Source organism: Adiantum capillus-veneris, chromosome 15 (assembly GCF_014529385.1).
Source record: "Adiantum capillus-veneris isolate H3 chromosome 15, ASM1452938v2, whole genome shotgun sequence".
Lineage (NCBI taxonomy): Eukaryota > Viridiplantae > Streptophyta > Polypodiopsida > Polypodiales > Pteridaceae > Adiantum > Adiantum capillus-veneris.
Window position 1 is genome coordinate 66,755,934 of NC_140945.1, and position 72,089 is coordinate 66,828,022.

Consider the following 72,089-nt stretch of genomic DNA (forward strand, 5'->3'; position numbering starts at 1 on the left):
TTTCCCACACTCAAAATAAAAGTCCAGGCAAGTGCACCTGCTACCTTTGATGTAGTTAAAACTAGGGCTGTTGAGAAGTATAGAAAACTCAAGTGCCTAAGGGGAGAGGTTCCAATAGAGAGTCCTAGACCCAAGGAAAAATTACAAGCATCAACATCTAGAGATATTCTTGAGGTAACAGCTCAGGTGATTGAAAAGTTAGATGAATCCTTGAGTAGCTTGTCAATTCACCTTGCACAAGTTGTAGGTCCCAAGGGACAAACAAAGAAAGCAGAAGAGCGAGAGCCACGACCTAAGCGCCTTTTGCAATGTTGTAATTTCGAAGAGTCTGGAACTGGGATGTATACCCCATGGGGAGCCACAGAGACCTAACTTAAATTACCCAGTGATGAATGCAGGTGAAGAAAATAGTCAACAACCACGGCTTCTACAAAGGCCAAATCGAGGAGTGGAAGGAGTTTCACCTTTGCCAGATCCAAATGTGCATGTGGTAGGGATGACAAGTTCAAGTGAGATTGACATGGAAGTAAATGGCATTAAGCATGGCCGTGGAAAAGGTAAGGAGAAAGAAGGAGTCACATCACAAAGTGACCATTGGTCGAGAGAAGAAGGCAAAGGAGACCAAGGAAGCCAAGCGGACTCGATGTCATATCAACCTCCAAGACTTCCCCCTTGGACATGGTATGGCTCCATACAACTTGTTGGAAGACATGAGAGGTAAGGGCCTTGATATCTCATGGCCTCAGTTTCTTGCATTATTTCCAGAAGTTAGGAGGGATTTAACAAAGGCAGTTAGTAGTAGGAGAAAGGTAAAAGAGAGTGTGCTTGTTGTAAAAATTACACAACATGAAATGAATGAGGACACCCATGCTAGACTGTTACATCAAAGGAAGGTTAGTTAGGAAGGGTCTATTGGATGGGGTGGCACAAATTTGCATCATGACAGAGGGACTCATGCAGAGACTAGGCATGCACATCCATGAGACACCTGAAATCAAAGTAAAAATGGCAAAAAATATCAAGGCTAGGTGCATAGGATTTGTATAAATGTTTTTGTGGAAGCCTTTGGCATTGAGAAGATAGTGGATTTCTATGTTATATCTACCAAAGGAAATGGTTACCCATTTATCCTAAGAAGACCATGGTTAGGAGAGTGGAAAGTTAATTTGTAGGAATGACAATCATAAGAAGTTTGTCTTTGACATGAAGGAGCAACGCCAGGAGGAGCTCCATTAAGAACCATCTCAAAGTGAGACAAAGGAAGACTAGACCATTAGCACTTCAAAAGAAGAAAGTCGTGGCAGCATTACTGAAGAGGAGTCTTCCATCAAAGTCATGGGGGTAGACTTAAGCCAAACAACCAAGCGATCTCTTTTCTAGGTTTGGAGGAGGTAGGTTCCCAAGATAACCAAGGTGTGCAAGACGAAGGGATGCTAGAGAGTATGCTATCAAAAACCACACTTACAAAGGAAGAAAGAGGGCACTTCAAATGTGTGCTAAGGAAGTTTCCTAAGTTTTTTGCTAAAGACTACACCAACGTGCATAGAGTAGATGATGTTCAATACAAGATGGATCTAAACCCAGAGGCCACACTTAAGGCTCAAAAGCTATGAAGGCTAGGAGTCATCAAGAAGCAGGCTTTACTCAAGGAGGTAAGAAAGCTTCTAGCAACAGGTTTCATTTATGCAATGGAGAATTCAGAGTAAGTCTCTCCCATTGTTGTCACTCCCAAGAAGAACGGAAAGTGGAGGGTGTGTGTGGATTACCGTCCACTAAATGAGGCAACAAAAACAGATCACTTTCCCCTCCCATTTCAGATGAGATACTAAATGAAGTAGTTGGTCACGAGAAGTATACAATGAGTGATGTCTACTCAGGTTACTTTCAAATAGGGATTGCATTGGAGGATCAATTGAAAACAACCTTCGTCACTCCTTGGGGTTGTTAAGATTTTAGAGTCATGCCTTTTGGCCTCACAAATGCTGTTGCAACTTTTCAACATTTCATGAACGTGGTGTTTCAAGTATTCTCTGGCAAGTCAATTAGGGTGTTCATTGATCATTTAAATTTCATTTATATCTCAAAAGCATTGCATCTACAAAGGGTATAAGAAGGGTATAAGAAGGATTGAAGAAGCTTTATGACATTGGCGGTTAACTCAACCTCGACAAGTGCCTCATAGGTGAGGATGAAGTGATCTTGCTTGGTCACAAGGTTTCCTACAAAGGCATTGAGGTGGATCCTTCAAAGGCAAAGGCTCTTACTGAGCTCCCATCAGCCAACAATCTCAAAGAGGTCATCTCATTCATTCAAAAGGTGAAGTATATGTCACGCTTCATTCACTTAGCCTCGGAGTTACGTCACCTCTTGCAGAAATTGACACAATAAGTCGAGTTTGTTTGGTCTGATGAGCTTGAAAAATATTTTTGTAACATCAAATTCATTCTGTCAGAACTACTCTCACTTATGCCTCCCTGTTGGGAATACAATTCTTTGTTAGCTCTAGTATTGGTAAGGAAACAATTGGTGAAGTTTTATTACAACAAGATCTCCACAGTACGAGGATGTGTCCCATCTACTTTGCTAGTAGGGTCATGAATACTTTGGAGAGAGGCTACACAAAGGCAGAACTCATGATTCTTTCTCTCATGTTTGCAATGAGAAAGTTTAGATCCTACTTGCTACCAAAACCTTTTGTAATTCTCACTGCAAAAAAAAAATTCCCTTGGGTGTCATCTCAAATGAATCTTAGTACTAGGATCTCAAAGAGGATTATAGAGTTGTAAGAGTTCCAATACTCTTTCAAGGTAGAAGATAGTGTGCGTGCACAATTGGCAGGTATTATCACTTATAGGGTACATGAGAAGGAGATTAATGTGGCTGAAGTAAACACCGTACCATTTCCACCACCAAAAAGTATTGCTAATTCTTTTACCTTGTACTTTGATGGAATTTTTCGACGAGCCACAGGAAAAGCAAGGGGAGGGGTAGTGTTTCTCAACCCAAGTGGAGAGGTTGTCACAGGAAAAGAAGGGGAGAGGGCTAGTATTGCTCAATCCATGTGGACAGGTGGTCATGAAAGAGAAGGTCAATCTATCGGGTTCAACTAGCAACAATGAAGCAGAATATGACACACTACTTCATGGTTTAAAGATGTGCATTTGCCAAGGTATACAACATCTCATGGTAAATGGGGATGCACTTCTCATTGTGAAGCAAAGTTTAGGCATTTGGGTATGCAAGAATGAAAGCTTAAGGAAAAAAGTTCATGCCATTCATAGGTTGTTTAATCAGTTTGAAGAAGTGCAACTATATCATATTCCTAGGAAACAAAATGAAGATGCCGATTTACTTGCACAACAAGCAGTTACATGCGTTGAGAAAGAAGTGCACGTCATCATGGTGGCAGTAGCTAGCAATCAACCAATATACCAGGAATTGGAGTCATTGGCTCCCATTATTGGATACATTTTGGAGGGCGAGTTTCCACAAAACTTCCCAAAAGCTCAAAAGAGGAGGCTCATAAAGAAGGCAAGTATCTATCTCTTCCTAGAAGGCTTCCTCTATCAAAGAGGAAAAGATTAGGTGTGTAGAAGACTACCAACAATGGAGGAAATTCCAACCATTCTAAAAGGTTTGCATGAAGAAGCATGTGGTGGCCATTTGCCCAAGAGTTAACTATGAAGAAGATTTTGCTTGTGGGGTATGTTTGGCCAAGCCTGCATGTGGATGCCCAACATTGGTGTAAAAGCTGTCACAATTGTCAAGTAAATGAAAATAGAAGATTGGTACATGGTACAAGGCAAATCGTGCTTGCAAATGGACCCTTTGAAAAGAGGGGCATTGATGTTATGGATCCTCTGCCTAGAACAAACAATGGTAAACTCTACATTCTAGTGGTTGTAGATTACAGGACTAGGTGGGTAGAGGCTCAAAGTGTGACAAGGGTAAATGGGAAAATAGTGAGCAGGTTTTTCTACACTAATATTTGTTGCAGATTTGGCACACCTTTGGAGATTGTTTCTGATAATGGCCCACAGTTCAGGAAGGGTTTACTCATGGAATTTTGTAAAGAGCTTCACATTCTACATTGTCATAGCATACCCTATTACCCACAGTTAAATTTTTGAGTGGAGAAGGCTAATGGTTTCATTGCAGGCATCATTAGAAAGATGATGCAAAACAAGATAAAGTTGTGGGATGACTTCTTAGATGGTTCCTTGTGGGCGTATCGAACCACATATAGGAAAGCCACAGAGTTCACGCCATTTCACTTGGTTTATGGACAAGAGGCTTTGTAGCCTATCGAGCTCAACATCCCAATGATACGGCTTCATAGCAGAGGTGCACAAGATGATCAAAAGGTATGGATGGATTGACTTCTTACATTAGTGGATCTTGAGTGGAAAAGAGAAGCAGCTTACAAGTGCTACAAGAGGAAAGCTATACAAGCAAAAGAAAAGCTCGACAAGAGATTGAAGGACAAAGGCATCAAGGAAGGAGATCTTGTGCTAAGGTATGACAATCGACTTGATAATTGTTTTGATGCCAAGTTTGAAACTACATGGCAGGGGACATACATAGTCAAGAAGGCTTTCAATTCAAGTTACTATCATCTTATGGACTTAAATGGTAAAGAGCACTCCAAGAAGGTAAATGGGAATCGCTTCAAGCCCTATTTGAGTCTCCTTCTACCAAAGATCTATCAAAAGGCAACTTTCTCATGTAGGTTTTGTTGCATCAAGCATGAGTGCAACTCGAGCCAAAATGCCAAGGGGCCAAACAATGAAAATCTCGTCAAGGACTCAGAAGCACTCTCTTTGGAAAAGATTCTTTATGATGGTACATTAATATATCATCATCTTGGGGGAGAGCTAATGATAGCCATTTTTTGGCTATCCAAAATTGCCATAGTGAGCTACCCTACCAAAATCACCTAAACACTGTGGCTATCCCTACCTTTTCATTGTACATAGGCGTGTGTGAGTTAGGGGACTTTTCCCATATCTGCTTAAAAACCCTCACTTAGCTAATCACTGGGCTAGTTGAGCCAAAAAAATAAATAAAAATAAAAGCCAAAGTATATTATGACTCTTTTGTGTATAAGTATTTCATTGTATATAGGGCTTAAATATATGGATTTTTATTATAACTATTTTGGTATTTATTTAAATATTTCTATTTAGGTGTGTGTTATTTACCAGAGTATGGTATGTACATTTACTCACCATTACCACGATCTTTCTTACCTATGTAATCTATAAAAAATCATTTCATCCAAGCTTCTCTTATTTTTTTGTGAATCCACTCCAGAGAAAAACTTCAAAAATACCTCTCACCACCAGTCATTTCCTTTCACTAAATCCCTATTCCTTACATGTATTCTTTCTCAGCTGTTTTAAATAAATATACATCAATAAAAACAAATGAGGATTCTCCTTATTTGATTCCCTATATTTCATATATATTATATATATATATAGCTAGCACTATTCTAGATTCCATGAATTGTTTAGATATACTAACCTGTTTTTTTTTCCATCATATCCATATATTCTATTTACACATAATCCACAACCATGCATATTTTCAAACCCCTAAGAATCTATTAGGTCATGCTCTCATGCAAAGAGGGTCACTGAAGACTTTTCTAGGAGAAAACACAGGCATTTTGGTGGGATTTTTAGCGTCCACCTCCACTCCAAATTTGAGGATGTGACCAAAATGAAAATTTAGCTCACAAGCTGAATAATCACCTCAAAGTTTTTCATAGTTATTGGAGCTTCCACTGTTGAGATATGATATTTTTTTGTGGGCCTCAGTCTGCCCACGTTTTTTCTCACAAGTCACCCTTGTCTTTTCTCACCTCCATTCACTTCCACACACACCCTCATTCCTCTCCATCCCTCACTCAAACCTACACCTTCCATGTCTTTTCTCACCCTCTTCACCACTAACCTCCTCTCTTACTTCCATAGCTCTCATATGAGCTCTATATGCACTTACACCATCTCTATGCCTCTCTCTATCAGCTCTAATCACAAATCCTTTTACCTCTTCTCTATATACATAAAATCTAGCATTTAAAACCATGATTAACCTCTACTAATTGAAAATTCTCATCAACTATTTCATCATGGTGACTCAACCTTGGCGACGACAACACAAGAAGGGAAGAAGAAAAAGAGTATCGACAGTCATTTTGAGAACCTACAAAAGTAAGTCCAAAACCTCTTCAAGCTTCACCATCACAAGGATTTCCTCTCTTAATACAACCATTTTACTTCAACCATCCACTTCATTGTACCCATTTTAATATATCATTAACTTTTTAGTGATTACTAACACTAAACACTAACATACTAACACAAAATAGCCATTGACCTAACCATAAAAGACACCTCACCTCAAGACATATGCATAGTAGCTCTCTCTCTCTCTCTCTCTCTCTCTCTCTCTCTCTCAAAACTCTACTTTTACCTTATCTACCATCAATAATGTTTTTTTCTAAAATCCACGTCCATGACTCAAGCAGACAAAGAAGGCCCGCAATGTTTTGATATTAACAAAAAATTCATAATCTTGATTTGTTAGCTTGTAAATTAGAATTTCCAATAATCTTAATGAGAGGTCTCTAACCTATAAATGGGCCCCTCTCATTCTTATAAATCATCTCCAACATCTCACATAGCAGCCCAACACTCTATGCGTGAGAAGAGACGTAGGCATAGCAACCACTTTGTGAGCTTCACCTTTGGTGTGAGAGAAGCTTTCAAGCTACACATTGCAAGTGAGAGAGCATGAGTTAAAAATCCTCAAAAAAACTATTGTATTTGTTCCTCCATCATCAATAATTGAGGTTTGGTGCATCAAAGGCGTGATTCGAGGTTCAAAGCTTTGTCCTTCCATTTGTGCAATACGGTTTGGTGAATTCGAGGTGACTTGTGTATTTTAGGTTTTTATCCTTTGCTCTTGTTTGAGAAAGTGTTTTTGTATGTTTTTCATTGCCAATTTTGTGTCTATTATTGTAACAGAGTATTGTGGTGAGAGGTCTCCCACACCCTAAGACAGTGTGTGTGTGTTGGCAATGTTTATCATTGAGGTAGCTTTGTACAAGCTCTATGATAACATCATAACGAACTATCTCCATTTCCAAGTTGCAAACAAGGTATTATGCAAGTTCCATTCCTCTCTTTCTTCTCTTTGCTCTGGCTCTCTCTTGCGCCATTTGGTGTGTGTCTTTGTGTGAAATTTCTTGTGTGCATTTTGTTGCACCTCCTCTTGTTTGTGACAAAATCTCTCTTTCGTCCTAGTTCACATCCCATAACTATGTGGTGCCCCTATCTTGTTTGGGTTTGGCTGTGGGTTTGTTTTTGTGTTGTGCATGTGGCTTCCCTAGCCCCAATTGAGCAGCACGGGGGCCTTGAGGGGTGCTTAGAGGTCGCCTCTCTTGTTACCCGTCTCGAACCGCCTCAGTATAAGATTGTTATAGGCCCACATTATTTTAATTGTGCATACAATTAAGTACAAAAAGGTTTCATTTTTTATACTCTATATACCTATCATCGGAGATTGTATGACTACACCAAAATTTACTCATATATATGCTTTATGTCAATATACCTTGGTAATTAACCTTCATAATAAGACCCACTAAGAATCAACAACATCCAAACATGTTTTAATATGATAATTCTAAACATAATTACGAAGCCCAAAAAATGCACAAATGAAAAAGCTAGCTTCCACATTCCGAGTTGTACTTATAGCCAAATTGGTATTGTATGCTTAGGTTTGGACTTGAGTTACAAATTCACCATGTTCATTGAAGGAATTGAGAAATATTGAGCATAGTATATTTCTTACTCAAAATGAGTTTGATTTTTATAATTTGGAGTTGTTTCCTCGACTTTGTGTTGTTAGTTATTGAGGATCTTAGGTGTCCCAAAACTCAAGAAAGATACAATAAATGGTGAGGATTCTATATGCACAATCAAACTTGCCTTTCTATTGCATATACATTGTTAAAAATTTGATCAAAATGTAAAATTTGTCTATAAATCTGCATGGCATGATTTTTGTAAATAGGTCATAACCTCAAATACATAGAGTATCCACATATTAGAATCATTTGAAAGAATTTATAATAATGAAATCTACTTATAAAGCACCCTAAAACTCAGTAAGATGCATTTTAGCATGTCTATGGACAATTTTATGAAAAAATGTGCAAAAATAGCACACATTTGTTGGCACAATTCAGGTTGAAAAGTGCTTATGAAAGACAATTCTAAACTTTTCAGCTCATAAGCTATCTTTGTGGATATTAAACACTCTAGGATCTCTTTGCCATCCATTGTAATAATTCTAGGAAATTGCTTGGTTAAGGAGACGTAAAAGTGTACGAGGACATAAAAGTGTTTTATTACCAATCTAGTAGTAAGGTCCTATGCAGGAAAAAAATTCTTCTAAAATGCATTAAATCATTTTTAAAGTATTCTTTGGTGCAATTTTACCACAATTTTTGATCACTCTCTCTTCTCTTATAACTAGAATATCTTCTCATTGGCTAATGCTTGGGGGGAACTATTCATATAACATTGGCTAATGCTTGGGGGGAACTATTCATAAAAAAACCCCTTTACTTATATGTTTAAGGTAATAAAATGACCCCTTTTTTCAAAAAAAAACTTACGGTTTTTTCTCTAAAATTGATTTAAAAACACCTTCTTTTAATGTAATCCTGTTAAGATGCTAAAATTTTGGCAATTAAAAAACCCATTCATTTGAACTCACGTGGTAACTTACATGTCTAAGAGGTGAAACCCCCGAGGGCTAATGTACCATACACCAAAGCATTTCATACAAAGGCTAAACACCTTGATGATTGAACATGCATAGGTTAGTCATTTGAATAATTATGTGTAATCAGATAAAAATGAGGAGAAGGATTTTCTAGTTAGGATACACTGAAACATATCTATCAAAGGCCCTGTCCAAATTTTATCCACTCAAAATACATGTATAAAACAATAAGAAGAATAAAAAGGAAAAAAAAGATATAAATTCAAGAAATATAAAGTCATTGAGTATCATGAGTTAAATGTTGGAGAGTGCAAAAGAATGGTCTTGAGAGAGTGTGGCAAGAATTAATTGCATTGCAAAACAAGCTTTCTTTTGCATATAAAGAACACAAAAACTATTGGAGTTGATAATTGTAATGAATGAAGTGGATTATAATTGTCTTTTCAATATGTTCTTCAATTGCTCATGTTTGTAGCCTATTCTCTCTTTGAACGACATGCCTACACAATCATCAATCATCTATGACATGCCATCATGACTAGTCTACTAAAAGCATCAAGAAACAAACAACAACAAGTGAATAATTAACCATAAAAAGAATAATCAAACAACAAGAAAGGGAATCAGCAACAACATGGCAAAAAACAAGAGAAGCAACAACAAATTGTAAAATTGTGGAGGGCAGACAAAAATTTCTTAAATCAACAACAAAGTAGTCATGTGCATGTGTATAAATCACAGTGAGTCTTTAGAGATTCTTGGAATGGCAGCAGAGGAGCTTGTCATGAACTTAGATATGGATGCTGCATAAGTGGAGTCAGAACCTTCTGCAAGTCAAGAGGACCCTGCAACCCCCTTGGTTCATGTTCTCAACTCACTAAAGAGCGAGGTGGATTCGGAGGGGTCACTTAATAATTATGTGACTATCACGTGAGTGCAGTAGAAGGGGTTATTAATTTTTATTTTTTCTCACATTTTCACATACAAAAGGATACCATAAATCAAATTGGGAAAATAAATTAACGATTAAATAGGAAAAGGGTATATTTTATTTGTAAAAAATTCACAGATAAGGAGTTTAAAAGATAGTCCTTGAACGCATGTGATATACACAAATTATTATGGATAGTGACCCCCTGAGAAGGTGGATCTCTGTGGGCCACCTACAAAATATAGCACAAAAGAGAAGATGAAAAAAGAGTTAGTTATTATGGAAGAAACTTCAGTCATCGATGAAGGGATTTTTGACTTTGTAATGTCTGCAGAAGGTGATGATAAATTTCATAAGGCATGTGGAATCTTCAATGACACCTTTATTCTTGAGTATCTTCTAGCTCAAGTATAAGAAGACACTCCTTGATGAGGCTACTTTTCAAGCAATCAAGAATAATCTGAAGCCCTTAATGAGCAATGAAGAAGTAGAGGAATGGTATAAGTGCCCAGCACAGGGGTTGAGCCTCTTGGTGGACCTATGGAAGGACGAACTATGGGTGCAACATGAGAGTTTCATGGTAGCCCCCCACCCACGCCCCAACTTGTCGCCCCCCAATGTCTCTCTTTGAATTTGACACTTAATTTTGGGTGCATCTTGGATTGCTAAAAAGGATGACTTTCTCTGTCGTCGGACCTCATAGTATTATGAAAGAGATACATCTCTTTCACAATATCTTGACAAAATCTCTGAGGCACTCATACTGGTCTTTTACAATGGAATGTCGCAAGACGGGACTCTCGTAACGTTTTCCCTGAAGACACTATTTTGCTTTCTAGGTGGACCGATGCTGCCAAAGAACGTGGAAAAAGTCATTCTTGTCAAAAAACTTTGCAAGAGAGTGTTTTGGATGCAGTCCTGGGTATATAAGCGGTCGTGCCACATATTACTACCCTTACATATCAATCACATTATCCTTATGAAAACAAGACCCAAATGAACTCTTAGAGTATGAAAAACACGTGATGATAAGATACAAGTGTTACCATATACATGTGGTAGTGATGTGTGTGAACACACTTAGGACTGCTGGGGCATTATTTCCCTCACTAGGAGGTTTTTTTCCCTGTGCATTGTATATACGCCCATCACTCTCGAGCTATCTGATCTTTCCATTGTACACTAAGTTATACACTCTTTGTTGTCTGCCTTGATCTTCCTTCGTCTTCTCCAAGCTGTGTGTGTTTTCCTTCAACCCTAATTTCAACAACAAGGGCAATGTGCGAGAACATATATCTAAAATCTCCACAAGTTGAAACACAACTTGTGACGTGTATATGGTGTCTTAAGCATTACAGATTGTAGACTTGTTTATGTTTTGTGGTAAACACATTATCATTAGTCTAATTCTCATAAATTTTTGAATTACATATTGTGTCAAACACTCAGTCTCTTACTCCACCTACGGTTCACATATTCCATTCTCTCTCCATTTTTTTTAGCCTTTTTGAGCACTCAAGTTGTTGAAAGCCTTAGACTATTTAATTTTTCTTTTTTGTAATTGTCTAATTGCATGTGTTGTTGTTGAAGAAACTAATACTTTCTTTTGCTGCATGCGGTGAAGGATTCTATGATAAAACCATCGGAAAAGCTCTTTCAAAATATTTGCCTTGTCTCAGGAGCCATCATGCTGAGTGTGTTTGAAGTAGTCATTTCTTGCCATGTACTGAGACTTTTCTAAGCCTTGGATATTTCATATACCTGGGTTTTTGTACTTTTGAATGAAGTATGGTAAATGATTGAAAATGATGCTGCAAATAAAGAAAATTTGGTAAGCAGAGACACTCACATAATTAATTATAATCACAAGAGTGGTTTTGATAGTACCATGTAATGAGTAATGTGAGTTTCCATCCATGCTGCATTGAATGATTTCTTGAGAAGTTGTAGGTTCTCCTTAAACATATTGAGATCCTCTTGTGATGGCCAATCATCTTATTCACACATCAAAAATAGCACATCTATGGAACGCGAAACATCAACCTTGGTGTTGCGAGTAGCTGGCTCCTGGTCCTTCATTGACATTTGCAATTTTTTCCATTGAAGATACTCAACTTTGTTAACATAGGTGGAGTGATATATCCTTCCACGTTTTATCAGCTTCACCTTTTTTATGCCTAGTGGTTAAAAATCTGCAAGCCTCGACACCGCCAATGGATGGTTTGGAAGGCATATCCTTCTCATTGCTTGATCTTTTCTTGTCTCGCTGGATTTTGATATTGCCCCCAGGGAGACCCATATCTGACAATACTATTTGAAGGGACTCTAGAGCCATTTGGTGCTCACTTGTAAAACCTTAAGCTTCTTGTCATGAATTATATCTTTTGCAAGATTGTTGCTGCTTCAATTGCTTCCCTACATTGGCTATGGGATTAATATTTTCCTTGTCTAGATATATAGCATTTCTACAAAGAAAGAAATACATAGTCAAAGCAATACATATATAGCATGTCTACAAAGAAAGCAATACATAGATAGCATGTCTACAAAGAAAGCATAAATAAGTCAATCCAATACATTGATTAGCATGTCTACAAAGAAAGCATAAATAAGTCAAACCAATACATAGAAAGATTGAACTCCTGACCTCACTGCTTGGATTCTTTGTTTAAGACCACCAAATTCAATCTTCAAGGTTTCAAGTTTCCCGTTCCTTCTTTCGCACACGAGCATTCAATCTTGTATCTTTCTTTTGTAACCTCTGCACCTTTTCTCGTAGGACTTGTAATTCCTCTATGTGTTGTAATATGGTGCAATAGCTAGGCAACCCATTATCTCCATCACCACCAAAGGTCAATAGACCAGTAGGATTTGAAAATGCAAGAGAGGCATTAGTCTTGCGATTGAGAGGATAGAGGGATCCATGTGTCCAAATGTCTACATGTTGTGCTCCCTCTACTCTGAGTTTCTCTTTCCTACTTCTGCTACTTGTATGTTGGTTTTGATTCACTTACATAAAGGTGCATATAGAGGATCTAAGTCAATGTCTAGATGATATTTAGGACGTTTGGTGAGGAGGTTTGAAGGTGTGGAGGATTGGGCCATTAGTTCTTAGTGTAAGGATGACAAGAAAGCAATTAATTATTAATTCAAGAGGGCCATTAGTGTTTAATGCAAGGAAAATGAGAAAACTATTATTGCTCAATGCAAGAAATGTTGAATTTCCCTCCAAGATGACGAGGTGCATTAAATGTAACTGAAAAGAGACATTCCCTCAATCATCACGGTTGTTATGACTCTGTCGCAAGAATCTACTTGGAAGTACACTTTTTGAACAGTTGTATGAGGACAACTTTTCTTTTACCACACCTATTTTCTAGAGACAGAACGCCAAAAATTCTATTTTCTTAGAAGTCCCTCCAAATGACCTCCAAAATTTCATAATGTTGTGTTCACTGATTGTGCTAGTTTGTCAACCAAAAAGTATCTTTTAGCTATCCATTAGCTATCTGATAGGTGTAATACAGTTATTGGGGACAAGAACTGGGGGATGGGGGGAAGGGATGTGACAAATAGTTATTAATACTATATAGGAGCCTCATAGCTATCTGATAGCTATTACCAAATATTCAATAGTTATTAGCTATACTAATAGCTACTACCTTCTTAACATATGAATATTACAAGATATTACCAGATATTCAATAGTTATTAGCTATTGATAGTTACTAGCTTCTCACCATATGAATATTTGATGAGCTTTTTGCTAGCTATCAAACAACTATTGAACAATGATAGCTCTATAATAGCTACACATACTAGCTTTTACTATCTTCTAGCACTTGAATATGTGAATTATGTCATAACTACTTGTCAATTATCAAATAGCTTTTAGCTAAAAATAGCTGAAAATTCTAATTATTTATAGAAATTTGCTTCTAGGAAATAACTACGATAGTTATTAGAGAGCTAATAGCTTGTAATACCTTTGAAAAGCTACCATATAGCTGTGTACAAACAATTTAATTCACTCGTAACATTTTCAATAGATATTAGTCATCAAATAACTTCCAAGACTAGTTGTTCATAACAACTTGGTTCTATGACCTAAATATGGTAGCTATGTGATAGTGACTTGGCAGCTTTTAGATAGCTATTAGCAATTAATAGCTTTTTGATAGCTATCATAAAGCTATGTCCAAACAAATTAGTTCACTAATAGCATTTTCAATAGCTATTACAAAACTATTAGACATCAAATAGCTACTTAGAGTATCTATTTACAACAACTTGCTTCTAGGACATAAATATGATAGTTATGCGATAGCTACTTGATAGCTATTAGAAAACTATTAGCAGGTCATAGCTTTTCAATAGCTGCCATGTAGTTATGTCCAAACTATTGCTTCATTAATTGCACTTTCAACAGCTATTAGACATCAACAAGAGTGGCTATTTATAACAACTTGCTTCTAGGGAAAAAGATATGATAGCTACTTGACAGTTATTAGCCGGTAATAGCTTTTCAATAGCTACCATATAGCTATGTCCAAACAACTTGGGTTCATTATTAGCATTTTTACCAGGTGCTAGATAGTTATCATCTATTCAAATCTTTTAGAGAACAATCATATAACTATTTGATAGCTTTTGGAGAGATATCAAAAGATAATAGCTAGAAGTAGATTCACAATAGGTATCATATACCTATCTGTAGACAACCCGCTTCATCAGTAGGTATCAAGTAAGCTATTAGATAGCTTCTAGACAACTATCTTTTTGGTATTTATCATCAAAATCAATAATTTAGTTATGGCTATGAAGACTAATGTCTGCTAGCAAATCTTGTTGCTAGCACACAAATGTGCTATCTACTTGACAACTATCACAGACATATACTAGGTAGTCATAGTTTTTTCAATAGCTACTAGTTAGCTTTTTTGTTTCAAAAGCTACTTGATAGCAACCAAATAACTATTGATAGCTATTTGACTGCTATCATCTAATAATAGTTGTTTAGTAGTTGCTCAAATGCTATCCGCAAACCCATCCACTTGTTATTATACAAAGTTTATCTAGACAATTTGGCTCATTCAAAGCTATCATGCTAGGTATTGAATTGCATTTAGACAACTTTGGGATGGTATTGCTATTATATAGCTATCAAAACACTATTTCCATGCTACCTGGTTGATATTGATAGCTATTAGCCATGAAAGTTTATATAAAAAAGAAAGCTACATGTAGTCATCTACTCACTACTATCTCATATGCTTGGATTTGAAAGATGCATTTATGATATGCATGTTAAGCATCTGGGCTCCATAAGCCATCATTTGCAAAATGCTCAATTTTTTTCTATTGTAGCCTTATGTCTACCAATATCATCTAATAATGGGCCAAGCATGTCTATTTATAGCCCATTGAAGAGATCAAGTGCAGTAGCCGTACCATCAACATTGCTCTTGCATCGTATCATTGGCTTTGAATGTTGAGGGGATCCCCAACTAGGTTTTCTTGTAGCCCATTGGAGAAATTGCAAGTACCAATAGTGGAAATATAAAATCCTTCCAACATTGTTGTGGATTGCTCTACCGATCAAAATGTGGGTCTTGATAGCATAGGTAAGATGTTAGTATGTTGTTGGGTTATTAATACGGTGTTGGGTTCTTAATATAAAATTGCAAGTCCATTGGAGAAATTGCAAGTACCAATAGTGGAAATATAAAATCCTTCCAACATTGTTGTGGATTGCTCTACCGATCAAAATGTGGGTCTTGATAGCATAGGTAAGATGTTAGTATGTTGTTGGGTTCTTAATATGTTGAGAGTTAATAGCATGTGATTCTTGCATGGTATTGGACTTTTAATTGTGCTATTTTCTAGGTTTGCTGACAGTTGTGAAATTCTCTGTACTGTATTAGGTAGCATCTTTAGCCAAGAGGGTAGTGTCTTCAGTGAAGTGGTCACTTGATGATGGGTTACCTCCTAGAATCTTATTGAGTGATCTGGACAAAGTATGTGGAGAAGCCATTGAAGACGTCTCAAAATGAGCAAAGCATGCAGAAAATAGCAACCTAAATCAAAGTATGCCCCAAAGGTTCACATGAGGCTCTCAAAGTGCACATGATCCTGAAAATATTGGACATGTTGAGAATGTCCCTTCATCACTTCAAGGTATGCTTGTGAAATAGAGAATGAAACATGGACAATATAGTTCAGTTTTCTTAATATACAATATTTTTTATATCTAGTGTATGTCTTGAAATGGCATGTTGTCTACGTGTAGGAACGATTGTCGATAAGGATGGTGGGGACACTCTGTAGGACTTGTTTCTATTTGCACGATGAAATAAATCCATTCAAGTGAAATCATCTGAGGCCCAAGAAACCTACATTGTGTGCACCAATTGGCGGAAGAAATATCTGTGTGTGGAAAGTATGGGTGGTGAGGATGGAAATTCCATTGCAAAAGAAACAACTGTGTGTGTAGAAATTACAGGTTCTCATGATGGAAATGTCATTGGTATCAATGGCCTCCTATACAATTCATGTTGATGGTGTTGAAGTTGGTTCTGAGCACATTGCTCCTACAAGCCCTATCAACAGTGGTGATGTTTTGCCCCAAAATTTTCTTTTGTAGTTCTAGTGATTCAAGGAGACAGAGAAATGACTTATAGTAATGAGCTTGTAATGTTTGAGTAATCTAATGATCTCTTGAAAATGTTAGGCTCTTTTTGTGAAAACCTTTCATAATTGTTTCTTTCAAATTTTTAGCTATGTATCATTATCAAAACTTTGTTGTTTGATATAGGATGCCTTGTCTGTGTAGTCATTCATAAAGAAATGACGATGGATTTAATATTTTTTCAACCACCCAAACCAAATTCAAGTGTCAAAATATTATCCACGTTTCACCCATTCCGCAGTCAGGAGGGTTTTGGAGCAAGGGATTGCGCATATGTACATACACATGCATGGTGCATCAAATAAAGAATTTCCCATTTTCCAGAGCCAGGTGGTTACGTGGGGCCCACATGTGTACAGGTAGGACAGCATGTACATAGTGCATCGATTTTCACTATCACCAGTACTAGTGTGTTTTTTCTACAATAAGGAGGAGTTGGTAGCGCGTAAAAATTCTCGAGGAAGCTATCCGCGGGCCGACGACATGAGGTAAGCAGGTGCGTCAGATGGCATCTAGTGGCGTCAGGAGGTCGAACGGGGTCAATATTTGCACGTGGATGAGTACGGACACAACGTGGGTGTTTTCTTATGATAATTATGCAGAAAGGTCATCATGAGGACCATCTTTTTGGGGCCACTCCACGTGGTGGAGGGATGCATTATTGAAACGAAATGAGTGCCAAGTGTGCGGATGATGCAAAAAGCTGACAACTATGCACTGCGAGGTCAGTTTTTGGCATGTTCGGGGTCCGTTTGAGGTCATCTAAAAGTCCAAGGGTGCCCAAGTAACAAAGCTAAGTGTGGGAACTGAAAAATTTGAGAGAAGACCAGAAAAAACGTAGAGAAGAGAGGAGGAACAGCCAAAACTGTGTTTTTGGGGTTTTTGGAGCCTGTTTTGGCCGTAAACTGCTCATCCGAGGTCGGATTTGAGCACTTTGACATTGTACGCTGGGGTTTTGGGCCATTCCGGACGCTATCGCACTGTCCATTTTGCCAAATATCTCACTATTTTTCTGTTGTTTTGGCTGTGTAAGTTTCTCCTATGAGCGAATCTTCTGCTCCAGTTTGTGATTGTATCTAGCTTATTTTACCCATACTGTGTGAGGTATTTGACCCCTTGGTGTTGGCCCAAGATCATTTGTATCTAAATATCAGAAGTTCTCCTCTTTTGAGCTGAATTTTTTGGGTATGTGTGTGTGTGTCTCTCTCTGTGTGGAGTGGGCAAACGAATAGTCTCTCTCCTCTCACTCCATAGGTGTGTTCCCTGTCTCGGCCAGGTGTGTTGTGTAAGCCGAGTGGTGCCCCATAGTGTGTGTGTGTGTGTGTGTATCTTTCCAAGAGTGTGTGTCGGGTCGTTATAGAGGCGTTCTATGTGTTTCCATCCCGCTCACATTCTTTTGGCGCCCCCACAGAGGATCTTCTTCGAGTACCTTCTACTTCGAGCTTCAAGCATCGAGATTCGGGATTACATGTTGCAGACTACAAGTTACAGGTTACAGGGATAGGTACAGGTACAAGTGATTCACACAGGTACAGGTAGCTGGAGTAAAGTGATATACTAGCAGTGGTGTCACTTGCAGTTGTTGTGGGTATGCATCATTTGGCGCCTGTTTGAGCGCATTTTCTGTTGGATTGTATGTTACTTGTGGAAACTGCCATTGTACGCCTTTGTGGAGCCATATTTGGTTTTATTTGACAGTCCCAGCCATTTCTGAGACTTGGTCTGGAAGATAGTCATTTCTGAGACTTGACTATACGCGATTTGCATTAGCCTTCGTGTGAGGGTCGATAGCATGAGGTTTTATTGAGCTGGGGGATTCTCAAATGTGGAGATCCTTTCGGTGATGATACTTTCGGTGATACAGGTATCTAGAGCACCCTTTTCGTGACCTCGCCATAGGCTATGTACTAGTGATTTCTACTTGATGCTCGGGTTCTATTGTTGGCACTTTATGCATACATATACGGTCTATATTTTATGTTCTCACTGCTCTACTTCTGGAGAAACTCTGTGAAAAATTTTCCAAGTTATGATGGCTGGTTTTTTGGTCTTTGATCCATTTATGCTGTTATGCTGCTGAAATTCTGGCAAAATCAAAGGATAAGTCAAGTGTGCTTTCTTGGGAGCTTCATGGTTGGCTTTAATGGATGATCAAAATGGAGCTTAATTCACTCCTTTTCATTTAACTCAGAGAATCTAGATAAATGTTCATGTGTCCAGGAAGATTTTTTTCCAGCAGCGCGTAGTCTTTATGTTCGAGCCAAGAAGATTAAGAGAGATCCTGGAATGTCATTTGCCTTTTGTAATTCCGATGATCAACTATGAAAACTCATTTGATGTGCATGTGTTTGTCCTTATCTAAAGTTGAGCTCCATTGAAGTTTCTGGGAATTGAGTCAGTCAAAAGTTTTGGGTTCTTACACGTGTGTTCAAAGGGATTCTCAAAGCATCGTAACTTAGGTAGCCATGGCTTTCTCTTATCCGGAGTTTCATGGAAGAAGTGATGGAGATGTAGAAGACAATTTGGAAAATATGGAGGTTGCATGCATTAGCAACCAGATTCATGACACTGCGCAGAAGTTACGTCTTCTCCAGATTTGTTTGAAGAGTGATGCACGAGTCTGGTCCAAAGCATTTGAAGAGGAGTTGCGTGCAGGGATCCACCTGTAAGATTGAGTTGGGACAATCTAAGGCATGGATTGGAAGTGGAGTTTGTGAAGATAGAAGATCCCGACAAAGTGTGGCAAGAAGTACAAGGTTTGGTGCAAAAGGAAGGTGAGCCAGTAGATGCGTACATATGTAAGTTCTGATTGGCTTGGGAGCGGATGTGCAAGGCCTTAGCACCGCAAGTACCCCCGCCTGACATGATGAAGAAGGACAGATTCTTGGTTGGTCTTTGGGAGAATATACGTTGGAGAGTGGAGCTAAAGAAGCCTAGGACATATGAAGATGCACTAGAGGTGGCAAGGAACAAAGAGTGGAAGCTGAGAAAAATGCGTCAGTTAGGGGTAGAGTCTTTGCCCATGAGGCCTGAATTTCAGCCTATGGATTCTTCGCAAGGTCGCATGCCAGGGGTTCATCATGAACTAGTGGTTTCTGTTACTCCTCAGGTTATGCCAACAGTGGTAACTATAGCAGTGCAAGATGATGGGCTAAGGCAAGACATGCGGCAAGTGGTAGATTTAATAAAGAATCTCAGCCTAAACATGCTAGGTCAAGTGGAAAATAATCGAAGTCGAGGGAGGTTTGCAAATCAGCCAGGAGGTGAAGAAAGACCCAGGAATGGTGTTGGACAAAGTAATGGTAGGTTCTGGAGGCAGACGCCCACATGTTATAATTGTGGAGAGTTGGGCCACATCAGCCCGCAATGTGATAAGACACCACGGATGGGTGGAGACATGTATCCATTTCCAAGAGAGGTGCTAACTAGGTCAAATGATTATGGCATTGAAATTAAGGGAGATGAAGGAACCAGTGGATTAACCCAGGAGGAAAAGGGAAAGACAAAAGTGATAAGTGTAGTCACGTTGGAGAAGGCATCAAAGCTAGAGGATACATTAGTGATGCCTATTGGGAAGAGGACCATAGAGGACAAGGAAGGAAGAAGTGTCCCAGGTCCTAGTAAGAAGAAGGGAAAGATCCATGAAGGCGAGGATGTCAAGGCCAAGAGGAAAAGGAGGGCTCGTCGCAAGTTTCATGTTTCAGATTTTCCACTTGGGGATGGGCAGTTAAGCTATGACTTGAAGGAGGATCTGACGAGCAGGAAGGCAGATGTTACTTTTGGGCAGCTTATAGAGATGGTGCCTAAGCTAAAGCGACAGTGGAAGAGGATGGTTAACCCAATGGAGAAAGAGCCAGAGAGAGGTTCAGTGAAGGTGTTGGCAATGGATGAGCTACCAGACATTTGTCCAATCATAGATGTGTGGCATAAAAGAAAAAATCTGGGACAAGGTTATGTGGATGGCGGAGCCCAAATATGTGTGATAACACACTCATGCGTTGAGAAGATGGGTCTTACGGTGTCTGGGGTGTCAGGGTTTCCGATTAGATTGGCCAACCATCATAAAGTAAAATGTTTGGGTGTTGTAAAGATCTTAGAAGTGGAAGCATATGATGCAAAGGCAGTGGTTGATTTTCATGTGATGCCAGCGGGGTTGGGAGCATATCCGATTATATTGGGCAGACCATGGTTACGTGCAGTGGGAGCTCTTCAAGATTGGAGACATGGTACGATTAGCCTCTATGGAAAGACAGGTTCCAAGAAGCTTTATAATATGGACAAAAGGAAACGATTGGAGTATCTTTATGAAGATGAGGATGAGTCTAGTGATGAAGACTATTCCACGGTGACAGATGAGGACAGTGATAGCACTACCAGCAGTGATGAGGATGCTGATGTTGCATTTCTTTTGATGGACAAAGGAGTCCAAGAGTCTGGTTTAGTTGCATTTGCAAATGAGGTTGAGGATGAAAACGAAGGGCCTTATGAAGTGATTGAAGGGTTGATGCAGACCAAGGTTGAGTTGTCAAAGAAGCAGGAATTGATGACACAAATGATCAGTGGAGACCTCTCAGCTATGGAGAAGGAAATATATTTGCACATGCTGGCTAGTTTTCCTGATTTGTTCATTACTTCATATGAAGATATCATAGGGTTCGAAGGAGAAGAGATGCATATAGAGTTAAAAGAGGGTGCTAAGCCAGTGCGGCAAAGGCTAAGAAGGATGGGTCAAGAGCAAATGGAAGCCTTGCGAGAAGAGGTGGAGAAGTTATTGAAGGCAAGGTTCATACTCCTTGTGGAGACCACAGAATGGGTGAGTCCAGTAGTAGTCAGTCCAAAAAAGGATGGGAAGTGGAGGATTTGTGTAGATTTTAAACCCTTAAATGCAGCCACTAACAAGAACCCATATCCTCTTCCATTCATTGATCAGATCTTGGATTCTGTGGCAGGTTATGAGAGGTACAGTGTATGTGATAGTTTTTCAGGCTATTTTCAATTGAATATTGCTCTTAAAGACCGAACAAAGACAACTTTTATTATGCCATGGGGATACTATTGCTACACGGTATTGCCATTTGGGTTGTCAAATGCACCATCTTTCTATCAAGAGAGAGCAAATTGGGTATTGGAACCATTCATTGGCAATTGTGTTAAAGCTTTTATGGATGACTTCTATGTATACAGCAGTAGGGTTGAACACCATGAAAAGTTGCAAATGGTACTGGCTCGATATGATGAATGTGGAGGACAACTAAATCCAAAGAAATGTCATCTAGCACAGCCAAGGGTGAAGTTATTGGGCTATATGGTGTCAGAAAATGGCATTGAGGCTGATCCAGACAAGGTTAAGTCTATTATTCTTCTTCCATCTCCTACGAGTACGAAGCAATTGGCAACTTTTATACACAAAGTGAAGTACATGGCACGGTTTATTCCATTGTCTTCGCAGCTCCTTTATCCATTACAGCAAGTGGCAAAGCATGATCCATTGCAATGGAATGACAAGTGTGAAGAAGTGTTTCAAGAGGTGAAAGAGGTGTTACGGGGGTTGTCAGCCATACAGGCTCCTGATTGGGAGAAAGTTTTTTATGTAAATCCATCAATAGGGGATGATTCCATTGGAGCCATGCTATTGCAAAAGGGGAAGGGCAGCCATTATATGAGGCCAGTGTATTGTGCAAGCTGGGTGAAGTTGGTAGCGCAGAGAAAATTCTCGGAAGTAGAGCTAGTGATGGCCAGTGTAATATTTGCTTGTAGTTGACAATTTCGTCATTATTTGCTACCACGACCTTTTGTTTTCTTGACGAGTTATGCCTTTTTTCCACAAATAATTAATGGCACTAACATGTCAAATGTGGTGAAGAAATGGGTAATTGAGCTGCAACAGTTTGAGTTCTCTTTTCTAGTGGAAGACAGTACAAGGGCTACCCTAGCTAATTTATTGACCTACAAGGAGAATCCCCTTATTGTTAAGGAAGAGGTGGTGAGAAAGGTAGTTGAAGAAGTGCCACAAATCAGCAATTCACATGTGTTGTTCTTTGATGGTTCATACAGAAAGAGCCATGATGCAGTTTCAGGGGGGTATAGCACTTTATGATCCAGAGGGAAAGCTAGTATGCAAGAGAGGGTTCAAATTGGATGCTCATAGTAACAATGAGGTTGAATATGCTACTCTGGAATCCGGATTACACATTTTTTTGAAGCATGGGGTTCGAAGGTTGAGCATAAAAGGTGATGCCTTGTTAGTAGTGAAGCAAGTGCTGGGTGTGTGGAAGAGCAAGAACAGCTCATTGAAGGAAATGTGTTTCAGAATTAAAGGGCTGTTAAAAAACTTTGAAGCATGGAGCATCAGACACATTGAACGTTCTCTAAATGGAGAAGCACATGAAGCAGCTCAAAGAATGATTGGGGAGTTATTTGTGTTGGGGACCACTTTACCTCTTTTTCATGGCCGGGAAAGTTTGGCTCAAGAAGAGGAGTTTTTGCTAACATGAATCATTCCAAAGGAGATTCAGAAGTCTAAGAAGTATGGTTTTGTGCATAGAGCATACAGGTACAAATTGATTGGTGATGTCTTATACATGAAAGGGGTTGATCTCGTGTTGAGACGTATACCTTGGAGGGAGGAGCTTTACAGAGTGTTGGAAGAGAATCATGAAGGCGCATGTGGCAGCCATTTTGCTCTAAAGATCACCTTGCATAAGATCTTGCAAGAGGGGTATGTATGGCCTAGTTTGCACAAGGATGTTCACCATTGGTGTAGGTCTTGCAATAGGTGTCAAGCATTTGGGAAGAGAGTGTTGAAGCTAGAGCTACGAAAAACCATTATCGCGTTTGATGTGTTTGAAAAGTGGGGGATTGATGCAATAGGCCCATTACCTATCACAAGCAGGGGCAAAAACTATATTTTGACTGCAATGGACTATCTCTCTAGATGGGAAGAGGCTATAGCAGTAAAACAGATCACTACAAAGGATGTGGAAAAATTTGTGTACGATGAAATATGTTGCAAGTTTGGGGTGCCATTGGAGCTACTTTCGGATAAGGGGCCAGGATTTAGAGCTAAACTGCTATACTTTTTATGCGCGAAGATGAAGATTAGGCACCAGCATACCACTCCTTATTACCCGCAGTGTAATGGCTTAAATGAAAGATTCAATGGTGAGTTGGTGCAAATTCTTTCGAAAGTGACAGAGCACCAAGGAAAGAATTGGGATTTGGAATTGCCTAGTGCATTATGGGCTTACCGTACTTCGGGGAAGACAGATACAGGGTTTACTCCATTTCATCTGGTATATGGAAAGAAAGCACTATTGCATGTGGAGGTAGAGTTGCCTGCGGTCAAGATGTTAGAGAAGTTTCTTGGGCCGCCTAGTGATGCATTCAAAGAGAGGCTCTTACAGTTACAAGAGGTTCAACTAGATAGGATGAGTGCATTGGAACATTATGGGCAAATGCAGGATAGGGCTTTGGAAAAGATAAATGAAAAGGTCAAAAGTAAGGGTATCAAGAAGCATGACTTGGTTTTGCACTAAAACAGTAAGTTGGACAACACCTTCCAAAAGAAGTTTCAAATTAAGTGGGAAGGCCCTTTCAAGGTAGTGGAGTGTTTCCCGAATGGTACATATCAGTTGGCTAACCTGGATGGGGTTCTACATAAGTCAAGGGTAAATGGATTGCGTCTTAAATTGTATCATGCCAGGTTAATGATGGTCGAGGAAGATGAGTTGTCTGTGGATCAAGCAGTGTTGGTGAAGGATGAGGAGACTTGTGACGTTGCGAGTCTCGTATCGCTTTTTGCTGCTGCTGATCATGAATGATCTAGCAGGCTAGGGGATGGGAAAATTATGTTATGAGCTTTTTGGATCAAGGGATTGCGCATATGTACATACACATACATGGTGCATCAAATAAAGAATTGCCCATTTTCTAGAGCCAGGTGGTTACGTGGGGCCCACATGTGTACAGGTAGGACAGCATGTACATAGTGCATCGATTTTCACTATCACCACTACTAGTGTGTTTTTTCTACAACAAGGAGGAGTTGGTAGCGCGTAAAACTTCTCGAGGAATCTATCCACAGGCCGACGACATGAGGTAAGCAGGTGCGCCAGATGGCATCTAGTGGCGTCAGGAGGTCGAACGGGGTCAATATTTGCACATGGATGAGTACGGACACAACGTGGGTATTTTCTTATGATAATTATACAAAAAGGTCATCATGAGGACCATCTTTTTGGGGCCACTCCACGTGGTGGCGGGATGCATTATTGAAAAGAAATGAGTGCCAGGTGTGCGGATGATGCAAAAAGGTGACAACTATGCACTGCGAGGTCAGTTTTTGGCATGTTCGGGGTCCGTTTGAGGTCATCTAAAAGGCCAAGTGTGCCCAAGTAATAAAGCTAAGTGTCGGAACTGAAAAAGATGAGAGAAGACCAGAAAAAACGTGGAGAAGAGAGGAGGAACATCCGCAACTGTGTTTTGTGATTTTTGGAGCCTGTTTTGGCCGTAAACTGCTCATCCGAGGTCGGATTTGAGCACTTTGACATTGTAGACTGGGGTTTTGGGCCGTTCCGAACGTGATGGCGCTGTCCATTTTGCCAAATTCCTCATTGTTTTTCTATTGTTTTGGCTATGTAAGTTTCTCCTATGAACGAATCTTCTGCTCCAGTTTGTGATTGTATCTAGCTTATTTTACCCATACTGTGTGAGCTATTTGCCCCCTTGGTGTTGGCCCAAGCTCATTTGTATCTAAATATCATAAGTTCTCCTCTTTTGAGCTGAAATTTTTGGGTGTGTGTGTGTGTGTGTCTCTCTCTGTGTGGAGTGCGCAAACGGATAGTCTCTCTCCTCTCACTCCATAGGTGTGTTCCCTATCTCGGCCAGGTGTGTTGTGTAAGCCGAGTGGTGCCCCATAGTGTGTGTGTGTGTGTGTGTGTGTGTGTGTGTGTGTGTGTGTGTGTGTGTGTGTGTGTGTGTGTGTGTATCTTCCCAAGAGTGTGTGTCGGGTCGTTATAGAGGCGTTCTGTGTGTTTCCATCCCGCTCACACCGCAGGTGGACAATGCAAAGGGAGCTCAAGAAAATGTATTACAGAAAGTTGGTGTATGTATTCCGGTTGTGAGCGGGATGGAGACACACACAATTCTTCTATAAACACCTGACACACACACTTGGGATAATACACACACACACTATGGGGCACCACTCGGCTTACACAACCCACCTGACCGAGACATGGAACACACGGATGGAGTGAGAGGAGAGAGACTTTCCATTTTCCCACTCAACAAAGACCCACACAAATAAATCATCTCAAAGGAGGAATATTTATGATGCTTAGATACAATTGAGCTTGGGCCGACACCAATGGGACAAACAGATCACACCATATGGATGAAATATGCCAGATACAATCACAAATTTGAGCAGAGGCTTTGCTCACATGAGAAACTTACACAGCCAAGATAGCTCAAGAAAACTATGAGAAATTTGGCAAAATGGACAGCACCATTGCGTCGAGAATGGCCAAAAACTCCACTCTACAATATCAAAGTGCTCAAATCCAAGCTTGGATGAGCAGTTTATGGCCAAAACAGGCTCCAAAAACAACAAAAACTGAGTAGCGGCTCTTCATCCTCCTCTCTCCAGGTTTTCCTGGTTTTTTTCTCAGGTTTTTTAGTTTGCACACTTCACTTTACCCTTTGGTCACCTTTGACCTTTTGATTGACCTCAAACAGACCCCGAATATGCCAAAAAATGGCCACGCAGTGCGTTTTTGTTACCTTTCTACATCCATCCGCACACCTGGCACTCAACTTTTCCCAATAATTCATCTCGCAATCACATGAAATGGCTCCCAAATATAGTTTTCATGATGAACTTTTTGCACAATTCATCACAAGAAAACACTCCCGTTGTGTCCTCACTTTACCCACGTGCAAGTCCTGATCCCATTCGACCTCCTGACGCCACTGCATGTCATCTGACGCACCTGCTTACCTCATGGCGTGGGCTCGCCAATAGCTTCCTTGAGAATTTTTACGCTTCACCAACTGCTCATTATAATAGAAAAACACACTGATACTGGTAACAATGAAAATCAATGTACTATGTACACGTTGTCCTACTTGTACACATGTGGGCCCCACGTAATCACCTGGCTCTGGAAAATGGGCAATCCTTTATTCAATGCACCATGCATGTGTATGTACATATGTGCAATCACTTCTTCCAAAAAACTCCTAACGTAATTTTCCCATCCCCTAGCCTACTAGATCATACATGATCAATAGTAGCAAAAAGAGATATGAGACTCACTGCGTCACAGGTCTCCTCATCCCTTACAGACATTACTCGTTCTGCAAAAATCTCATCTTGCTCCACTGTCATTAATCTAGCATGATATAATTTAATCCGTAATCAAATTACCCTTGACTTATGTAGAATCCCATCAAGGTTAGCTAGCTGATATCTACTATTCGTAAAACACTCAACTACCTTGAAAGAGCCTTCCTACTTAACTTGAAACTTCTTCTGGAATTTCTTGTCCAGCTTACTGTTGTAGCCCAAAACCAAGTCATGTTTCTTGATACCCTTACTTTTGACCTTTCCATTTATCTTTGCTAAAGCCTTATCTTGCATCTGTCCATCATGTTCCAATGCGCTCATTCTATCCAGCTGAACCTCTTGTAATTGTAAGAGCCTCTCTTTGAATGCATCAGTGGACTGCCCAAGCAACTTCTCTAACATCTTGACCGCCGGCAACTCTACTTCCACAAGCAATAGTGCTTCCTTTCCATATACCAAATGAAATGGAGTAAGCCATGCACTTGTCTTCACCAAAGTACGGTAAGCCTATAATGCACTGGACAATTCCAAATCCCAATTCTTTCCTTGGTGCTCTGTCACTTTCGAAAGAATTTGTACCAATTCATCATTGAATCTTTTATTTAATCCATTACATTGTGGATGATAAGGAGTGGTATACTAGTGCCTAATCTTCATCTTCGCGCATAAAAAGTCTAATAGTTTAGCTCTAAATCCTAGCCCCTTATCCAAAAGTAGCTCCAGTGGCACCCCAAACTCGCAACATATTTCATCCTACACAAATTTTGCCACATCCTTTGCAGTTATTTTTTTTACTGTTGTAGCCTTTGCCCATCTAGAGAGATAGTCCACTGTAGTCAAAATATAGCTTTTGCCCCTTCTTGTGATAGGTAATGGGCCTATTGCATCAATCCCCCACTTTTCAAACACATCAAGCGAGATAATGGTTTTTCGTAGCTCTAGCTTCAACACTCTCTTCCCAAATACTTGACACCTATTGCAAGACCTACATCAATGGTGAACATCCTTGTGCAAACTAAGCCATACATACCCCTCTTGCAAGATCTTTTGCAAGGTGATCTTTAGAGAAAAATGTCCGCCACATAAGTCTTCATGATTCTCTTCTAACACTCTATAAAGCTCCTCCCGCCAAGGTACATGTCTCAACACGAGATCAACCTTTCATGTAAAAGACATCACCAATCAATTTGTAATTGGATTCTTTGCACAAAACCATACTTCTTAGACTTTTGAATGTCCTTCGGAATGATTCCTGTTAGAAAAAACTCCTCTTCTTGAGCCAAACTTTCTCGGCCATGATAAAGGGGTAAATTAGTCCTTAGCACAAATAGCTCTCTAATCATGCTTTGAGCTGCTTCATGTGCCTTTTCATTTAGAGCACGTCCAATGTGTCTCATACTCTATGCTTCGAAACTTTTTAACAGGCCTTTAATTTTGAAACACATTTCCTTCAATGAGTGTTCTTGCTCTTCCACACACCCAACACTTGCTTCACAACTAACAAGAAATCACCTTTTATGCTCAACCTTCTAATCTCATGCTTCAAACAAATGTGTAATCCGCCTTGCAAAGTAGCATATTCAGCCTCATTGTTACTATGAGCATCCAATTTGAACCCTCTCTTGCATACTAGCTTTCCCTCTGGATTGTAAAGTGCTATACCCCCCCTGAAGCCGCATCATGGCTCTTTCTGTATGAGCCATCAAAGAAAAACACATGTGCATTGCTGATCTGTGGCACTTCTTTAACTACCCTTCTACCACCTCTTCCTTAACAATAAGGGGACTCTCCTTGTAAGTCAACAAATTAGCTAGGGTAGCTCTTGTACTGTCTTCCACTAAAAAAGAGAACTCAAACTCTTGCAGCTCAATTACCCATTTCTTGTCCACATTTGACATGTTAGTGCCATTAATTAATTGTGGAAAAAAGGTGTAACTCGTTAAGAAAACAAAGGTCGTGGTAGCAAGTAATGATGAAATCCTTGACAAACAAATATTACACTGGCCATCACTAGCTCTACTTCCCAATTTTCTTTCTGCTACCAACTTCACTCGGCTTGGACAATACACTGGCCTCATATAATGTCTGCCCTTCCCCTTTTGCAATAGCATGGCTCCAATGGAATCATCACCTACTAATGGATTTACATAAAGTGCTTGCTCCCAATCAGAAGCTTGCATGGCTGACAACCCCCCTAACACCTCTTGAAAAACTTCTTCACACTTGTCATTCCATTTCAATGGATCATGCTTTGCCACTTGTTGTAATGGATAAAGGAGTTGTGAAGACAATGGAATAAATCGTGCCATGTACTTCACTTTGTGTATAAAGGTTGCCAATTGCTTTGTACCCTTAGGTGATGGAAGAAGAATAATAGACTTAACCTTGTCTGGATCAGCCTCAATGCCATTTTTTGACACCATATGGCCCAATAACTTCACCCTTGGCTATGCTAGATGACATTTCTTTGGATTTAGTTGTCCTCCACATTCATCATATCGAGCCAATACCACATGCAGCTTCTCATGGTGTTCAGCCCTACTGTTGTAGACACAAAAGTTGTCCATAAAATCTTTAACACAACTACCAATGAATGGTGACAATACCCAATTTTCTCTCTCTTGATAGAAAGATGGTCCATTTGACAACCCAAATGGAAATACCATGTAGCAATAACAACCCCATGGCATACTAAAAGTTGTCTTTGTTTGGTCTTTAAGAGAAATCTTCAATTGAAAATAGCCTGAAAAACTATCACACACATTGTACCTCTCATAACCTGCCACTGAATCCAAGATGTGATATGGAAGAGGATATGGGTTCTTCTTAGTGGCTATATCTAAGGTTTTCAAATCTACACAAGTCCTCCACTTTGTATCCTTCTTTGGGCTGACCAATACTGGACTCACCCATTCTGTGGTCTCCATTGGGACTATGAACCCTGCCTTCAATAACTTGTCCACCTCTTCCCGCAAGGCTTCCATCTGCTCTTGACCCATCCTTCTTAGCCTTTGCCGCACTGGCTTAGCACCTTCCTTCAATTGTATATGCATCTCTTCTTCGTTGAACCGTCTAGTCTCTTCATACGAAGTAATGAACAATCCAGTAAAACTAGCCAGCATGTGCAAATATATCTCCTTCTCCATAGCTGAAAGCTCTCCATTGATCATTTGTGTCATCAATTCCTGCTTCTTTGACAATCCAACCTTGGTTTTCATCAGTCCTTCAATCACTTCATAAGTCCCTTCACTTTCATCTTCAATCTCATTTTCAAATACAACTAAATGAGACTGGTGGATTTCTTTGTCCATTAGAAGAAATGCAACATCAATATCCTCATTACTGTTGGTAGTACTATCATTGTCCTCATCAGACACGATGGAATAGTCTTCATCACTAGACTCATCCTCATCTTCATAAAGTTCCTCCAATAGTTTTCTTGTGTCCATATTATATAGATTCTTGGCACCTGTCTTTCCATAGAGGCTAATTGTACCACGTCTTCAATCTTGAACAGCTCCCACTGTACGTAACCATGGTCTGTCCAGTATAATAGGATATGCTCCCAACCTCCGCTGGCATCACATGAAAATCAACCACCACCTTTTCATCATACGCCTCCACTTCTAAGCTCTTTACAACACCCAAACATTTTATTTTTGGATGGTTTGCCAATCTGATCTGAAAGCGTGACACCCTTGTCAATGTAAGACCCATCTTCTCAATGCATGAGTGTGTTATGACACATATTTGGGATCCACCATCAACATAACCTTGTCCCATATTTTTTCTTTTGTGCCACACATCTACTATTGGCCAAATGTCTGGTAGCTCATCCATTGCCAACAGCTTCATTGAACCTCTCTCTGGTTCTTTCTCCATTGGGTTAACCATCCTCTTCCACTGTTGCTTTAGCTTAGGCACCATCTCTATAAGCTGCTCAAAAGTAACATCTTCTTTCCTGCTTGTCAGATCCTCCTTCAAGTCATAGCTTAATTGCCCATCTCCTAGTGGAAAATATGAAACATGAAACTTGCAATGAGCCATTCTTTTCCTCTTGGCCTTGACATCCTCGTCTGCATGTCTCTTTCCCTTATTCTTACTAGGACCTGCACCATTTCTTCCTTCCTTATCCTGTTTGGTCCTCTTCCTAATACGCATCACTAATGTATCCTCCAGCTTTGTTTCCTTCTCCAAGGTGACCACACTTAACACTTTTGTCTTTCCTTTTCCTCTTGGGTTAATCCACTGGTTCCTTCTTCTCCCTTAATTTCAATGCCATAATCATTTGACCTAGTTAGCAACTGTCTTGGAAATAGATACATGTCTCCCCCCATCCTTGGTGTCTTATCACATTGTGAGCTGATGTGGCCCAACTCTCCACAATTATAACATGTGGACGTCTGCCTCTAGACCCTACCATTGATTTGTCCAACACCATTCCTGGGTTTTTATTCACCTCACGGCTGATTTGCAAACCTTACACGATCTCGATTATTTCCCACATTACCTAGCATGTTTAGGCTGAGATTCTTCATTAAATCTACCACTTGCCTCATGTCTTGCCTTAGCCCATCATCTTGCACTGTTGTAGTTACCACTGCTAGCATAACCTGAGGAGTAGCAAAAACCACTAGTTCGTGATGAAACTTGCAAAGAATCCATAGACTGAAATTCAGGCCTCCTGGGCAAAGACTCTACTCCTAGCTGACTCATTCTTCTCAGCTTCCACTCTTTGTTCCTTGCTACATCTAGTGCATCTTCATATATCCTAGGCTTCTTTAGCTCCACTCGCCAACGTATATTTGTTACCATACACATGTGGTAGTGATGTGTGTGAACACACTAGGACCGTCGGGGCATTTTTTCCCTCTTTAGGAGGTTTTTTCCCCCGAGCATTGTATATACGCCCATCACTCTAGGGCTATCTATCTTTCCATTGCACACTAAGTAACACACTCTCTATGTGTGCCTTGAGCTTCCTTCATCTTCTCCAAGCTGTGTGCGTTTCTTTGCAACCCTAATTCCAACAATTGGTATCAGAGCAGGTTGCGTCCTCCGGGGCTTAGTCGTCAGCTGCTCCAGTACATACCTGCTCACTTTCTCCGATTTCAATGAGCTTTGGCTCATATTTTTTATTTGGGCTCATTTCAGCCTCCGTTTCCACTACAGGCAGTGCTGCACAGGCTATTTCGTCATTTTGTGCAGAGTTTCTGTCAATGTTGTTTTTTGCATAACAGGTGCCTTATAGTCTTTTACGGTTTGTGCTATATAGCACGTGTTGTTACCGCTCCATTTCTCCTATTTTCGGGTAGTTTTCATATCAGGTGCAGCATTTACCATGGCTGACAACAACAACATAGATGTGTTCAAGATGTTTGCTGCTGAGGACAGGTTGGATGGGGACAATTACCCTATGTGGGCTTATATGATGCAGCATGTGCTTGTGTCAAAGGGCGTCTGGAATATTGTGCAGGTCATTGATGTACGTCCTGGTTCTGAGGATGTAGGCGATGTTGAGGATGTTGAAGGTCTTGTTGCAAGGTTTGCTGCTATTAGAGTTGTTTTGCCTACGGCAGAACAAGCTCGTTAGGATGTTAAGGATGCGCATGCTCATGCATTGATTGCGTTGTCTGTGAAGCGCACCATTGTTCCTCACATCCGTTCAGCAAAATCTGCAAAACAGTCTTGGGATATTCTAGCAGGTCTTTATGCAAGTCGCAATGAGGCTAAAATTGCTTTGCTGCGTAAAGAGCTGGAGTCAAAGATTATGCATGAGGAAGATGATATGGACACTTTCCTTGCTAGTGTCAAGGATATCAATGAGCAGCTTATTTCTGCAGGTGAAGTCATTTCAGACAGTTCCCTTGTGCAGACTGTTCTTGATGCCTTACCAGATTCCTACCAGACTTTTGCAAGTACTTGGAGACTGATGACCCAAGGAAATCCTGAAGTTGACAAGTTTGATGCATTATGCACATTGCTGTTGCAAGAGTCACTTTCTAGAAAAAACAAGACTAGGCAATGTGCAGTTGAACAGGCTTTTATTGCTTCTCAAAGAAAGTGTGGTAACAGTAATGCAGCCACTTCTTATGGTTCTGCTGCGAGTGGCAAAAATTATGTTCGTAATGCTTCTACTGGCAGCACTTCGTCTGGCAATTTTGGTGATAAGGGCAAAAAGAAGACGCGTTGCCATTATTGTAAAGCTAATGATCACTTGATCAAGTCGTGTCCTAAGTTGAAGGCCAAAGAGGCTAAGAAGAAAGAGGGTGGTTCCACTGCAAATGCTAGTTCCACTACAAATGCAGCCATTGTTGAGTCTTCTGTGATGCTAATGTTGATGCAGAATGGGCTTTTAGCGCAGAGTGCACTTACAATCCTACTGTCCATGATGCATGCTTGTCAATTGCTACAGATTCACATGTGTGGTATTTTGACAGTGGTGCTACAAAGAACATTACCTTACATCGTGAATTGTTTACCTCTCTCGAGTCTGTCCCTCATGGGAATTCAGTCACTTGTGCCAACAATGCCTCTTATCCAGTTCAGGGAGTTGGAAAGATTGTGCTTACTGCTGCTAATGGCAGTTCTTTCACACTTGTTGATGCACTTTATGTACCTGGGATCAAGAAGAATCTCTTGTCTGTATCGGCACTTGCTAGACTTGGACTTGTAGTCAAATTTGTGGATGACAGATGTACAGTTCATGATCTCAGTTTTGGAGATGAAATTGTTGCATATGGCTTTTTGTGCCGTGGGCTGTATAAGCTCACTTTGTATGACAAGTTTGGACAAAATTTTGCAAATGCTGTTGCAGATTCAAGGGCTATTTCAGATGCAAAACTTTCACATGCACGTTTTGGTCTTCTGAATTTTGCCAGTTTGCTGCATTTACAGAAATCTGATATGGTTGCTTCTTTGCTGCCTCTTGAAGCACCTGTCAAACATGTTTGTGAAGGCTGTATTTTGGGTAAGATGCAGCGTTCTAAGTTTCCAAACGATGGTTCAATTCGGGCCACATGCAGGTTGCAGCTTGTGCATAGTGATGTTTGTGGGCCCATGCAAACTCCGTCCTTAGGCAATTACCTGTACTTCGTGACTTTCATTGATGATTACTCCACGCATGCATGGGTATTTACGCTTAAAGCGAAGTTCGAAGTTTTTATGTGCTTCAAACAATTTCTGGCTATGGCTGAAAATGTCTCAAAATGTACTATGGGCACCCTCCGTTCCGATCGAGGGGGGGAGTATATGTCTCATGAATTTAATGCATTTCTGGCTAGTCGTGGGATAAAACACCAATGTACAGTGCCTTATACACCTCAGAAAAATGGTGTTGCTAAGAGAAAAAACAGGTCACTGACGGAAATGGCACGATGTATGGTCAAAAGTCAAGCTTTGCCGCATTCTTTTTGGCTTGAGTCCATCATGTGTGCCAGTTATGTACTTAACAGGTGTCCTACGAAAGCTTTGCAGTCTATTACTCCATATGAAGCATGGCATGATAGAAAGCCTTTTATTGAGCACATGCGTGTTTTTGGCTGTTTGGTATATGCTTTGGTGCCACAAGTGCAGCGCAGAAAATTGGATGATAAGGCTGTCAAATGTATTTTTGTTGGTTATAGTGCTGAAAAGAAAAGGTTACAGGTTGTATCATCCGCAAACAAAACGTTCCGGTTTCAGGGGATGTAGTGTTTGTGGAAGATTCTCTTCAGCCCTTGCTGTCATGTACTAGAGACAGTAATGTAAGCTCACAGGACATTTATGACACTTTGTTGCCTCTTTTCAGTGGTGGAAATACGAATGTAATTTTCAATGAGGCAAATGTACAGCCTATGGGGGTTTCTGAAAATCTTACAGATCAGCCTATTACTGATGCAGATGTACATGACGTACTTGATGAGGAAAGGGCTGAAAATGAGCAGGCTAGAGGTATGCCAAAATGGCTGGTGCACACTTTGCGTGACAGTAAATTGGATGCACCTTTGTCTAGTCGTACTTGTTCAGGCTCTTGCCATGCATCTTATGCATCAGATTGTTATGCTTTGGTTGTGTCTAGCTTACATGATGTTGAGGAGCCTCTATCTTTTGATGAAGCACAGAATTCAGAAAATTGGATGGTTGCCATCCAATCAGAATATGATGCACTTATAGAAAATGACACATGGACTTTATGTGATTTGCCTCCTGGCAAAAAGGCCATTGGTACGAAGTGGGTTTACAAGTTGAAACGCAAGCCGGATGGTGAGATTGATCGCCATAAGGCTCGACTTGTTGCAAAGGGTTATGCACAACAAAAAGGCATTGATTATGAAGAGACTTTTTCTCCCAGTTGTCGTATGACTACTGTGCGTTTTCTATGTGCATTGGCAGCTCATTTTGGTTGGGATGTACATCAATTAGACATTGTTACTGCTTTCTTGAATGGTGACATATTTGAGTAAGTTTATGTAACACAGCCTCGCGGTTTTGTCATAAAAGGACAAGAGGACAAAGTGTGCAGATGTAAGAGGGCTTTGTATGGGTTGAAGAAATCTCCTCGTGCTTGGTATGAGAAAGCTGACACTCATTTGGTTAAACGAGGCTTTCGTAACAGTCCAACAATGTAAAGCGTGATGGTGATGTACTTCTCATTGTGGTTCTTTATGTCGATGATTTGCTAATCACTGGACCAAATGAGAGGCATATTGCTGAATTTAAGGCTGATTTGAATGCTACTTTCAAGATGAAAGATTTGGGGATGTTGCTGCTACAAACGGAAGACGTTTCATCCTTGCAAAATACCTCAAATAGCATGATAGAAACAACAAAGCACCGCAAAATATGCATACCTGGCAAATCCTATGATCATATAATCAAATCGTACACGAACAGAGAGAAAAAGAGAGAAAGATAGAGCGAGAGAGCACGTGCAGGCGCACCTCCTAGAGTGGAGTGCTACGCCAGCACGTCGCAAGAGGAGAGAGGAGAGGAGAAAAGAGCAACGCAGACACTGGGTGCAATCTCCCCCCGTGCAAGAGTGACCATTTCCCTCTTGCACGTATTTAATTTATAGATTCTTGAATGGTCAAAGTGAGTACAAACTGGCCGGCCGGTCATAAATGGCCAAAGCTCATAAAGAGCACTTGAATAATCAAATATACATAAAATATAGTATCCTTCTGCATAATTCATTATCTGCTAATGCTTTTGCCACCTGTCAGCTGCAATAAATGGATAAATATCAATTCCATAACATACCTCTCTATTGGAAAGCAATTGTCCTCAGTTGCGAAGATAAAAATCTGTAAACAATACTTGTCAAAAACAGTGATTAGTATGTTGTGTCAAAAAACATCACATAATAAAAGAAAAATTTATGAAACTAAACAGCAGATTCCAAGGCACATGAGGTATTGTGAAAATTACCATAGGAGCTACAATAGAAGGATCAACACATCCTATCTCATGTGGCTCAAATGCAAAAGCCTTACCATGCTTTGAAAGCATTTCTTTGAAGCACTTTGTCTCCTCCTGTGTTAGAAACTCCTTGTGACCAATCTGCAAGTCTTGGAAAGACTCCTTTGTGAAGGTATGCCCAATATTTTTAGGATTCCTCAAACTTGGTTGTAAAGAAGCCTCCTCAATCTTTTCCCTGTTGTTGGGTGGTAAGGGTGAAGCTACTGGTTTCACCTTCTTTGCTACACTCTTGTATTTAGTTTCAACATGGACTTCTGGGCCAACTGTTTGGCTTTCTTTAAAGGCTTCTATTACTTAATACATTTCCATAGAGAAAACTTCCACAACTTCATTTTCAAGATGCACATTAGACCCCATTATAGCATCAAGCTCACCCATAGTATCTACAAAAGAAACTTGTTCACACAAACCCAAAACATTTTCAGTAGGCTCTAGCAACCCACTCTTTTTCATGCCTATTTGTACATTATGCACATATTGCCTCTCACATCTCTTCAAATCTTCAAGTTTTGTAAAACATACTGATACATTCTTTGTTACCAAGGAGCTCGTTGAAAACGCTTCACCTATTTTTGGATCAGGCGAGACCCTTTTTCTTTTTGTACCACTGCAATCCCGCTTTACAATGGTACTTGGCCAAAACCCATCATTTCTCTATGATCATGAAACTCTTTGCTCACCTTTTGTAGAGGATATTCTCTGAGGTTGTCACGATTTCTTTCATGGTTTACACAAACTGTGAGAAATTGGACCGCTCTTTTACCATCTTTGCTACGTATCCTAGCATATGCTGAACCATCATCCATTACCTTTGTTTCCGTTTGAACTCCCACAATGTAGGGTTGTCCAAGGATGAGATGATATGAAGATGTATCCTGTACAAAGAAGTTTTAGTTAATCTTTACATCACCTATTGTTACCTTCACACATGGACATGCTGCATACAATTCATCGGATGAATTGTTTGCCACTTTTACCATCCAACCATGATCTGTGTCCATCGGCCATTTGCACTTGTTGTAGAGACTTGATGGCGGAAAAAGAGCAGTGCAATCGAGTGGCCTGTGTACTCGTGCACACTCCACAAACCACGCCTCATGAAAACAAGCAAAGAACAAAACAAAGGGGCACCACCCTAAATTAAGAGGTTTAGGGACCTCGCACATAGTGCACATAGGCAAGTGAGACTTCTGGCATTATGATGGCATCAAAACATATAGCAAAACACATAAAAACGAAGCTTAGGGACCTTATGTAGCATATATATACACAAGACATCAGCTTAACAATACAACAGCATCTGATCATACATAACAATGATAGGGAGAAGCAAGCCAAGGATGGCATAATCCCTTGTCAAAAACAATCAACCCAACAAGTAGGTATGATCCTACTAGCAACACATCAATACCTTAGAGAATGATGGCGAGGATGGTGGCCATGGAGCATGAGAGAAGACTTCTTATTTAGGTTTTAGGACTAGTAATGTAGCATACTAGAGGGAGAGAGCGAGAGGGAGAGAGAGTAGAGCTCCCTCCATAGCTCCTCGTTGTGAGCAATGTCGTCATAGCTTCATTGCTTGGTGAAGGAGGTGAAGTGTTGTTGTTTTGAGTGAGAGAAGGCCTCCTTATATAGGTTTCTGAGAGGGTTTAGGATTAGGGATAAACATGCTTAAATCCGCTGATTGGGGTTACTTTTTGCTTAGGGTGGTCAACAAATTGAGGTCACCTGATATGTCACCATCAAGATATTCTCTAGAGTGATGTGAGAGGGGAGGGTAAATGCTGATTTTTCTGATTGCGACACATGGGGATAAGGCCTTGACCAGCATTTAAGAGCAGGTAGGTGGCTGTTGAAACTGGAGGTTCTGCACATGTCAGGGGGGGGCCTGCTGGGTCCTCCTGAATATCAAATTCTCAAAAAATCCTCAACCATGGCTTCTTTTGACATGTGTTCTTTGAAAAAATCAGCATGTCTCTTTTCAACTCAAAAGTCTTTATCCCTGTTGACTCACCTTTACCATAAGATTTTCCCCTTTTCTCCTCCTGTAACTGCATTGTTGATGCCCAATCACTGCTTCTAGTAACAGTGAACTGTTACCTACCAAATACTTATGGTGCAGTAAAAAATATTTACCATGGGTAAAAAAAAGTTACTGTAGGTAAAAAGTAATTTGTATTTACCATGTAGGTGAAAAATATTTACTATAGGTAAAAAAATATTTACTGTGGTAAAAAATATTTACTGTCGGTAAAAAAGTGAAAACGGAGTATGCTGTGCTGTGAGTCCACACGAACATCCTCATGTAAATTTCACTAGAAATTCACACCTAGAATGGGCTATTCTGTAAGATATAGGTTGTAGGCATGCATAAGAGCTCGCTCCCACGTATCTTCTGTCCATGGCACTTTTTACTCTTTGGTGCTTGTGAAGTAGATTTTTCTTCTCTTTCGAGATCCCTTGGACTAGAGTATCCTCATCTCCCCAACAACTGACTGTGCCTTTATTGCATCTTCACAAGGGGTCCTAAAAACCATGCATCATATAGCCCTCCCCCTTAATCTAGAGGTATTTGATGCTTCTAGCTGTAGGTTGTGCTACAATAGGGTTCTCTTGAATACTTACCCACCTGGTACCAATTGAATTTGCCATGTTACTGCTTTCTTGGTTGATGCACCCTGTTTAGTCCTTTCTGATGAATAATTGTATCCATCCATGACTAACAATTGGTCTCCTAGACCCTTGAAAGCCATACCCCATCCATTGTCAATATCCGCTTTCACTGGTAGCATTCTCTTTTCTTCTTTTTTGTCGTTTTTTTTTTTTTCTTTGCCCAACCCCTCATTGAGTATTCATGCCCAACCATAGTATTATTTAGGTAAAAGATGACTGTATAGAGAGAATTATATAGCATAGAGCTATAGACTGTATAAGAAAAATGATAGTATAGTGGCTATATAGATAGGATAGAGATAGAGAAAAAAGAATCTGCTACTGCATCACCCTCCAGGGTCAAATGGAAAGCTCAAAGCTCCCCCATGCATGGTGTAGAATCCACCTGGATCAAAAGTAAAGCATTGCTCATTGCCATCAACCTGTAAAACATGTATATCCAAGCCTTCCTTTGCACTTGTAGGCCAATAGACAGGCCACCCTTCCAGCTCTTTATAGCACGGAGCTTCGTCACCCTGCATCCATAATCCTTCGTGTCCACTATAAGCATACTTGCCATCACTTGAGAAACCTGAATCATAAGCAGCTATCCTACCATCTGCTACAGAACCCTCCATGGTATAGTCCACTTCAAAAAAACCTCGCCATTGACACAAAAATATGTGTAAAGCAACCTCCAATAACACATGTATCCATAGCAAGACCCTGCCATTTGCCTCCACTTGCTGCATAGACAAGCAAACCTGATCACTTTTCAAACCTGTATCCAAACCCTCTGTAAATGTCTCCACAACCATCTCTTTATACTCAGAAACATGACCTACTAGAGCTTCAACCTGTGCAAATACCTCATCACCAACAAGGTTGACGGCACCTTCCTTTAATTGGATATGGTGTTGGGTTACCGTCACTCCTTTAATGTGCTCGTAATCAGTTATAAAGAGGCCAGCATGCTTCTTTAGTACCTGCAAATAGGGTTCTCTCTCTTCTTCTAGTAGGTCCTTAGCTAGCATCTCCTCTAAGCCTGTGGCTTCTTCCTTGTTTAGAGAGTCTTGACCACCTTCTCCTTCTGGGTTTCGCAGTATTATACCCATGACTTCCAAAGAGCTAGCATCCTCCTCAGATGACTCATCCTCAGATGAAGAGCAGCTTCTTGTGCTCCATTCATCCATAGAAGTCTCCATCTCTAGGTCTTGTTGTCTACCCTGCTTCATGTCATACACAATTTTTTGTTGCTTGCCACCTACCTTATGATTTGGTCGCAACTCAAGGGAACCTATCTCCCAATCTTGCCTAGCTTTCATAGCCATAAGCCAAGGTCTTCCAAGGATTAGCGGATAGCCCTCCCCCTTAGTTGGGATCACATAAGCATCAATTGAGACTGCAACACCAAAAGCTGAAACCTTCACTCCATTAACCTTTCCCACACAAGCCACCCTTATATTATTTGCCATCTTAGCTTGTAAGGAAGTTTTCTCCTTTACTTCCAAACCCAACCTGTGCATTAATTTCTCTGTCATAACACAAATCTCGGCTCCACCATCTACGTACACATTGGAGACTCGCTGACTCTTAATCTCTGCATCAATGACTGGCACGATATCCTTCATGCCTCTTGCACTAATAGACCCAACTTACTTTGCCTTAGCCCTCCTGGTGCTGACCATCTTAGACCAGGTTCTACGCATATTTGGGGAAAGGTGGAGGAGTTGCTTCCATGAAATCTTTGGTCCTTGCTTACTCACATCTGCTACCAGGTCGTAAGATATGGATCCTACCCCAAGTGGAAAGTCTTCTACTCCTATGTGCCTCCTTGACCTACTCTTCCTTTTCTTGTCTCCTATCACTTGGGAGGAACCCTCATTCCCTTTATCTGGCTCTGAAGCTTCCATTTCATCAGTTCTTTGTCTCCTAACTCTCTTTATTGGCATGGCAACAGCTTCCTCCATTTTTTCTTTCCCTTTATCCTTACCATTGTCAAGACTTATGACAGAGACAGCCCTGTCCTCCCCTCCCGATGGTAGTGGAGGGATCTCTGCTGGTGCTTGTGGTGGTGGAGGAGGGGGTCTCAATATTTGGATTGGTGGAGCCACGTGTGCATTTTGTCCATTTAGTGGCCTAGCTCGAGGAGGAGTGACTTGCTGGCGAGGAGACCGTCTTTGATTACCATTTCCTTGATAGCGTCGTGGATGGGGGCAATAGTACATGCCGTGACCTACCTCTCCACAGTTGTAGCAAATGTACTCACGTGCTTGCCTTTGTCCTTCTTGTCTATTTCGTTCATTTCCTGGCTGGGGAGCCCTTACACCTTGAACCAGATTGATGGACAGACTCTCTAGTTGATTAGTGATTTGTTGAAGTAATTCTTGTTGAGAGGACTCTTGGTCTGTTGCTCCTGTCCCTGCTACTACCCTTGCCGTAGGTTGAGCTAGCGGTGGAGGCTCCATTCCCCCTTGTAGTTGAGCTTGGAATTTTAACTTCCTATCCTTCTCCCTTGCATAAGTCATAGCTTTATCAAGGTATCTAGGAATTTACCTTTTACCTTTTCTCGAAGGATGGGGTAAAGCCCTGCCAGGAAACAGTCCTTCTTTAGGCATTCTGGCGCCCTTTCTCCTTCACCTAGTGATGCACACCATTTCTCCTACAGGTTGGAAAACTTTCCTTCATAGCTTCTATAGTCATTGGGTGATGTTTGGCGTAGCTCTAAGAGCTGTCTCCATATCTCCTCTGGAGGCTCATGGCGGCGAAATTCTTCAATGAAGGCCATCTTTAAGGAATCTCAGTCTCTCTTTCTTCACGTGCCAAAGTTTGATACCATAATTTTGCACCTTCCCTCAAGACCAAAGGAAAGGCCCTTAACTTAGTAGCTTCGTCATCCCTTCTAGATACCAGAAAGGCCATTTCCAAGATATCCAAAAAGTCTGGAGCAACCTCCCCAGGCTTACCATAAAAATTAGGGAAGGCCATAAGTGAGAGAGTAAACAATTACACAAACAGCTCCAATTTATTTTAAAATAGAGTATGGTAATTACAATTTGGAGCTTTAGCACAACTTAGCTCAAAATAGGATGAAGATCGACACATCAAAGGAATGGTAATAGTCTAGTAAGGGTAGAATGACAGGATGAGGAGAGCGCAAGATTTCCCCAAGTCTCTCGGCTCCAAACAACAGGGCTATTCTTTGCTGATAAAAGATTTTTCTATCAATACAAATATTCACACGGATATGACGCACAAAATGGAAAGGAAACATGCGGGGATCATCATTCTCATTATTGGCATCCATACTTACACACAAGAGCCTAGCTTAGTTGCACCACCTTGGGACCAATGAGCCTGATCAGCCACAGAAGGTCAGCACCTCGGATCACTTCGACTCTTCCTGATGCATCTGTGAAGACGTAAGGCGTGATGGCAACACTTTGTACAATGCTGAGCCTTTTAGCAAGAAACAATTGGATGCTATTACCATAATCAGCATGACGAATGAAAGTGACACCATTAATGTGAAGCACATCATCAACTAAGATAGTTTCCTTAGATTGAGATAACTTCTTGAAAATTAGCAGCAAAGGTAGGGCAGGGAGGCTTTTCACCCGGTCTCCAAAGCACTTTGGACAATATCCAAAGTGATCTTCACGCGGACAAGAGGTTGGCTTGGGATTGATTGTGTCTGGATTCACAAAGTGCACTGGGAGCACTCGCAGACGGGCGGCAATCTTGTAGGCAAGCCTTCGTCTCTTTGCTTCAGGAGGATTTAGGGGTGAGAGTCGTGGTTGCAAGTTGGAGGTTGAAGTTGGTTGCTCACTAGCCTTTTTCTTGACTGTAGTGGTCATGTAATCCTTATTAATGAGATTAAGCCAAATGTTACCTTACGCTTGAGCACACGCTGCGGCCTTGGGCTACTTAGGTGTAGAGGTGATCTTCCTCCTCTTAGTCGGCTCCTCAGGAAAGAGAGGTCTAGTGATGCTTCCTCTTCCCTTAATGTGTGTCACAGTACCTTCGTGTATGTTGATGTAGAATATTTCAAGCTCGTGTGCGTTGGAGGTTTCTGGAGCACTCATAGGTTGAAAAGGAGAGGTATATCAAGCTCTTCTTCTCACTCTCCTTCGTTGGCGACGATCACAAACAAGGCATGTCGAAGAACTTACTTCTTGAATTTCAATGACACTGCAACCTGGTAACAAGACCTCAATGAAAGCTTTTAAGGCCTCTAAAGCCTCCTCCTCTTCTGTTCTCCAATTTGCAAACTCCTCACGCCATTCGTCCATGTTGTAGATTGCACATCTTCATTGCTTGTGGACTGAAGGTCTGTGTAGCCCTCCTCAGTGGGGGCACCAAAATGATGGCGGGAAAAAGAGCAGTGCAATCGGGTGGCCTCTATACTCGTGCACACTCCACAAACCACGCCTCATGCAAACAAGAAAAGAAAAAAACAAAGGGGCACCACCCTAAATTAAGAGGTTTAGGGACCTCGCACATAGTGCACATAGGCAAGTGAGACTTTTGGCATTATGATGGCATCAAAACATATGGCAAAACACATAAAAACGAAGCTTAGGGACCTTATGTAGCATATATATACACAAGACATCAGCTTAACAATACAACAGCATCTGATCATACATAACAATGATAGGGAGAAGCAAGCCAAGGATGGCATAATCCCTTGTCAAAAACAATCAACCCAGCAAGTAGGTATGATCCTACTAGCAACACATCAATACCTTAGAGAATGATGGCGAGGATGGTGGCCATGGAGCATGAGAGAAGACTTCTTATTTAGGTTTTAGGGCTAGTAATGTAGCATACTAGAGGGAGAGAGCGAGAGGGAGAGAGAGTAGAGCTCCCTCCATAGCTCCTCGTTGTGAGAAATGTCGTCATAGCTTCATTGCTTGGTGAAGGGGGTGAAGTGTTGTTGTTTTGAGTGAGAGAAGGCCTCCTTATATAGGTTTCTGAGAGGGTTTAGGATTAGGGATAAACATGCTTAAATCCGCTGATTGGGGTTACTTTTTGCTTAGGGTGGTCAACAGATTGAGGTCACCTGATATGTCACCATCAAGATATTCTCTAGAGTGATGTGAGAGGGGAGGGTAAATGCTGATTTTTCTGATTGCGACACATGGGGATAAGGCCTTGACCAGAATTTAAGAGTAGGTAGGTGGCTGTTGAAACTGGAGGTTCTGCACATGTTAGGGGGGGGCCTGCTGGGTCCTCCTGAATATCAAATTCTCAAAAAATCCTCAACCATGGCTTCTTTTGACATGTGTTCTTTGAAAAAATCAGCATGTCTCTTTTCAACTCAAAAGTCTTTATCCCTGTTGACTCACCTTTACCATAAGATTTTCCCCTTTTCTCCTCCTGTAACTGCATTGTTGATGTCCGATCACTGCTTCTAGTAACAGTGAACTGTTACCTACCAAATACTTATGGTGCAGTAAAAAATATTTACCATGGGTAAAAAAAAGTTAATGTAGGTAAAAAGTAATTTGTATTTACCATGTAGGTGAAAAATATTTACTGTAGGTAAAAAAATATTTACTGTGGTAAAAAATATTTACTGTCGGTAAAAAAGTGAAAACGGAGTATGCTGTGCTGTGAGTCCACACGAACATCCTCGTGTAAATTTCACTAGAAATTCACACCTAGAATGGTCTATTCTGTAAGATATAGGTTGTAGGCATGCATAAGAGCTCGTTCCCACGTATCTTCTGTCCATGGCACTTTTTACTCTTTGGTGCTTGTGAAGTAGATTTTTCTTCTCTTTCGAGATCCCTTGGACTAGAGTATCCTCATCTCCCCAAGAACTGATTGTGCCTTTATTGCATCTTCAGAAGGGGTCCTAAAAACCATGCATCAAGACTCTTTGAGATTATGTTTATTTTTTAACCATGGTTAATCAAGGCAACAAATGGCTCTTCAAGATCACCTACCTTGACCAAATTTTATGTAGTAGCCCTTGCCCAATGACTTTGTGAATAGTAACTCCTAGGAATATCTTCAACTTCTTCATCATCATTTGAGAAATGCACTTGCTTCACTCTCCCACTAGATTGGTAGCATCCTACCACAGCTCCATCATTCTCCTTATTTTGCAGTTGCATCCCTTGTGTCTTTGAGGTTTCCCCTTCAACCTGTGGATGAGAAACTTCAGCAAGGGTTTGCCTCTTCCTCTTGATGATGTCAATGATCTCCTCATGGAATTCACGCTTTGCAATGCCAAGAACTTCTCCCAGAGTAAACTCAATCTTGCTATTCAAGATCCTTTCCTCCAAGACATTCTTTAAATCTGTAGCAACCTCAATATCAGATTGTAGTTTATAAGTTGGGCCTTTTGTCTTACCTTTCGTTGGCTCTTTCTTCTTTCCTGTTGTAGACTCCTCCATGAGTACTTCAGGTGGAGATGCTCCTTGTGTTGAGGGTGTTTGAGAAGGCATTGAGTCGCTTCTTCCTCCACTTCTAGAATCTCTTTTTGATGGTCCTTCATCAGCATTCTCACGTCTGTGCTTCTCTTCTACAATTGCCTCGTTTTGTTGGCATTTGGTAATGTACGCATGCACTGACAATGAGTCCACTGGATCATTCCATCCTGTTTCTAGACGTATGCAATCGCCTACTTCATGTAGAATCTCTTTTGTAAGCTTTCCCTTTTTAGCTAATTGCATGACATTTGGCCAAATTTGACCATGATGGTCACTCACCTCTTCATCACAAAAATGTTCAATTTTTACTCCATAAGTAGCTGCCTCAACTGAAGAGGTGGCATGCTTAGTTGCCATATCTTCAACTAAGGTTTGCATTCCCCCCTTCCCAAAGTTAGTTCTCAAGGGTAGACCTGTCTCTCTTAAATGGATTTTACCATCCTTAAAAAAGACAACATCTTTTGACAAAGCATCACTAAAATCATCACAATCCCTTCTTACATGGTCTGTACTATCACACCAAATACATCTATTAACAAACCCTTCTTTGGGCTGTTGTCTTTGCCTAGGAAGTGGCCCTGATGCTTGGCCTTTTTCTTCAAGCTTTGCAAACTTCACCTTCAAGTCACGCATTCCCTTCACAAGCTCATCTAGCATGGACTCATCAAACTTAGGAGAGATAAAAGTAGGCTTTACCATTTTGTCAGAAGTTGAGGTGGAAGGACTTGTAGTGTTTACTACCATCTTGTCCCTTCTTCTTTGTCATTTGGCAAGCACTGAAACAGCACCTTCAACCTCATTCCAGTCGGTCTTTAGTCCTTGCTCAGCATCTTTATCTTCAAGAAGAAGCTCCAAATTTTCTTGAAACTCTTTACCTGCAGCTTGTAAGAAAAGATATGTCTTCTCTGCATCTAGTGTGGCCCTTTTTGTCCTGGTTAGTTGTGCATAGCGCCGCTCAAATTCCCTAAGTAGCTCTGTTATTGATAGTCCTTGCTTTGGCTTGACTACCCATTCTAAGAATGTCCTTTTGGTCACTCTCTCAGAGTCCTCCATGAAATATTCCTCCTTTAAGTTCTTCCCAATTTCTCCCATGCCCATCTTTAATTATCCTAACATACTCTCTAATTTCTGGAGCAACAACTAGCTCAAAGCTTTGAATCATCTCACCTTCTGACACGCGATGCAGCTCCATCTCCTTCACATACTCGCGTAAGTACTTGGTTACATCTTTGCCATTGAACTGATCCATTCTATTGACGATTGCTTGTATGGCGTTCGTTGCTGAAATCTCCCTTCTTTCAATGGCATGTTGTTGTTGCATGAACATTGCAAATGCTTGAAACATTTGCATTGTTGCTGGATCAAAATGCATACCCTGTTGCTCAACATGATCACCTATGGTTATCCGCAAAATCTCACCCTGGCAGTTTCGCGTCGAGTTCACCAAAAATATGTCGAGAAATTTTCAGTCTTGCCAGGAAAGCACCGGGCTTATGGCTGTGAGAGTTTGTAAGAGAACTCAACAAAAACTATATGAAGGAGTTAAACCATAGATGCCATGAAGACTAGGGTTTGGAAAGAAGTGCAATCAAAGAAGACTCACTCTTTGTCTCTTGCACTCACACACACAAAGAAAGAACACAAAAGAGAATATCAAAACAATACGAAAATGAAAACATCAAGGCTATGGTCATATCGTATCATGGGTAATATGAAAGGGTTAATAGATGAGTTAATGGAATTCAATCTTGACTGACCAAATAGGCTACGAATTGTTCTTTGGAATTGTAGTTTTGTGCTTACCATAATATATATATTTTGTCTAGTGATTGGGATTAATTGTGTGTACAAATCCTCTTGGTTCATAGCAAGATAACTACGCTTACGTCAAAAGAAAAGTTATAGTCTATGAGAGGTAGTATGATGGGATCCGGTGATAGAAGTATTTCATTAAGCCTTTCTGGGCCAAAGAGAAACACTATACGTTGTTGAAAGTGTATTTTTCGGCTAATCCATACGTTAATTCTAATAGATCGTACAGAGTGAAAGCAATAGAAATGATAATCATGTGGGTCATTCATCTAGGATAGTATGTGAGAAATGTAGATATGAGAGAAGTGAAGAGATGAGAAGTTTCCCTCCCAAGCCCTATTCTTGCCCGTAGGCAATAAGGATACTGCGGGGAGAGATGTACCTGTAGAAAAGAGAACCTAGAATTTGTAGAGAGGATGAATTACTAAGAATGAGAGAGATAGGTTTGGTTAAGGAGATGAGATTAGATACATACATATATATATATATATATATATATATATATATATATATGTCGGATTAGAGATGAAAAAGAAAACAACAAGAAATCAAGAAAACATCAATGTAGAACACATCTTACTTGACAAACCCTTCGGCACCATTATTGATGGAGAGAGAAGAAGAGGGGATCACTCCACTTTGATTGATACGCCAAGTACAACACCTTCTTTGATTAGAGTTGATCTTCCAAGGATAGCGTACAAGAATGGCTAGTCTTCCTCTAGGAGAAAGTGTAGGCTTGGGCTTATGTTAATGGGGCTAAGTACAATTAGGCATTACTACTCACTCCCTCAAGAATTCCTCTCATCAATGGCTTGAATGCTTCAGTTCTTTTTTAAGGAAGAAGAGGTCCCCTTTTATAGGTGAAGGGAACCCCCAAGGGTTTACACAAGAAGAGAGGAGCCAGTGTGAATAGGAATTGGAAAAGTTGGAAATGAGTTGTCCCTGCATGATGTGGGCGGACTGGGGTCCAGTATTTTGATCATAGCTCCTCAACCGTGGCTCCAAATAAAAAAGTAAAAATATGGGCAGAAACTTCAGCTCATTAGCTACGATTTTCATATTAAAATCATTTTCCAATTTGGATTGGAACCTTGTGTAAAAAAATTATCAAAATAGGGTCCATTTCTGGCAACAAAAGTCTTCCCGTGGTCCCCTTAGCCTAGACTTTCATTTAATTCCAAAGGACACCTCATGCCATATGAAAGCATGACATTGCTCCTTGAAAAATTTTTGTAATCATGCTTGCAATAATGCATTAAAATAAGTGTATCTTTGAAATCATGCCACCTAGTGTCCCACTAGGATTTGATTCCCTCCTAGTAGCTATTTAAAAAGAAATATAAGAAAAGTATAAAAAATACATAGAATATATATATATTGGAGTTTACCCTAGATATAAGATCTAGCTAGGGTGTGAGATGATAATGAGATAGTAGAAATAAAGAATCAATGCTTTTTGCCCCAAGTTAAAGAGGCGGAGCTATTGACCTTTTCCCATAGTATTTTCTGATGGTAAAGTAAGGATAGGTTACCCTTGAGAAAAATAATAGGATGAGATAGAAGGCTTATTATTATACTTAAATATGCATATGTACATTATAGGAAAGATAATTATGTATCTAAAAAGTTACAAGATAGATCTTGTAGCATGCGTTCCCACTATGTACGTGTCACAGCACGACAGTGTTTTTGTATTGAATATAATATGTGTGCATAATTGCTTTCAGAAAGAGAGATAATCATGATTTAAGAGTACGACTAGGGAGGATGTAGTAATTAGATACAATCTGATGATGGAAAAGAAACAGGATAAATTTCTACTTTTATGTTAACCCTATTAGGAAGGGAAGAAGAAGAATAAATAGAGTAGTAAAATGAATGATTAGAGATTCTTTTTAATGTCATAAAAGCTGAGTTCGGATGGACATAGAAGCTACTAGAAAGACTTCACAGACACATTCAATGAACCTTTAACACAAAAAGAAACCGAGACTTGGAGATCGCTTTAATGATCTGTGTGAAACAACCCTAAGAGGTTTTCAAAAAAAAAAAATCACGCAACACTTGAGACATCTGCAAGCGTAGCATAAGGTTGTGAAGTGCATGCATTGGGAAGAACCGCTTCTGGATAGCAAGGAGCTGCAGCAAGAGAAAAATGACAAGGCATAGAGAGGGAGCGAATTTTTTTGGTTGCAGTAGTTGTCGAGGGCAGCTCATTCTGCACCGGGAATCCATAACCACGCAAGGTTGAACATCATTTGCAGTGCATGACGACAACTAACAACAGCAGTCGGTATAACTAATGACGGTAGCCATGGGTGAGCACGCCTCAAAGGACTTTCTACTGAGAGTCTGCAACCTGGAGCCGCCATGCATCCAACTAGATATGCACCAGTCGTCGCACTCTATGTGGCAACCACCGAGCCGTCCCCTCGCTTCTTCACATAACAGGCATTCAGACCACAGAACACTCAAAACTCTCTCGCTCTCTCGTCGGTAACTGACGGTCCAGAACTGCCACCTTTTCCCCTCCTTTAAATGACCAACACAAAAGTACTCTAGACGTTATCGCAGGCCGACCGTTGCACTGCACAGCAAAAAGAAAAAAAAAGAAAAATCTCCTTCGAGCTACATCTCACAGTACAAATAGGCTCCAGTATAGCTGCAACCCTCAGGACCATATGTCGCCCACTCTCAGTTTCTCCAAGGTATTCCTAACCCCACTCTTTCTCCCCTCTAGAGCAGCTGCAGCAAACGGACCCTTTCTCTCTCTCAAACCGTGTTCTCTCTCTCTCTCTCTCTCTCTCTCTCTCTCTCTCTCTCTCTCTCTCTCTCTCTCTCTCTCTCTCTCTCTCTCTCTCTCTCTCTCTCTCTCTCTCTCTCATTATCCACCGAAGTAATCACCTACAAACGTTGTCGCTGAACCGGTGCCAACAAGCTCTCTCTGTCTCTTCAGCCGCCAAAATATCTCCCTCCCTCGATTCCCTGTCTACTTGTGGTGCCCACACCACACACTCTCTTGCTACACCCGCTCGCCCAACCCCATGCAACCGTCTCTTTCTCTCTCTCTCTCTCTCTCTCTCTCTCTCTCTCTCTCTCTCTCTCTCTCTCTCTCTCTCTCTCTCTCTCTCTCTCTCTCTCTCTCTCTCTCTCTCTCTCTCTCTCTCTCTCTCTCTCTCTCTCCCTTGCGACTTTCCCCATGCAACCACACTCACCACCCTTTTTTGGTGGAGCGCCACTATTTTCGGCTAATATCTATCATCACACCAATGGAGTAGATGGTGTCGTTATCTGCATGGAAATCAACTGGAAAGGCCACCAAGACTGACCAGCCAGGGCCGCAAAACCACCCTCATGCAGAGGAGTTGTTTCTCTCTCTTTCTCTCTCTCTCTCTCTCTCTCTCTCTCTCTCTCTCTCTCTCTCTCTCTCTCTCTCTCTCTCTCTCTCTCTCTCTCTCTCTCTCTCTCCACGACTACCACAAGCTTCCCTCTAACAGCCCATCGTCATCACTCTCCCTCCTTGATCCTGGCACCCTCGAGCGCGCGCGCACACACACGTATCCACACTCTCTCTCATGCTGTGGCGAACCTCCCACTCTCTCTCCCTCTGTCTCTTGCATGGAGCACAAAAGCAGCATGATTCAAATTTTCAGAAACATCTCCCAGCCCCTTCTCGTCTGCTGGCGGCCATCCAATCCTAGGGAAACTATCAACCTCCTATCACAAGAGAGCTCCTCGATCGCGACCGGCACATGCTGCTTTCTCTGTAGCATTGGTTACTTACCCCCTCAGCCAGTGGCGCTGATCTCTCTCCATCTGATATGGCAGCCTCCCCCTCATGCAACTGGCGACCATTGACAACGCTCTTGACCATTGACGAATTAGCCCTTGCGGACTGTTGCAAGGCCTTTTTTCATGTTTTTTTTAGTCTTGCCATTTTATTTTGTATCCAGACATTGGATTCGATTCACACGGATTATCTCAGTTTAGCATCATATGTAAATTTGACCTTTTGAAGCCGAGTAATATTCGCTCTATCTCTCTTTCCCCCCTCCCAATCCGGCTGTTTACAGAAGCACACATTGACGAAGCTCTGCACCGTCCTCTACAATACTTTATCACGCGAACTCGATGCAGAGCATCCTTAATTTAGTAGCGTTACACATTAATGAACCTCTGCAGCGTCCTCTGAAATACTTTATCAGGCGAACCCGATGCAGAGCATCATCGATTCACGATGCTACTGATGATGATTTGAAAAAAAAAAATCAGTCTTTAAATATTGTATGTACTTCGTTTTATTTTGTACCCAGACATTAGCTTAGATCTAAAAGGATTGTATGAGTTTACTCCAGATTCCCATAGGCCTTTTGCCAGCGTTTCATACAACATATCATTTCATTCCTCTATCTCTCTTCCCCCTCCCACTATGATTCCTTATAGCGACGGACATTGAGGAAGCTCTTGAATGACCACAGGAAATACTTTCTCCGGATGCCATACATCCACGGGCATAAACGATGATGAAGATGATTTGATTTGATTTCAATCTGACGCTTTTCAACTTTTAGTTTTAATTTTTTCACTTTCGTTCATTGTACTTCTGTACCCAAGCATTGGTTTAGATCCACAAAAATTGTATCAACTCGCATCACAAGTAATTTTACCTTTTGAAGACATGTAAGGTACCCTTTCATCTCACCTTGCTCTCCCTTTCTCCCTCTTTCTGCTCTCCCCATACCACTACTACAGAAATGGATATTGAAGACGCTCTTCAATGACTGATGTACTACTTTCTGCGACAACGCCCATTGTCGAGCATTCTCAGGCATTGACCATGATGATGACCCTTTTAGTATGATGTTTTTAAGCTCTTAGTTTTTACATCATTCGCTTTACTTCATTTTAATTTTGCACCCATATATTGGATTAGATACACCCGGATTCTTTCCGTTTGATCTCATTCTTCTAAATGTCTAATCTCTACTCTCACACAGTCAAACATCTCCCTCTGTGAATGTCTCTCCTCATGTTGGCCCACTCTAGCATAAACAACCTGAGGACTCTCATAACTCTAATGAGTGGTCTCACTTACCGAATAGACAATGCAAGTGGCTTCATATCTCATAGTATACTGGACGATGTCATACTGTGATATAGCTTTATCTTGGTACCTATATCTTGGCCTCTGCTCGTATCCCTGTCCCTTTACTCCCCGCCACCCTCAATTACATTGCCAATACACCCCATCAACAACTACAATCTGGCTAGATAATAATATATCCACAAATCTAACTAAAGCACTGTGAGGAACATTAATGAATGAGACAAATTTGCGATGGGTAACAACACAAATTTACGTAGCAAGTGTTTCAAACACAATGGATTATATCACACTATTTGCAGAGACTTTATTTTACTGAAGATTTTTATGGTATTCTGTCGGTACGTAGCACAATATTTTAAACACCTTTGCGATTCGTAGCAATGCTATTAGCATTTTATATTCAGTTGGTTAATGCTAGCACAAGTTAGTACAAAATTTTCTATGCTCATACTCCTACTGCGAGCTTGCTCGGTAACCACTTTTGCAACTTCATCTAATTACGACCCGGCTCCATTTGCATCGATCAACATTGTCAAATATCCTGGATTCTTAATTAGCGACTTAAAATTTGTTAGACTTCTCAAACTGTGAAGATTTTCTGGGTTTTCTCCTTTTCAAATAGCTCATTGTTACATTTTACTAGTTGTTGTACATTAGCGCTGCTCCACACCATTATGTTTAGTTGGTTTACCACAATTTTAACACTAGGTTGGTAACCTAACAGGACATAAAAGTGTCCTTTCATGGTTTTGAAAAAAACCTCCAAAACCATAGTAGATCCACTCATTTTGTAAAATCCTTTCATGAGGTTATAGTTCAAGGCCTACTACACATGTAAAAAATAAGAAACTTGTAAAATTTCTCATATTTTGGTCACACCAAGCCTCCAAAGTTGATGGACCAGTACATTTTCACTAAAACAGTCATTTCTTATGTTTTGTTGCATAAAAATAAGATTAGGGATTTTTGTAGGACTTGAGATAAATTCCCTAGTTAACTTCAATGGGTTGGTGATCAAAAAATATGATTGCTTCTCACTCACTATTTTTTGTTTTGCCAAAAGAAATAGGTACAAAAAAGTTGAATTTTTACCATTCTGCAAACCTATCATCAAAGTTTCTATAGCCACGCTCAATACAAATAATATATGCATGTTTTCTTAGTTCCCTATTGTCCTTTAGGTTCATAAGGAGCCATGGAGCATGTCAAAAGAATAATACATCTCCTACCAAGGGGAATCTTGGGGACAAAGATGAAGTGCTAAATACAGCAAACATGAAAAAACTGGGTTCAACATTATGAGTTGTAGAATCCCATAGAAACTATTCAATATCTAGCCAAATTTGATTCTTATGACTAGATATGGTTACTACCTACAAAATGCATGTAATTGTCACAAGAAACTAACAATATTGAAAAAGCTATACTTGATATACTAGAATGTTTCGTTTTTTTCTATAATTGAAAAAATCAACCATCATTGTCTAGTATGCAAAATAGGGTATTAGGTGCCCCAAAACTCAAGGAATATTAGCTTTATGTTACAATATGCGACATAGAAAATCAAAACTGCATTTGGATATCATGAAAGCCACCAAAAAAATCATAGAAGAGCTAAAATTGGCTAAAAAACAGGATTTGACAATTTTTGTAATTTGTTCATAACTTGCAACTTTAACATTTATTTCTCCCTAGAAGCATCAGAACATGTTGAGGACTACTAAAGATAGTTCTCTAGCATTATAGACCTCACAAACATGAATTCTAGAGTGGTATAGTTGCAAAAAGTTGAAAAAAGTCAAAAACAGGACCCGTTTTTTCACATAGTTTAGGTTGTGAAATGTTGTGCAAGGACAAGGTTAAAGATGGAATTGATATTCCAAAAAAATGTCAAGTTTTTTTCAGCTCATGAGACAACTTTCTAGATAGATAGCACCTCAAAATCTATTTTTAAACTCTTGACATAATTCAAGGAAAATGGTCACTTAACAGGACATAAAAGTGTCCCATTACCAACCTAGTGTTAAGGAAATAAACGTATATGTCTTGCATGACCATAATCAAATGATTTTTATCATGATCTTTATTTGTTTTTTGCTACATTTCTCTAACTCATCTAAGGATTCACAAAAACCTATCCAGACCATAATGCGAGGACATTAGATAAGTGATCTCTTTACTTTGCAAACTCTTTTTTTTTTCTTTTTTCAGCTACAGTAATCATGTCCTAACCATATTTTATCCAATTTTATGATACCCCCCCTACCCTGTTACCAACCTTATTATTTCCTGCTTGCCTATACTAACTCTATCATACAAGCTTTGTTGGGGTATAAAGCCCAATGTGGTCGCCCAGGTAAGTGGCCGGGCCGCTAGGTATGTACACATATTCTTTTGTAAAAACCTAATAAGAACTCACTATGCTCTACACATTACAGTAGAGCGAGTTCACCATATCGTCGTGCTCTTCTTCTCGCACTCTCTCTTGCGTCGCACTTCCGCTCGTACTCCTTCAAGTGATATCAGAGCTCAGATCGAGGCTCGGGGCAGCACTGCACGAGGCTAGAGTCACCAACTCAGATTGGAGTGAAATTTGACAGGCAAAGACACGGCCCCAAATCTTGTGGGAGTTCCCGTAGGCCTCGGTGTGCTCAAAATTTCATTCTGAAGTCATCTCGGTCACCGTTCGGCTTCGACAAAGTTCTGTGCATGCCATTTTCGACTACGTGGTCTCAGTGGGTGCAGATCCGACTCTGCAAATTTGGGGTTTTTCGGCCTACGACTGCAGGTGCTGAGGATATCGACACTCTGAGAGTGTTGATTTGTGGCTGTCTACACATCGAAGGACGGCTCACAGTTCTTGGAGGCGTGTCACATACGACACGGGCGCATCTACACACAGACTGTAGGCGACATCCACTAGTTCATCAGGTAGCTTGTGTTTGCTGCTTGATATTCCAGATTTCATCCTGACATTGAAGGTACTTCCACATGGGATGTATTGTCAGAGATGATGTATGTTTGTTGAGGGTTTGCTGGCTGTGAGTCACGCAGCAAACAACCACCGCAGCAGTTACAGCATATAGTGGAAAATTTGTGGATGTATGACTTTGTGGGAAGTCTATGTACTGTCAGATTTACTGCAGCCTTTGTTAAGGGTCGAGTGAGGTTTTATTGAGCTGGGGGATTCTCGAATGTTGAGATCCTTTCGGTGATACAAGTCTTGGAGCGATCCCTCGAGCACCCTTAGATAGGCAGCTAGGATGTATTGATTGTGAGTTAGACAGTTGGGATTGCATCTTTGCTTTACTGCCGTAGGCATTGTCGCAGTCTATGCTTACAGGACGGTGACAAGACAGTCAGAGACAGTACAGGTGCAGGACAGGTTTACCCACAGCTTACAGTGTTAGAGAGACAGTGGTTTTTTGAGCTGTTTTTTGGTCTGTTTTTAGTACACCAGAGCCATTTTACAAAGGAGACTCTGCCAAAATTTCTGTAGAATCTGAAGCTTTCTTGGTTCATTTGACAGGTTGATATTGGTTCAGAGGTTAGTTTACAGGGGAAACTCTGCCAAATTTTTCCCAGGAAAGTAAACTACTGTGAAGCGTAGCTATGGCTGGATCACAGGACACTGCTCTTTACAATATCAAGAAGCTGGGTGGAACCAATTTCCCATTGTGGAAGAAGCAGATTTGGCATGTGTTGGTACAAAAGAAGCAGATAAAATCTATAAAGATCAAGGGGATAAAACCAGAAGATATGGACGAAGATGAATGGAGCGAAATGGATGAATTGGCACTTTCTACCATTATGCTGACTTTGGCAGAAAGCGTTTACTTCAATGTAGCAGACGAGATGTCGGCTTATCAAGCATGGTTAAAGCTGAGTGATCTTTATGAGAAGCAGAGTGCAGCTTCACAGGTATACTGGCTTAAGAAGCTTGTTGACTTGAAGATGAAAGAAGGGACACCTATGTCCAATCATCTGAATGAATTCAACACAATCTATAGTCAGTTGTCAGCTCAAGGTGTCAAGTTTGATGAACCTGTTAGAGCTATGTTCCTGTTGATCACATTGCCGAAAAGTTGGGACACTTTTCGCACAGCTTTGAGTAATTCTGCACCTCCAGATGGTTTGAACATAGCAAGTGCAGAAGGAAGTCTGCTTACTGAAGAAACCAATAGAAAGACAATGGACAAAGGCAAAGGAACAGCCTTAGTTGTCAAGGGAAGGACCAAAGAAAAGTACAAAGGTGGAAAGAGGAATCAGTCTTGTAGCAAGTCCCGCAGTGCTAAAGGCAAGAGTGACATAGAATGCTACCATTGTGGCAAGAAGGGTCACATGAAAAGAGACTGCAGAGAATGGAAAGCAAAAAAAGGCAAAGAGAAAGCTGAAGACCATGGTGAGAAGAACAAGTCCTCAGTGAAGATTCAAGAAATAAATGTGACAAACATTGTTGTAGAGGATGACAGTCTAGTGTCAGGAGACATCTACTTCTTGAAGAATACAATGGACTCAGCTCTTCTTACAGCATCTGATGGAAATGCACTGAGTGATTGGATTATAGACTCAGGGGCATCACTTCATGTGTCTCCAAACAAGGAGTGGTTTACCTCTTATGTGACCACTAAAGATCATGTTCGGCTAGGCAATGGGCAGACATGTGAGATGTTAGGTGTTGGAGATGTTCAATTGAAGTTTCAGAATGGCTCTTCTTTCACGCTGAAGAATGTGAGACATGTTCCCGCAATTACCAAGAGCTTGATCAGCACAGGTTTACTTGCTGATGCTGGCTACGTCACCACTTTTGGACAGAACATGTGGAAGATATCCAAGGGTTCTATGACAGTAGCACATGGAGTAAATTCTGGAGGACTTTACATGATTTATGTATCAAATGTCTCTAAAAATGTAATCAATGTAACCGAGCAGCCGAAAGTTTCTTTGTGGCATAGCCGGTTAGGACATATGTCCAAGAAGGGAATGGAAATCTTGTCTCGTTCTGGTTATTTGCCTGGCTTTTCATATAATGATTTTGAATTCTATGAACATTGTCTGTATGGTACACAGCAGCCACATAAGCATAGAAGCAGTAGAAGAGATACACAATTGGCACTTGTTCATAGTGATTTGTGTGGACCTATGCCTAACCTATCTCTAGGGGGAGCTTCTTACTTTATGCCATTTATAGGTGATTACTCGAGGAAAGTATGGGTTTCCTTTCTCAAGCACAAGGATGAAGCATTTAGTGTTTTCAAAATGTTTGTGACACTTGTGGAGAATCAGAGTGGCAAGAAGCTTAAATGCTTACGCACTAACAATGGTGGAGAGTATGTTTCAAAGGCCTTTCAGGACTTTTGTGAGTCAAAAGGTATAAAACGTGAACTTACTGCTCCTTACAATCCTCCTCAAAATGGTGTTGCTGAGAGGATGAATAGGACCATACAAGAGAAGGTTAGAAGTATGTTGTCTAATGCACAGATGCCAAATGGGTTTTGGGCTGAAGCTGTATCAACAGCTGTTCATCTTGTAAATAGATCTCCTAGCAAGGTTTTGCAGAAGGATTCAGTGCCAGAGATGGTATGGTCAGGCAAAATGCCCTCATACAAGCATCTCAGAGTCTTTGGCTGTGAGGCATATACTCACGTTCCAAAGGAATTTAGGAACAAACTCGAGCCAAAGAGTAGAAAGTGCATCTTTCTAGGCTATGGTAATTCTGGTGAGATGGGGTACAGACTTTGGGATCCCGAATCCAGAAAGGTTGTCCGCAGCAATGATGTTCACTTTAATGAATCCAAATATCATTCTAAACCAGAGAGGGTTGAGGATATTAGAAGAGTTGTCTTCCAAGAAGATAGACCTGCACGTGCAAGACAAAATGTCAGGGCTCAAGAGGAGCAAGGATAGGATAGAGTGGAACCACAGGTTGTGGCTGAGCCTGAGCCACCTATTGTGCGTAGATCTGGACGTGTCACGCGACCTCCTGATAGGTTTGTTCCATCTATGAACTATGCCATGTTGACTGATTGCAATGAGCCTTCATGTTACAAGGAAGCAGTGCAAATGAAGGACTCCGGGAATTGGCAATTGGCCATGCAATCAGAGATGACAGCTCTGCATAAAAACAAGACATGGAAGCTAGTTAAATTACCACAAGGCAAAAAGGCTCTACCTTGTAAATGGGTTTATAGGTATAAGATCACCGCTCATGATAGTCAGCCAAAGTACAAAGCAAGGCTTGTTGCCAAGGGCTTTAAGCAAGAACAAGGCATTGACTTTGATGAAGTCTTCTCTCCGGTGGTCAAGATGACTACATTGAGATGCTTTCTTGCATTGGTTGCCATATTAGATTTGGTGTTGCACCAAATGGATGTCAAGACAGCGTTCTTGCATGATGATTTAGATGTGGAAATTTACATGCAGCAGCCAAAAGGGTTTGTTGAGAAAGGCAAGGAAGATTGGGTATGCCAGCTGTTAAAGAGTCTTTATGGCTTAAAACAATCACCGAGGGCATGGTACCATAAATTCCACAAGTTTATGCTTTCTCAAGGCTACAAACGTAGTGAGCTCGATCACTGTCTATATACAAAGAAGGCTAAGGATGGTAGTTGGCTGATCCTTATTTTGTATGTGGATGACATGTTGATTGCTGGCAAGCACTTAGAAAAAATTTCAGCTTTGAAGTCAAAGATGGCAAAATCGTTTGACATGAAAGATATGGGTGAGGCAAGTCATATACTTGGTATACGCATTGAGAGAGATAGATCAAAGAAGTTGATTTGGTTTTCTCAAACAGAGTATATTGACAAGGTTTTGCAACGTTTCAATATGGAGAAGGGAAAGGCACTGAGTGTTCCATTGCCACCATATGTGAAACTTAGCAAACAAGATTGTCCCGTGTCTGAGGAAGAACAGGCTGAAATGGATAAGATTACATATGCGTCTGCAGTGGGTAGTTTGATGTATGCAATGATTGCTACTCGCCCAGACATTGCATTTGCAGTGGGAGTAGTAAGTCGATACATGTCAAACCCAGGCAAGAAACATTGGGAAGCATTGAAAGGAATATTGAGATACCTGAAAGCTACAAAGAGTATGCGTATATGCTATGGGAGTCAAGAGCTAAGTGTAAAGGGTTTTACAGACTCAGATTATGCAGGTGACTTAGACAACCGAAGGTCTACGTCAGGGTATGTCTTTACATTGGCTGGTGGAGCAGTATCATGGCGTTCTAGATTACAAGATTGTGTTACTTAGTCTACTACAGAGGCTGAATATGTTGCAGCATTAGAGGCATGCAAAGAATCAATTTGGCTTAATCGACTAGTAACAGATTTGGGAATCAAAGAAGAGATGCCTGTGTTATATTGTGATAGTCAAAGTGCTATACAATTGGCTCACAATCCAGTTTATCACTCAAAGACAAAGCATGTGGATGTGAAGTATCATTTCATCAGGGAAATGCTCGAGGATAAGCAACTTCAGCTTGTCAAAGTTCACACCACAGAAAATCCTGCTGATCTACTTACAAAAGGACTTCCCTCGGAGAGCTTTGCGCATTTTCGCAAGCAGTTAGGTGTAGGGTAGTACATCACTTCTCTACATCTCTTGTATATTAGCTTGTATAGTAGCTTCTCTCACACTTAAAGTACCACATTGGACTTTAAGTGGGAGGTTGTTGGGGTATAAATCCCAATGTGGTCGCCCAGGTAAGTGGGCGGGCCGCCAGGTATGTACACATATTCTTTTGTAAAAACCTAATAAGAACTCACTATGCTCTACACATTACAGTAGAGCGAGTTCACCATATCGTCGTGCTCTTCTTCTCGCACTCTCTCTCGCGTCGCACTTCCACTGGTACTCCTTCAAGCTTGTGCCAAACTCCTGGCTGTGTTTACTAATACCATTCCCAAAAACAACACAACTTTCTCGACACGCATACTAAGGTAGCCACTCCGAATCCTAATGGTATGTACCTCGCATATGTCAATCCTCTTTTTTTTATGCATTGTATTTAAGCTAAAAACTCAAACACTGCGAAGATTGTATTCAAAGGAGTTTTTGTTGAGATAATTTGTCAATAAGCTATGCAGCTACTCAAGCGAGATAAGGTGCTCTGGGATAGTGAACAACAATTTGTAAGTGCTTTGATATACTGCACTGTGATGTCGACAATGTAGTAAATATATTTTCTCCTTTATGTCTTGTCTAGTCCATTGGTCAAAAGCACACAGATCCACTGATTTAGGCAGTGTGTAAATGCTCATCTTGGTGTAGATTCGCCGATTTAAGCAACACCAATTATCTGTGCAGATCCGTCGATTTAGGAAACACCAATTATCTCTGCAGATCCGCCGATTTAGGCAGCACGTCATATTGGTGTAGATTTGCCGATTTAGGCAACACCAATCACAAAATCATGCTGCAGTGGCTGGCCACCACTGTAACTGGTATGATTTTGTTACCCGGTACATAATGAAAGTGATTTGGATTTGGACTTATATTGTGGAATTGGAATTGGATTGGGATTTGGTATCTGCTGATTACTTTATCCGGCAGTGTTTATGTGATGAGACTTGACATTATGAGACTGATGATGAGTGTGACCGATGATATCCTGATTCATCAGGGTATGACATATACTGCTTATTCTAGTGGTATGGGACACTAGAATAGGCAGTATGTGGATGATAGCAGGCATAAGCTAATTTGCCAAAGTTAGTAGAGCTGGCTCATTTGCCAAAGTTAGTAGAGCTACTGACTGAGAAAATCAAAATGGGAATCTTGGAGCCTTCTTGTGCTCCATACTCAAACAGGTGGTTCACAGTTCCGAAGAAGAATGGTTCTCTACGCTTCATCCAAGATATGCAACCAGTGAACAAGGTGACAATTATAAATGTAGGTACAGGTCCAATTGTGGATGAGTTTGCAGAGGCATTTGCAGGGAGGGCAATCTACTCAATGGGGGATCTCTACTCAGGGTATGATCAATTTCAGCTTGCAATCGAAAGCAGAGACTTGACAACCATGAGGACACCTTTGGGTTTGGTAAGGATGTGTACCTTGCCACAGGGAGCAACCAACTCGGTTGCACATATGATGAATGGGATGAATAAGGTCTTACGTGACTTTATTCCTCAAATCACAATGCCTTTCATTGATGATTTTCCTATCAAAGGATGTGAAGAAAGTGACAAAGATGAAGCTTTGGATCTCAAGGGATGTCGCAGGTTTGTGGTAAATCACATAAATGATTGTGATAAAATTTTGTCTAGGTTGGAAGAAGTGAATCTTACATTGTCAAGGAAAAAGTCTATGTTTGGTGTCAATGAAGTGCTTATTGTGGGGCACATGTGCGGGCCATATGGTAGGAAACCTTGTCCAACAAAGGTAGATGCCATCCAAAGAATGAAAGAAACGTGCACTAGCATCACTGAGGTTAGAAGGTTTCTGGGAGCATGTGTCTTCTATGTTATTTGGATTCCACATTATGCACATGTAGCTGATCCTCTTTATCAGTTTCTTAGAAAGAATTAGAAGTTTAAATGGACAGAAGCACATGTAAAATCCATGAAAAAGCTAAAGGAGTTGCTCCAGTCAGCAACAACTTTGAGAAAGGTAGACTATGAGTGCCAAAGGCCAGTAATTGTGACAATAGACACCAGTCCTACAGGGATTGGATGGGCAATAGGGCAAGATGACAAAGAAGGACACAGGTATGTGGTAAGATTTGGAGCAAAGGTGCTAAGTTCTCACCAAAGAAACTATCCACAGATAAAGAGAGAGTTATGGGGTATGGTTACAGCCTTGAAAAGTGGGAAAGAGTACCTAATTGGTGCATGTGTGGTTGTAGAAACAGATTTTCTACCACTTCTTGGGATGATTACAAGCTGCTCAACTCCATACATTGCTATGTTGTGGTGGATTGACTACATTAAGTCTTTAAATCCTGAGTTTAAGCACATTGTAGGTAAAGACAATACAGTGGCAGATATGCTATCAAGGGCAAGGTATGAAGATGAGTCACAAATGATTGACGAGGGAGATGATGTAGGCACAAAGTTCTATTCTATCTCTCATGTCAAAGGTAACAATGTCTGCATGACTAATCTACTTGAATCATTCTTGAAAGAGCTTTATGAAGGTGATTGGCTTCTTATTGGAAGCTACTTGAGTACTCTAACAAAACAGGATGATTGGTCTGAACAAGAATTCAAGAGGATACGCAGGAAAGCATATGGGTACTTTTTGAGGGATGGTGACTTGTGGAAGCATCCTAAACAAAAGGGTGCTACACCACAAAGGGTTATATGTAAAAAAGAGACTCATGCAAGAGTTTCATGAGAGTCTATGGGCTGGACACAGGGGTGTATGGGCAACCTTCTCCAAGTTGAAAGAAAAATACTGGTGGAAGGGTATGTATAAAGATGTATCTCAGTTTGTAGAGACATGTGTAACTTGTCAAGTGTATTCAAATGTTCGACATCGTGATGGATTGCACCCTACATATCCACTAGCCATGCACTATAAATGGGTTGTGGATCTAGTCACAATGCCTCTAGGACTCTAGCAGATGAGATACTTGGTTCTTGCACGAGAGGACCTAACTAACCAGGTTGAAGCAAGAGCATTAAGAGATAAAACCACAGAAGTTGTGTGCAAATTCCTTCTTGATGAGGTGATTTGCCGTTATGGTTGTGTGGGAAAAATCACTGCAGATAGAGGTGAGCTGGATGCCGAAGAAGCAAGGGAGTTCTTTTCTAGATTAGGAATCAAGCTTTCTCTTACTACAGCTTACAACCCTGAAGGCAATGGAAAGAGTGAAAGAGGGCATCCTCCTATCATCAAAGCTTTGGCCAAGGCTTGCGAAGGAAGAGTTGGTGAGTGGCCAAATTGTTACCATATGCTTTATGGGCTGATCGTACAACACATAGCTCAGTAAGTGGCTACATGCCTGCGGAGCTAATGTATGGTCAAAAGCCAGTGATGCCGAATATTGAAGATACAATTCCCACATGGAATGTACTACCTTGGAAAGAGGGGCTTAGCGGGGAAGATCTCCTTGCACTGCGTATAAGGCAGCTAGAGAGAAGACCTGGAGACATTGAAGCTGCAAAAGAACGACTCAAAAATGCAAGGTTGAAAAAAAAGGAATACTTTGATAAGCGACATTGACTCAGGAGCAAAGCAATTGACAAAGGTGAGTGGGTCTTGGTGTATGATAGTAGCCTTGATAACCAGCACACAGTCATGTGTAAGTTTTCAAAAAGATGGTTTGGACCGTATGTTGTAGAGCATGTGCATGAAAATGCTACTTACAGCTTGTCTGAACTAGATGGTACAAAAGTAAAGATTCCCATTGCAGGAAAAAGGATCAAAATGTTTAAGAGAAGAGGAGACAATGATCCAGAAGATGTTGATGAGAAAGAAGATCAAACCACAGGTAAAGATCAAAGTGAAGATGAATATTTGGAATCATCCAGTGAAGAAGAAAGCAAGGAAGATGTACAAGAGGGCTGATCTTACAAAGAAATAATGTGGCACATACCGGAGGATGTGCAGGTTTAGAGGGGGTGAATATCGTGCTGTGACACGTACATAGTGGGAACGCATGCTACAAGATCTATCTTGTAACTTTTTAGATACATAATTATCTTTTCTATAATGTACATATGCATATTTAAGTATAATAATAAGCCTTCTATCTCATCCTATTATTTTTCTCAAGGGTAACCTATCCTTACTTTACCATCAGAAAATACTATGGGAAAAGCTCAATAGCTTCGCCTCTTTAACTTGGGGCAAAAAGCATTGATTCTTTATTTCTACTATCTCATTATCATCTCACACCCTAGCTAGATCTTATATCTAGGGTAAACTCCAATATATATATATATTCTATGTATTTTTTATACTTTTCTTATATTTCTTTTTAAATAGCTACTAGGAGGCACTACAAGAGGTTGTGTGCTCTTGTGACGCTGTTAGCGACGGAAATACACTGGGTTTTTATAACCCCCGGCGTCGCTAAAACCGTCGCTACGAGAGCGTCGCTATATGCGTCGCTATAGGCGTCGCTATATAGAGACGCTCATAGCGACGTTTACACAGAAGTCTATAGCGATGCTTATAGCGACGCTCCATAGCCATAAATAGCGATGGTTATAGCGACGCCTGAGAGAAATTTTTTTTGGTGACAGGGCATTGAATACCCTGCCACCCATCAACCATATTGTACTTGATTCACTTTTTAAAAAAAGTGCAAGGGTAGATAATAGACCCAAAATAGTCACCCACAAAACGCATTGTTTGCAAAATTGACAAGCGTAAAATTGACAATTGTACACATCATAAGCAAAATGAATTGATTGGCAAATGTAATAATGACAATTGTACAACATCATAGGCATAAAGAATTGATTGGCAAAATGAACTGCGGTGACAAATGTAATAATATACATGGTTCAAAAAGACGTATAAAATCCGTCTCATGATACATAAGCTATGAGAAACCCTAAACTAATGCTATCTAGCTACGGCTAAACTGACGTTGTCTAGTCAGATGTCTCATCGCGTCCAAGCGGCGTATCTGTCGGATTCTACAAAAAAAGACAATAAGACAGCTTTCAGTAAGTATAAACATATAACGACATTTATAAAACAATACAAAAAATAGAAAAGAGTAAACCCTAATACTAACCATGCCGCCGCGAGAACTGAGAATGTCCATCAGGGCGTTTAAGCCCTTCCTGCCTGCGTACTCGCGCTCGTACGGTGTGGGATCACGTCCTCACTACAAGAGGTTGTGTGCTCTTGTGACGCTCTTAGCGACGGAAATACACTGGGTTTTTATAACCCCCGGCGTCGCTATAACCGTCGCTAAAAGCGTCGCTACGAGAGCGTCGCTATCTGCGTCGCTATAGGCGTTGCTATAGGCGTCGCTATATAGCGACGCTCATAGCGACGCCTATAGCGACGCAGATAGCGACGCTCTCACAGAAGAGTATAGCGACGCATATAGCGACGCTACAGAGCCATAAATAGCGACGCTTATAGCGACGCCTGAGAGAATATTTTTTTGGTGGCAGGGCATTGAATGCCCTGCCACCCATCAACCATATTGTACTTGATTCACTTTTTAAAAAAAGTGCAAAGGTAAATAATAGACCCAAAATAGTCACCCACAAGACGCATTGTTTGCAAAATTGACAATTGTACACATCATAGACAAACTGAATTGATTGGCAAATGTAATAATGACAATTGTACAACATCATAGGCATAAAGAATTGATTGGCAAAAGGAATTGCGGTGACAAATGTAATAATATACATGGTTCAAAAAGACGTATAAAATCCGTCTCATGATACATAAGCTATGAGAAACCCTAAACTAATGCTATCTAGCTACGGCTAAACTGACGTCGTCTAATCAGACGTCTCATCGCGTCCAAGCGGCGTATCTGTCGGATTCTGCAAAAAAAGACAATAAGACAGTTTTCAGTAAATATAAACATATAACGACATTTATAAAACAATACAAAAAATAAAAAAGAGTAAACCCTAATACTAACCATGCCGCCGCGAGAACTGAGAATGTCCATCAGGGCGTTTAAGCCCTTCCTGCCTGCGTACTCGCGCTCGTACGGTGTGGGATCACGTCCTGTCATCGACCACTGTCAAAACATACAAAGATTTCATTATGTTAGAACTAAAAAACTCATAAACCCTAAACTATCGAACATGCATAAAGAGCAATGTGAAAAGACTTACAAAATCGGCCTCAAATGATGCCCATCCACCGCTCCCCAAGTGGTGCGAGCTCCCTGCCTCTACTCGCGCTCTGGCTGCATCCTTTTGTTGCTTCCACTTGTCGGGATTCTCGCGCGCTGCTTTCTTCGCATTCTTCCAATCTTCTTTGGCCAGCCAATCTGGCCTATTCCACCCATTCTTGATTGCTTTTTGCACTTCGGAACGCTTGTGTTTGCAGTATTCGCGCATTCGAATCTTCATCAGGTCTTCATTGAAGCGCTGATCCCGTGTTGGAACGGGAAACTCATCATGAAGTATGCTGATGACTCTGTTTTTTAAATCACTTGGTACTTCACTCCATTTGTTTAGTATATAGTGTCTAAACAGCTGAGAGCAAAGACCACGCATGCGCGAGATCACCTTCTTGCCGTCATCATCCATGATGATGCCGCCGCTGATGTCGACGGAGTAAGGCAAGCCCTCTGGCCGGTGACGCGTGAACCTGGGTGTCCCGGCAGGGGTCTCTAGCGGCGTGTCGATGGGGGTACGGACGTCAGGTGTCTCCATCGGCGTCTGGGCGCCGAAGCGAGGAGTGTCGAGTGGGGTGGCTCCTGGCGGAGTAGGTAGAGGTGTGTAGCTTCTAGGAACAGTCAGCCGTGCAAAACCTGGCGTAGACGGCGATGCTGTGGCTGGTGTGGGGGCGGGCAAAGAAGGGGAGGGTAAAGAGCCTCGTCGAACACGAGGCGGTGTGGAGGCATCGGTGGCGGAATCCCCACAACAACCGCCACCGCCACCACTAGAGCGCCGGTGTCTAGACGAGTGTGACGCTCGTCTCGTCGACGCCGAAGCTTCGGAGCGCGCCGAATGCTCCGAAAGAGAGGGAGATGCGGATGGTGTAGGAACGCGCGATGATGCGCCAAAGCGATGACGCTCCACGTACCACTGTCTCTGCTACGGTGACAAAGAAGAAAGAAACTCCTCATCATCCATACCTGCATTAAACACACGAATATTTAAACTTAATATTGAATGAATAGAGTAGACAATGACGCAAAGACCATTAAATACAATGACGTAATGACGCATATAAATACAATGACGCAATGAATCGAGTGATAGAAGAGGCAAGTCGAAAACTCAGAATTTTCAATCAAAAGATGTGAGCGCGAGTAGAAAAGAGCGTTACACACCATGGAAGCTACTTAGAGAGCTAGAGCTTTTACAGCACGGAGCAAAATTGTTCAAATACAATATTTGTGGCTTTAAGAGATCTCTCTCTCATCCTCGCATAACTCAGCATAACTTCCTATATCTATATAGAGCTCTCCGTTTAAACACATATCCTCTGTTTCATTTTGTAGCTCCTCTGCATGCACCCCATATAGAGTAGTAGCATCTTGATGCTCGTCTGGCACCACCGCAGCGGCTTCTGATTGAGCATCTTCTCTGATCTCCTCCATTGATGTCGTTGTGATTGGCACATGGTAGCCTTCATACGTCCTTGCACTACGAGGGGCTACCTCTATGACGTACCACCAGTTTGATGTAGACTTTGTAGGATGAAATACTACCTGCCAGAGCCACATAACTTACATGAGAGCTTTCAAGCACATAACTTGTAAAAGGGGGATGTTAACTATTTATATACTTACTTGTTCACAATGCTCGGGTAGTACGAAAGTGTCTCTTAGGTCAGTCCATTTCTTAGTAGAATCCACCTCAAGAAAACCAGACTCTCCTCTACGCACAGTAGCGTTTCGACCCTCCATGATTATCTTGAACCATTGCACGTCGAACAAGTCGACAAAAAATCCTCTGTAATCGATCCTCAAAATCTCTTGCAGCGTGCCGAAGTAAGTGAGTTCCGCCACCACGGGATCTGCATCAGAGGAACGTCGTCGACTAGACTGTTCAAATTTTGCCATGATTCCCCAATCTTGAGTAAAACTCTTTTTGTCGATTCGTTCCACCCTAAAATGTCGACCTTTACACCATGCTGCTGTGTATGACTTATACTACAATGAACAAAGATTATGAGTGGCCGTTCAAACGTTTATAAATAAAGTCACTTGCTAGTCGTACATTGCAAACTTACCTTGGTCGCGCAACCCCGAGAGTACTCCCACTCTTCTTCAGTCACTTCGTCACCGCATTGTTGTGCGCTTTTCAATTGGTTGTGCAACCATCTTAAGCTCATGAAGGTTGGTAGGCTCTCTAGAACCGCTGGATAGTGCATCGGTGGTCGTGCCACTCTCCAATGTACACTAGGGACTCTGATACCAACCAACCTTCTGCCATGCTACCCTCCGGACGTGCCTTTTGACGCACATATCCCTTAAGCGTTTTCATGAAACGCTCTAAGAAGAACATCCATCTGGAATGAACTGTGCCAGCTATTTTCACCTCATCAACTATGTGAATAAGAAGATGCACCTGAATGGTTAGTATTGTAGTAGGAAAATGTTTCTCAAACATGCACACAAGCTCCGCAGCATTTAGTTTGGCGAATGGTATGGAGTCTACGTCGATCTCCTTTTGTGAGATCCATTGCACCAGCTTTGCAAGTTTGTAGATTGTGTTACGGATGTCGAGAGACAAACATCCCTCAATGGCAACCGGTAAAATAAACTGTAAAGTATGTGCAGCAATGTGTGTCGGCTCATATCCACCACCTCTATGCCAATCCACAATTGTTGTAGCTCTTCCAATAGTGGACGAAGATACACATCCATATTCCCCACTTTATATCGCCCTGGCACAATCAAGCTTAGCCATAGGTGCCCCTTCTTCGTAGTCAACCACGGGGGAATGTTGTAGTTGACGATGACAACGGGCCATACACTGTAAGATGTTGATCTTTGACCAAATGGATTTACGCCATCCATAGCCAGGCCTAAGCGCAAATTTCGAGCTTCCCTGGCAAAATCCGACCATGTTCCATCTATATGTTTCCAGGCTGCGCAATCTGCAGGAATTCGTAGCACACCATCCGAAGATTTATTCTCCTCATGCCATGATGCTAGGGCGGCCATGGACTTACATTCGAAGAAATGCTTGATGCGAGGAAGCAAAGGAAAATGTCGCAAAACCTTTTGTGGAATTTTTGTCCCGTGGAGATCTACTCGATATCTTTCGGAATCACATTTCGGACACTTCTCCATGTCTGTGTATTCCCCTCTGAAAAGAATGCAGTCATTAGGACAAGCGTGGATAGAATTGTAATCCATCCCCAAGTTTCGCAAAATCTTTCTTGCTTCATCTCGGGAATCTGGCATCACATTGTCAGCTGGTAGAATGTGCTCTTTCAGCAATCTACACAACATAAAAATATGATACAGTCGTGTAAAAATCTATCAGATCATTATACATTTAGAGTTCTATTAAAGTAAACTAATTGTAATAGATCACCTGAAAGCGCTGTGACGCTAGTGTCACTCCATCCAAACTTTGCCTGCATGTTGAGAAGAACCAGGAGTGCTTTCAATCTAGACATACATGCTCCATTATACAATGATGTATCGGCTTCACTTTTCATATCATCATAGATAAGACTTTCTGAATCCATGATCGTCTCGATCATTTCATCAATCTCGGGCTCAAACATTGCCTCGTTGGGAATGTGCTCTGCATGATCATCCCCCGAGCTGTCAGAGGCTACATCTTGTGGCCTCACATATGCTGCTTGACCAAAGCGCCTGCGAATACGTCTATTGGGTTGCAAGATTGCTGCTTGTTGGCCAGCGTCAGAGTCCGACGAGTTATAATTAGCAACAACTCGATCTATAATAGATGGATCGAACTCGCCAAATTCGCGAACGTGCTGCAAAGAAACACGTCTTGTCCGTCGCACGGCATGCTTGCATTGATTACAAGGACATAAGACCCTCGTTGAGAGATAGGTGTTTCGGTTGGACGGTCCCACATCCTCGTCGCTACTCATAATGAGGATAAAAAACTTATAACCTAGACAACAAATTTAATATTCTATTGGCATTCTTCGTCTTATCTCTCTCTCTCTCTCTCTCTCTCTCTCTCTCTCTCTCTCTCTCTCTCTCTCTCTCTCTCTCTCTCTCTCTCTCTCTCTCTCTCTCTCTCTCTCTTTACCTCACATTCTCTAGTCATGTCCAATCCCCGCACACCTCGGTCTAGAGGTGCACGGAGATCAGATCCATCGGGTTATAATCTCATCTTTATTGGTCAATACCTATATTTGTCGGTACAAGAAATCTACAGACCCACGTCTACATGATACTGCATGTAGTGGACAAAACCCCTTTGCCTCTTCTCTAGCTGTAGCACTTCACAGCATCTTAACATCTTTTCACAGTAGATCTTTTCACTATTCGTCTAACTCTAAACCCTAAACCGTAAGTAATTCTTGCGTGGACTCGATCTAACGTAAATAAGCGTAAATCTAAATAAACGTAAATCTAACTAAAAATAAAGCTAAATCTAATTTAACGTAAGTCTAATGACTAGAGGTTGTCTAGATGGTCATTGTGTCGGGGATGTAGTGACTCTTGCCGCCCTGAAGATCCACCTTCTTCCCTATCTTCTGAAGACATTTCACCAGTACTTTTGGATCGACGGAGCCCACCATGAGTGAAGGCAGCAATACCCTATATTCCATTGAGGGCTGTCTTCACCCGCTTCATGCAAGCATCGCAGTCTATGGAGACCCGCATCTAATCTAATATAACGTAAATCTAAATCTAGCTTAAATAAACGTAAATCTAGTTAAAAATAAACCTAAATCTAATTTAATGTAAGTCTACATATAACCTAATCTTTAACGTCTTTTAAGATAGTTTCCTACGACGTTATAACTCTCTTCTTCCTGTGTGTGTGCGCCTGTGTGGATGTGTGTGCCAATAAAAAGAGATAAATGGTATAACCTTTCTATCACCCATGCCAAGTATGATAGATTGATTATGCCATTTCTCTCTTGAATAATAGGTCTTCAGTTCAACTCCTCGTCGGCTAGATCTTTAGGTCTTTTAATTTTAATTAGTTTCCTACGACGCTCCCTTAGTTTCTCTTTCTTTCTCTCTCAATGTGTGTGCGTTTTTTTGGATCGTATGCATGTTTTCTTTCTCTTTTCCTCTCTCAATGTGTGCGTTTTTTGTTTATGCATGTTCTCTCTCTCTTTTCCTCTCTCAATGCGTGCGTTTTTTGTTTATGCATGCTCTCTCTCTCTCTTTTTCTCTCTCAATGTGTGTGTGCATTCTTTGTTTATGTATGTGTGTGCGTTTTTGCACTCTCTCTCGCTCTCTCTCTCTCTCTCTCTCTCTCTCTCTCTCTCTCTCAAAAACACTATGTGTGTGTGTGTATGTGTGTGTGTGAGAGAGAGAGAGAGGGAGAGAGAAAGAGGGGAAGGGAACATGAGAATGAGGAGAGGGAAGGAGCATACCTGGCTCTCCTTCCTCTCCTCGTGTGTGTGTGTGTGTGTGTGTGTAAAAGAAAAAGAGAGAGAGAGAGAGAGAGAGAGAGTGAGGGAGAGCGTTACCTGCTCTTTGCTTGAGGGCGCCGAAAAACTCAGATCTGAGATCTGAGTTTTTGGGCGCGCTCGGTTATTTTTTTTACCCCAGCTGGCGTCGCTATGAGCGTCGCTATAAGCGTCGCTATGAGCGTCGCAAATTTCTTTGTAAATTTGCGACGCTCATAGCGACGCTTATAGCGACGCTCATAGCGACGCCGGGATTTTTTTTTTTTGAGCGTCGCTGTGTGAGCGTCGCTAATATGAAGAGCCTCTTGTAGTGCCTGTCATCGACCACTGTCAAAACATACAAAGATTTCATTATGTTAGAATTAAAAAACTCATAAACCCTAAACTATCGAACATAAAGAGCAATGCGAAAACACTTACAAAATCGGCCTCAAACGATGCCCATCCACCACTCCCCAAGTGGTGCGAGCTCCCTGCCTCTACTCGCGCTCTGGCTGCATCCTTTTGTTGCTTCCACTTGTCGGGATTCTCGCGCGCTGCTTTCTTCGCATTCTTCCAATCTTCTTTGGCCAGCCAATCTGGCCTGTTCCACCCATGCTTGATTGCTTTTTGCACTTCGGAACGCTTGTGTTTGCAGTATTCGC